The sequence below is a fragment of the Abramis brama genome (genome assembly GCF_963993115.1).
Source record: "Abramis brama genome assembly, chromosome: 18".
Taxonomy (NCBI): domain Eukaryota; kingdom Metazoa; phylum Chordata; class Actinopteri; order Cypriniformes; family Leuciscidae; genus Abramis; species Abramis brama.
The window spans coordinates 23,075,737-23,147,825 of record NC_139980.1 but is presented as its reverse complement, the minus strand read 5'-3'; the positions used below and the strand labels follow the sequence as shown (position 1 = coordinate 23,147,825).

Here is a 72,089-nt window from a genome sequence, read left to right as displayed (position 1 = left end):
ACTACTGCTTTGGTGTTTGTTTGTTTTTGGGAGAATGGGCATGAGCATATATATATATATATATATATATATATATATATATATATCGGAGGCTAATATTAGTCTAAAGTTATATTAGTAAGGTCTATAAGTTAATCTGGTAGAATGACGGTTTACCTTTGCTTGTCTAAGAAAACATCAGAACGTTTTTTCTAGCTCGATCATGATATGTGCAACATGTTTATTGCCTATTATCAGACGCGTTGACTTAGTGACATAAAATAAAAGTGTAAGTTACACAAATAAAACCGACAGAGGAACGGCCAAACAACTACAGAAATCAAACGTGTTTGCTAATGACAATGCTAACATCAAAGTTATAGTATCTAGCGTACTAGTAAGCCCGTAACAGACAGCGATCATAATAAAAACCTTTACAGACAATAGCAAACATCCTGAGGTCGCAATTACTTGAAATTTAAATATTAAACACAGTTTATTCCAAAGATACTTACAAGTGCAACAGCAGGATCAGCATCCGTTTTGCAGGCTTCTGTTTCTCTCAGTTCTCCCCATTCTGAAAAAGCCGGTCCGATATTTACTCGAGTCTGACTTCTTGCTCGGTCAGTCTCCCGTTTCCTCTTTCATTGGTCCTCCGACAAAGATTTCCTAGCTTTCTGCATCTTTTTTACAGCCTCAGCCATAACTCAATCTATCGTTGCCCTTTGCTTATAGCTAGCCGGTGCTTGAATGGGGGCGTGTACGTGTGCAGTGCCGTCAAGCAATTCGTTACATCGCGAGATCTGATATCACGCGATACTTCCTGACGCCGACCCGCCGGCCCAAAGTTGCAAGTGAGTTTTTTCCGCTCTCGGGCACCAGGGGGGTGCGAAACCACCACCATTCAACTCGAAATAAGTAATATAACCATTCCACTGACTCCAAAGCTGTTCAGTTAAGGTTAAAAAGTTACCTAGAGCACCTTTAAATACATTGATGACTCGTTATAACGTAGTACAACCGTCTTCTATAATAAAGTGATTTTGTATGATTTATAACCAGGCACTAAAGCGATTACCCATAAAACGTGCTTTGAACCAATCGGATTGCTTGGGTCCTAAGCCCGGACTCATCTCTTCAGCCGGACCCGATTGTTCATCACACCGGCTGAAGAGATGAGTCCGGGCTGAGGACCCAAGCAATCCGATTGGTTCAAAGCACGTTTTATGGGTAATCGCTTTAGTGCCTGGTTATAAATCATACAAAATCACTTTATTAGGAAATAGTTGAGTTTTCTTTTGCTGAAGAAAAAAGTCTGTTCCGCGTCCATAGCAACGCTCTGTTTTTCATGGCAACGGTGTGATATACTTATTACATGGCTTGGTTGAATTCCAATGTAGAATGCGGCCGTTATTTCTTGATAACAGACGCTGCGAAGTATATCACACCGTTGCCATGAAAAACAGAGCGTTGCTATGGACGCGGAACTGACTATTTTCTTTAGCGGAAGCAATACAATCGTTTTTAAATCAATAAACTCCTTTTTAAATCAATAATTTGTGTCAAATTATTTATTTATTTTGTAGGTAGCCAGCCAATGTTTCCCGCATTTATTATAAGCGGGATAATGTATAGCGAGGCGGTTGTTAAAGTGAATAGCAACCCCTTCAGGCTGATTCAAGACCTGTCGGAGTTGTTATTCGCTATAACAACCGCCTCGCTATACATTATCCCTTATATATATATCAGCCTGAAGCATATATATATATATATATATATATATCTGCCTGAAGCCTATAACTATATATATATATATATATATATATATATATATATATATATATATATATATATATATAAGGGATAACTCTATCTATCAATCTGCGCTCGATTGCTCTTCCTTCATCCTCCAACTACCCCGATGTCTGTCACAGTAACTTGAAATTGAATTTGGTGATCTGAATCTGAATTGTGAGAACTGAATGTGAGGATATATAGAGAGTTGAATTTTCAGTGAGGATCAAATTGTATTGGACTTCAGTTCCAAACAAATAAATTCAATTTCAAATTATACAATTCAAATTCAGTTTTTCAATGCAATTATTCAAATTAAACAATACAATTTCAAATTATGTGATTCAAAATCAGTTTTTCAATGCAATTATTCAAGTTTAGCAATTCAAATTCAAATATAATTGATTCAAATTCAGTTTCTGGTGGCACATATTTCAGCCCATATATATCTCTATAATTATCTATCTATCTATTCTGATGGATAGATAGATAGATATATTATCTATCTATCTATCTATCCATTCTGATGTTGTTTTACAAAATAAGAGCCCCCCAAAACTCATATATTACCTGTTGTGTCCATACATTCAGAAAATCATAAAAATAAAAGTCCTAGCTTCCACAGACCAATTCCACCTCAGCTCTGGAGAGTACACCTTCTCAAGGTGTCAACTACAATGTTTCAGGACATTCTGATGTTGTTTTACAAAATAAGAGCCCCCCAAAACTCATATATATGCTGTTTTGTCCATACATTCAGAAAATCATAAAAATAAAAGTCCTAGCTTCCACAGACCAATTGCACCTCAGCTGGAGAGTACACCTTCTCAAGGTGTCAACTACAATGTTTCAGGACATTCTGATGTTGTTTTCCAAAATAAGAGCCCCCCAAAACTCATATATATGCTGTTGTGTCCATACATTCAGAAAATCATAAAAATAAAAGTCCTAGCTTCCACAGACCAATTCCACCTCAGCTGGAGAGTATACCTTCTCAAGGTGTCAACTACAATGTTTCAGGACATTCTGATGTTGTTTTACAAAATAAGAGCCCCCCAAAACTCATATATTACCTGTTGTGTCCATACATTCAGAAAATCATAAAAATAAAAGTCCTAGCTTCCACAGACCAATTCCACCTCAGCTGGAGAGTACACCTTCTCAAGGTGTCAACTACAATGTTTCAGGACATTCTGATTTTGTTTTCCAAGATAAGAGCCCCCCAAAACTCATATATTACCTGTTGTGTCCATACATTCAGAAAATCATAAGAATGAAAGTCCTAGCTTCCACAGACCAATTTCACCTCAGATGGAGAGGATACCTTCTCACGGTGTCCCCTACACAGTTTCAGGACATTCTGGTGTTGTTTTCCAAAATAAGAGCCCCCCAAAACTCAAATATTACCTGTTGTGTCCATACATTCAGAAAATCATAAAAATGAAAGTCCTAGCTTCCACAGACCAATTTCACCTCAGATGGAGAGGACACCTTCTCACGGTGTCCCCTACACAGTTTCAGGACATTCTGATGTTGTTTTCCAAAATAAGAGCCCCCCAAAACTCATATATTACCTGTTTTGTCCATACATTCAGACAATCATAAAAATAAAAGTCCTAGCTTCCACAGACCAATTCCACCTCAGCTGGAGAGTACACCTTCTCAAGGTGTCAACTACAATGTTTCAGGACATTCTGATGTTGTTTTACAAAATAAGAGCCCCCCAAAACTCATATATTACCTCTTTTGTCCATACATTCAGAAAATCATAAAAATGAAAGTCCTAGCTTCCACAGACCAATTTCACCTCCGATGGAGAGGACACCTTCTCACGGTGTCCCCTACACAGTTTCAGGACATTCTGATGTTGTTTTCCAAAATAAGAGACCCCCAAAACTCATATATTACCTGTTTTGTCCATACATTCAGACAATCATAAAAATAAAAGTCCTAGCTTCCACAGACCAATTCCACCTCAGCTGGAGAGTACACCTTCTCAAGGTGTCAACTACAATGTTTCAGGACATTCTGATGTTGTTTTACAAAATAAGAGCCCCCCAAAACTCATATATTACCTATTTTGTCCATACATTCAGAAAATCATAAAAATAAAAGTCCTAGCTTCCACAGACCAATTTCACCTCAGATGGAGAGGACACCTTCTCACGGTGTCCCCTACACAGTTTCAGGACATTCTGATGTTGTTTTACAAAATAAGAGCCCCCCAAAACTCATATATTACCTCTTTTGTCCATACATTCAGAAAATCATAAAAATAAAAGTCCTAGCTTCCACAGACCAATTCCACCTCAGCTCTGGAGAGTACACCTTCTCAAGGTGTCAACTACAATGTTTCAGGACATTCTGATGTTGTTTTCCAAAATAAGAGCCCCCCCCCCCCAAAAACTCATATTTTACCTGTTGTGTCCATACATTCAGAAAATCATAAAAATAAAAGTCCTAGCTTCCACAGACCAATTCCACCTCCGCTGGAGAGTACACCTTCTCAAGGTGTCAACTACAATGTTTCAGGACATTCTGATGTTGTTTTACAAAATAAGAGCCCCCCAAAACTCAGATATATGCTGTTTTGTCCATACATTCAGAAAATCATAAAAATAAAAGTCCTAGCTTCCACAGACCAATTCCACCTCAGCTGGAGAGAATGTCCTGAAACATTGTAGTTGACACCGTGAGAAGGTGTACTCTCCAGCTGAGGTGGAATTGGTCTGTGGAAGCTGGGACTTTTATTTTTACGATTTTCTGAATGTATGGACAAAACAGCATATATATGAGTTTTGGGGGGCTCTTATTTTGTAAAACAACATTAGAATGTCCTGAAACATTGTAGTTGACACCTTGAGAAGGTGTCCTCTCCATCTGAGGTGAAATTGGTCTGTGGAAGCTAGGACTTTTATTTTTATGATTTTCTGAATGTATGGACAAAACAGCGTATATATGAGTTTTGGGGGCTCTTATTTTGTAAAATTTTGTGAAATTGTGCTGTGGATAAAAAAATATATATATTCATATAAACTCATATATATGCTGTTTTGTCAATACATTCAGAAAATCATAAAAATAAAAGTCCTAGCTTCCACAGACCAATTCCACCTCAGCTGGAGAGAATGTCCTGAAACATTGTAGTTGACACCGTGAGATGGTGTACTCTCCAGCTGAGGTGGAATTGGTCTGTGGAAGCTAGGACTTTTATTTTTATGATTTTCTGAATGTATGGACAAAACAGCATATATATGAGTTTTGGGGGGCTCTTATTTTGTAAAACAACATTAGAATGTCCTGAAACATTGTAGTTGACACCTTGAGAAGGTGTACTATCCAGCTGAGGTGGAATTGGTCTGTGGAAGCTAGGACTTTTATTTTTATGATTTTCTGAATGTATGGACACAACAGCTAATATTTGAGTTTTGAAGGGCTCTTATTTTGGAAAACAAAATCAGAATGTCCTGAAACATTGTAGTTGACACCTTGAGAAGGTGTCCTCTCCATCTGAGGTGAAATTGGTCTGTGGAAGCTAGGACTTTTATTTTTATGATTTTCTGAATGTATGGACAAAACAGCGTATATATGAGTTTTGGGGGGCTCTTATTTTGTAAAATTTTGTGAAATTGTGCTGTGGATAAAAAAAATATATATATATTTTTTTGAATTTATAGACACACCAGCATATTTATGATTTTATGAGGACTCGATAGATAGATTTATATGTGAATAAAAGTCTAAATTCAATCTGTTCATCATTTAAAGCGATTGTGTCTTTTCAGAAGGTTTGGACTAAATCGCTCAATTCAAATGGATTAGTTTTATTATCTTTTTATGAACTTTTTGAAGCATCAAAGTGGTAGTTGCGTAGCTGTCAATGGAGAGACAGAAATCTCTCAGATTTCATCAAAATATCTTCATTTGTGTTCTGAAGATGAACGAAGGTTTGGAATGACATGAGGGTGAGTAAATTTCATTTTTGGATGAACTATCCCTTTCTTTAACATGCCATTAAAACTAAATAAAGCACTGAATGTGTGACTGCTAACATGTTATCGCTCATGCAAATTATTTAGGCTACATGAATAACAGTGTCACTTTACAAATTAACAAAAAAAAAGTGATGTTATGCACAACGGACATTCTTTTTATTTTGGATCTTAAATAACTTTTATTTTGTGATGAAATATTACCTTTCTAGGTTTGCTGGAGATCGGTACACATTTGTCAGTCAAATAAATAAGAGGGAGGTGTTTCTCAGATTATTAGAAAAAAGATTATTACTAGAAAAAAAATCATCTTTCAAAGTAAAATGTTGCTTCATCTTTTAATGTACAAATGAAAAGTTTTGATGATAAACTCATGATGAAACCATTTCTAAGACGCTGGGTAGGCTCAAATAGGACAAACGGTTTTGGGCGGGGGAAACGGTGTATGGATTATAACTCTAAAAGTATTCTTGGTTTTATATACAACAATGTCAGTTTCTATTGTTCGCTTCAGACTTTTAAGACGCGCCCAGATTCAGACGCTCTGCTACGATTGGCTGGTTCAGATTTAAGTCGCGCCTTCTCGCTGATAGTCGATTCTGATTGGTCGACGACGGCTCCGGGTGACGTCATCGCGCGGAATGCCCATTCATCGGTGCAGTTGGGCGTTGGACTCCGCATCTTATTAGCGACCAGGGAAATTTCTCCATTTTCTGTGCAGTCTAGACAGTGTTACGGGCACAAATCTAGGATTTAAATAAATACTTGCACTTGCCAGGGTTTTTCCTACCGGTTTCCTCTCTGAGACTGGGTTCGCTCGGTTCGTTGACTCGCAGCGCGCTCGTCGGCCAGGTGTTTACTCCGGGGAAGAGGCTTCGCTTGTTGCTCTTTGTTCTGTGCTGGGTCTGTTGAGCTCTTTGTTGGAGTGAAAGCATGGGAGCGCAAGTCTCAAAGACAGCTGGAAATGGAGAAACAGCTGCAGAAAAAACCGGAGTGGCTGCAGCTTCACCATCCAAAGCCAACGGGCAGGTAACGGTCATTTCACAAGAGAACTGGTTTAATCATGTTGTGTTCATTATAGGAGTTCTGGGAGACCCGCGCCCAACAGCTACACGAATTATGCCATGTCTATAACCCGGGCGCTTTGTCAATCCTTAATATCCAATATATAAGAAGTTCTCATGTATTAAATATATTTATAATCGTAAAATGTTGCTTAAATGTTTTCCGAAATCAGATTCGGCGTTATTTGTTCAGGAGAAGCCTTTGTTTTGAATTGAATTGAATTGGGGGGTCGAGGTTCAAAAGAGGTTGTGTTGGGTTTATGCGGACAAACTATAGGGGATTGTGTGGGGAATAATTGAATTTGCTGTTTCAGTGTGTGTGTGTTTCTACCGTCTTGAGAACGAGGGGGGAATGTGGGGGTTGATTGTTAGAGTAACAATGACTCGCCACGCCTTTATTCAGAGAGGCTCGATAGACGCTTCAGGATCAAAATGGTTGGAATCCGTCCATCGGGGAAATCGCATCAGAGCAACGAAAACTGCTGTAATCAATAAATATATTATACTGTGCCGTGATAGCCATTCATACAATCGGTGTTTTGTACAGGGTTGTGTGCTTTTTTTGGCGCGCCGTTAGTGCTTTCGCAGCGTTGATGTTGGAAGGGCGCCTCTGGCGGTTGTGTTGTGTATTACACTAAGTGTAACGCGCCTCAACTCCTATGGCAAGCCGTTTGGACTTTTAATAATTCCCAGGATATGAATTCTTCATATCAACAATTAAATTTTCACTAGTTAAAATGCAAATTCTTGATATCAGGAATTCTACTAGAAACAATGGCAATTTTTGATATCAGGAATTGCATTTCCACTAGTAAAAATGTTCTTGATATCAACAATGACGTCATCACTAGCAGAAGTACGAATTCTTGATATCAACAATTAAATTTCAACTAGTAAAACCTATAATTCCTGATATCTGTAATTGTATTTTCACTAATTAAATGTCACTATAGGCTGCCATTGTAATTCAGTTATTGATATCAAGAATTGATTTCTTACTAGTTGAAATTCACAAATCAGAAATATAATTCTTAAGGTCCTTGCACACCGAGTCCGAAATTTTCGCACGTTAAAAAATAAATACGACCTCATGTTGTGTCAGTCACGTTTACACACTGCCTCCAAAACTTTTGTCCGACATAAAAAGAAATCGGATCGGGTTCGATTTTCTGTGTTTTTTGCATCCGTTGCAAGCATTTTGAGAGGTGTTTTGACAATTCAGAGCCACCGAATGACGAATACGAAAAATTGCATACGAAAATTTCGGACTCAGTGTGCAAGGACCTTTACTATTACAAATCCTAATGTTTGATATCATGATTGTGATTGTTACTAGTAAGAAAGTAATTTTAGATACCTGAAATTACTCTCCTTATTATTCATATCAGAAATACATTTTCAGATATCAGATATAACAAATGTAACATGTCGTAATACATTTACAGATTTCAAGAATTAAAAGAATTTTTCACCCAAAAATTAAAATTAGCCCATGATTTACTCACCCTCAAGCCAATCTAGGTGTATATGACATTCTTCTTTAAGCCGAATACAATTGGAGTTATATAAAAAATGTCCTGGCTCTTCCAAGCTCTATAATGGCAGTGAGTGGAGGATGAGAGTTTGAAGCTGGTTGTGTAATGATGCTCTGTGTTTTGCTTCAGGAAAACGGTCACGTTAAGGTGAACGGAGACGCGTCTCCAGCAGCGGCTGAGGAGAAAGAGGTTCAGGCTAATGGCAGTGCTGATGGAGAGAAGCCTGAGGATCCTGTGGAGAAGGAGCCCGCGGAGGGAGAAGAGAAAAACACTGAAGTGAGCGCTCCCGTTGAAGAGGAGCCCGCCAAACCTGAGGATGCTGCAACTCCCTCCGCAAGCAATGAGACGCCGAAGAAGAAGAAGAAGCGCTTCTCTTTTAAGAAGTCCTTCAAGCTAAGTGGCTTCTCTTTTAGGAAAACCAAGAAGGAGACTGGAGATGGAGCTGAGGATGCGGTGGAGGAAGACAAAACTGAGGGAGCTGAAGCTGTTGAAGGAGGAGCGTTAGAAGAGAACGCCAAACCAGCAGAGGAGCCAGCTGGAGAAACCAAACCAGTAGAGGAGAAACCAGCAGAGCAGCCCAACGCTGCCAGTCCTGCCACTGAAGAGCCCAAAGAGGAGGAGAAACCAGCAGAGTCAGTGCCAGATCCCACTGCCTCTCCGACTGAAGCGCCTGCTCTCACAGGACAAGAAGCAGGATCCAGTCCCGAGGATCGCCCCGAACCGGCCACAGAGTAAGAGAGAGAGAGATGGAGAAAAAGAACAGATAATCAAGGAATATTTCCGTTGTACAATGGAGTAGTGCCAGGGTATTGGACTTTGGAGAACTTTGTCTGCAACAAGGAATATTTTAATGATTTTTTTTTAGTCTTTAGGGTTTTTTTTATATCTGCCCCTCCACAAATCTCGCTCGACCAATGTGGTTATTCCTAGAGCTGTGAAATAGATGGCTGAATTGAATACAGAAAAAAAGTGATATTTATCTATTTTTGGCCTCAGTATTAACTCTTTGTTTTTTTGGGGGGATTTTTATACAAATAAAACTGTAAACTTGTTTAAAATGTCTGGAGATGACTGTGGATTAAAGGCAGCTTGTTTAGGGGTCAAAAAGGGATGCAGGGATTAGGAATGTTTATATATATATATATATATATATATATATATATATGGCACCTTGATCACTCAACATTAAACCACAGATGTAAAGAAAAGCCCCAAAACAGAATGACCATCAAATCACCCACTACAGTTTACAACACTAAAGTGATTTAATTTTTTTTTTTTATATTCTAAATTCCAGCCAATATATTCAACAATGCCAAGTTTATAACCATGTATTTTGGGAACTTTAAACACTTTTAGCTATCTGTGATTTCAGTAGGAAAACGATTTGCATATGCTTTATGGTGTATTGCTGGTTCTATGAGCTTATTAAAGTGTAAGTATGTATAGAAGGGGTGTTTTAACTGTGATTATTGTACAAATGATATCTTGATCTCAAGAAGCACATTCAGCTCTTTTATCATCCTTAGACCATTTGAGCAAATTTTGAAGTCAAACCAAGCTGTGACACGTGTTCTGGTTCCTGTTTATACTGTGCTCTGTTTTGATTACAACAGATGATGCCTTTTGACAACATTAAGGAACTTGTCAGATGCAATGTTTGTGTAGCATCTTGTCTCTTTCTTTTGTAAATATTGGAGAAGCTTTTACGTTTGACTTAGAGATTGAATGTAACTTTGCCTACAAAATTTCAATGAAACTTGCTGAAGGTGTTCTAAATTTTTTGTGAGTACACTAAAAGCAAAATAAATGTGAATAAAATTTGAATCGTTTCATCTCTTTTATTTACAAGCCATTAATAATTAGTTGCCATTAATCTTAAAAAAATGCATTTTGTTTTAAAAATGTAAAACAAATATTTCAGACAATAATATGTTGCATTGTCACATGACCTTACCAAGTGGAGCAAGTGAAGGATTTAAAATTGTAAATTATTTTTGTGTACAAAAACCATCCTTCCCTTGCGTTCTGTAAGAAATCCTTTCCTCACAGGTCAAAATGATTGAAGACCTAAAATTATACTTTTTTTTTTTTCAGAAAGCTTATTTCATTTTGATATTATTTCTATTTTTTAATGCACTTCCTTTTTTTTCTTATATATACCTTTAAATTACTAGATTTGATCAATAAATAAAAAATAAATAGTAATTTAAGCACATTCCTCACATTCTTTAAACTTAAATTCAAAATGACAATTTCATGCATAACCGTTTTAATTCAGCTCAAAATATCTTTTGACCTCTTGTGGAAAAAAAATAATATAACATGATATTTCATGACCCTTGCCACTAGATGGCCTTATAGCTCAATATGGAGCAAATTAGCTGTTTCCACTGGGTCCTAAAGTCAGTTTTTCTTCAGTATGCATTCAGATACACATGTAGACATACACGCACACAACAAGCTAGTATAATAATATAATTATAATAATTCGTTACATTTATATAGCACTTTTCTGGGTACTCAAAGCGCTTTACATAGAAGGGGGGAATCTCCTCAACCACCACCAATATGCAGCACCACCTGGATGATGCAAGGGGGTAATCCAGCATCCGGAAAGGGGCATCCATTGGCTAACAAGCCATCACCTGCTGTTAGCATTCCATTGACTCCCATTCATTTTGGCATCAATTTGACAGCGAACAACTTTACATCTGAGGCATTTAAAGACACTATTTGTCCATTGTTTATTTCTAAAGAAATACGACAATGTATAAAAGGCTCCATTACCTTGTATCTTACGTAATGGCCCAGTAGAAGCCGTTTTTGTAAAAATCGGCTAACGATTGCGTCATGACCACATGACTCTCTGTTGCACAGCAGAGAAATTACCGTATAGACAGGAGGAGAAGCTTGCAGGCAATCGGGAGGACGTGGAGGCCTGAAGTCTGATAAATTCAAGAATACTTACCAAAAGTTGCTCCTGCTCCTAGCTCATGAACAGCTCCTACTCACGCTCTCCGTCTCTGCAAGATTCGGAAGGGAATGATTCAGATTTCTCTTGGCACAGCTACTAGAAGACTAACAACTGTCAGACAGGTTGCTCACGTCACATTTATGTCATCAAGCTCAGTTTGTGGCTGCGCAATACGCTCAGCCATCAGGAAGAGAGATTTACTTCACTGGTCTCCGTCGAAGTCTGTGGGGTCACTGTGTCCATTTCTTTTACTGTCTATGGGGTGATGTGGCTGCTGGCGTATCTCGTTAGCCTGTTAACCTGCCATCTGTGCGCGCTCGCGCCTTTTACAAGTCTATCAAACAACTGTGGTGAGTAGGATCAGTCAACAAACACGGTGAGTAATGTCTTCTCCTGTTATTGTCACTTCCACTTCATGTCACATGTATAGTATAGCCTTCTCTGTCAGCGCCGAGGGCTTCACATGTATTAAATGCAGGGAGATAGTCAGGCTGACGGAGAAGATTTCAGAACTAGAGACACGCATCCAAACTTTAATCGAGGATAGTAAGAATGCAAGGCCTTTAGATACTGCTTTGGATGCGACTAGCTTAGTGAACTCTGTACATTGTTTGGTTCCGGTGTTCCGGAGAGTTCAGTTCCCCTGTTTCAGCGCGTGTGCGCAACATCAAGGCGACATCAACAGCGCAAGCTCCGTTCAGCGGATATATTGTGCATCGCAAAGTTTTTACCTACTCTTTAGCACAGTAATGTACATTTACCTACTCTCCATCACAGTAATGTACATTTTACGTTGTTTGTTAGATAATTTGCAATTACATACAGGTTTTAAAGTATAGAATGTATTGTTTTCAGATGTTTTATTGCTCAATCATATGTACATCGTACCTGCTAATTCTAGTTCTAAGTTCTTTTTATTATTATTATTAGGGCCCTATCCCTGAAAGGGCGAAGGCCCTATTGTTTTCGTAAGGATTATTTTTTTTCTTCATTTTTTTTTTTTTTTTTTTTGCCTTTTTGCAACTTTTGGGGCCCTTAACATGCTCAAAAACTCAGGGCCGGACTGAAGCTGGTAACCAGGCGTGGCAGGGGGGCTCGACAGCGCCCCCTGGAATGGGGTCCAAAATCTTGGTCCATATATCAAACACGCTTGCATGTAATAATATAAAACTCAGTACACATATAGATCTCATCGGGCCGAACAACTTTCGTGCTCTAAGTTTCAATCAGTCACTTTCAAAATGCTTTGAAGTCACTCTCTTATTTTTACCCGATTTGCTTCAAATTGTATGTGTATAATGTAAACACACGGCAGATGTAGACCTGTGGAAGGATTATTGATATCTTAGATACTGTTGCCGTGGCAACGCATCAAACTTTAATATTCTTTTCGGATGCTTTTGAGACTGTTAGCATGCTTCAAATTGGATGAAACTCGACAGACACATAACACTTATTAGCCAGTAGACATGTGAAAAGTTTCAGAAACGGGCGTGGCAGGGGGGCTCAACAGCGCCCCCTTGAACGGGGTCTGAAAACTTGGTCCATATATCAAACACGCTTGCATGAATTAATATGAAACTCGGTACACATATAGATCTCATCGGGCCGAACAACTTTCCCTGGTCAAGTTTTACGCCAGCCCAACAGGAAGTCGGCTATTATGGGTTGTTTGAAAAACGCATGCTGTGGAATTTGATATCCTCTTCCTAGAGAATTCATCCAATCGCCTCCAAACTCGGTCCGCATGAAGTCAAAACATTGACTGCCACCAACTGGTAGCAGGAAGTGTGTCACTTTCAAAATGCTTTTGACAAAAGTGAGGGGGTTAATTTTATGTACAGTCACAAAAATCAGTACACTTATGGCGCTTTTCCATTACCAGTACCAGCTCAACTCGACTCGACTCGACTCGGCTCGGCTCGCTTTTCGCTCCGTTTTCCATTGCAGATAGTACCTCCACAATAGTACCTGGTCGTCATAGCGACGCACAGGAAACTGCCGTGACTTAATCCTCTACGCGAGACGCGCGAGACACACCCGCTACCCACACACACAGGACAATGGAGGAAATCGAGTGTATGCTGTTTTTGGATGTTTTTGTTTTTGCCGAGCCGAGCTGGTACTGTGTAGTGGAAAAGCGCCAATATTGGTCTCATCGAGCCGGACAATTTTCTAATTTTCAGTAATTAGCTCCGAGCAACAGGAAGTCAGATATTTTGGTTTGAATGTGGATTTCTTTGCAAAATCAGCCTCTGAATTTTTACCCACTCCTCTTAAGTGGTTTATTTTATTCCCACCAAACTTTTTCAACATGATGAAAATACATTAAAGATGCTAAATTGTAAACAGATAATAAATATCTCAAACGGTTTTGCTATGGCGAGGGATTAAAGTAATGTCAAAAAAGGAAACACTAAAAACCTCCTATCTTCTAAAAATGTAATTATACACCATTTATTTCTATATAAAATTATACAAATATCAGAACTAAACCCATTTTATTCTTTTTTTTTATTTTTTATTTAATAATTGTTTAAATTTAAAAACATCCAGAATGTTTTTTTAGTCCAAAAAATAAATAAATGATGTCATTCATAGTGCTATACTGCCCTCTTGTGTTCAAAGTCAGGTTGGCCTATTGTATCTATATATATCTATATTTTTATTTATTTATTTATTTTTTGTTACATATATATATATATATATATAATGTATATATATATCTTTTTTTTGTTACATATATATATATATTTATATATATATATAAACAACTTTATGTCATGGTTATGTCTATGCCTGTTTAGTGTCATCGTGTTTTGGTTTCATTATCCCTGCTCCAGTTTTGCCTGTGTTCCTTGGTTTTTAATTGAATTGCATACCTGTTACTGTTCTACCTGTGTATTTAAGCCCTTAGTTTCCTTTGTTCCTTTGTGCAGTTTCTCTGTTGATTTGTCACCTGCGTATTTCTCCTATTCTTATTAAAAAGACTTTTGGAATTTATTCTGATTTGTGTGTGTTTTATTATACCAAAACACTAGAATTACATAGGTTTCTGTGTTAGTTGCCCATTCCCTCTTTAAATCATAATAATATTACAGTTTTTCTTGATTGCTTAAACACATTTCTTGAAACTATGCCTCGTATTCTCAAAACTATAAACACAAATCCATAACGTCTCACCCAATTCCCCAAACATCCTATTTTCAGGTCAAAATGAAGCTCTACACTCAAAACCATTCACTCTTGCTGAAAAAACAAACTTTGCCCTCAGACAGGACACACAAGCCCTCACAAACACACACACTACAACATAGTCTAAGACACTGGTGCAATAAATTCAAAACAACATTTCCAAAACTGGTAAGTTATGTTGCTTGTGGTTCCCCCCATCACAAACCTTTTCACATGATGAACACAAAAGACACAACCAGTGGATACATTGGTACATTTTTATTCATACACAGAAAACACACACACACAAAAATATTTTTTTTCCTGTTTTACTCTTCTTCTTTTTCTCTCCTCAATTTTTTTTTTTTATATTTACTTACAGTAAGATGTGTGTGACCAACATATGACAGTAAAAGAGCACACACAAACCATATTCTAATATGGAATTCGAATTGTATTGGAATGGTAAAGAGTGTTGGGACGTGACAGGAGGGTCTCCACTCAAGGATACAATATGATGGATACGTCTAAGAATGTTCCACATATGGTTGAAATACCATCATTTGCCTAGAAAGATAACATTCTGGGAGTCAAGACTAGGAGAAAGGATGCCCTCCCTTCACTGTCACTCTCTGCAGCCACTCTGTGTGACTGTACGACTGCTGGCCTTTTCTTGCAAGAAAATAAACCTCATCAAAGACTATTGGAAATGTTTGTCTCTTATTCAGTGATAGAATTTTGTTTGCCACCACACCTCCCTGAAGGTTCTCGAGGCGACGGTAAAGCGACTCAAATTTGGCCTTACTCGTAGCCGAGCCTCCCTCATAGTCATACCATTGATAAAGACATGGGCAACTAGAGTGGCTTGAATTTCATCTGAGACTGCTTGTCTTCTTGTCCTTGCCCTTCCTCCTCCTCATTCTTATCCCTCTTCCTTCATGTCTTTCTGGATCCATTGTTCCAAAACGCAATAAACTGATTTGGGCCCTTTTATATATATATTGAAGGTTCTGATTGATGTGTGTTAAATTTTTACTCTTAGAGTTTCCACTTGGGTAATTGTGTGCTAACTGAGCTGAAGCTGTGCTGACTTGAGTCAACAATTTTGAATGCTAGTGCTTTCTAAATGACAACATGGTCTAAGCAATGAGAAATGAAGGGATTTGTGTGTAGAGTTTTGCAGTGACAGTTCAACAAATCTGACTCATGTGTCAAAACAGGGAATAGTGTTTATAGTTTAGTGAAATGGGTGTGCTTTTTGATAAATGGCGTTATGGTTTTGAAATTTTAGTTCAAAAGCCTGGTTATAGTGTTTAAGCAATCGAGAAAAACTGTAAAAACACAATGTGCTTAAACATAAAGAACAAGAACATTTGTTGATATGTAATGCACTGTTTAAATACTCATAGGAAACTGAACCTTTTTGCATTTTGTTAATGTAATCCCCTTAGCAGCATTTACCTGATTCCTGCATAAGGTTCACTGCCAAGTTTTTTCTTAACAGGTTTACTGCCTTTTCTGTGTTTGCGAAGGCTATTGGCTGGCCTGTCAGGATTTTTTCTGCAAACTAAATAGTGTTTCAAATAAACATAACTAAACACACTTATTACAATCTAACAATTTTATGCTTACCTTACATAAAAAAACATCACAAGATGTGCCGTCACGTTACACAGGGTGATGAACTGTCACACGTCCACCTTGACACTTTGCAGCCTTTATTCCTCATAAAGGCTCTACAAAGAAAATTAATAAATATTCATGTAACAGTCCCATTGTACCCATAACAAAGATTAGAAAACTAAATATTCTTTGAATTTGTTACCTAGTGGTTTCCAGGCACTTATGTAGTTTGCGTGATGATTCTCCCATGGGATCCAAAAACATTTTTTCTTTTTTGGGATGGATAAATGGCCTAAAAATAAACAGATCATAACCTGTATATTAGTTGCTACATATTGAAAATAACTTTCAAAACTGTTGCTTTTATTTTACAAATGATTGACAAAGTAGTCTCTGTTTGCTACCGTTGGATTATCTGTTTTGCTTTATTGACTAAACTGCTTTGTTGTTTAGTACCTTTTTTACCTTCATCATCATTGGGCATTAAACGTTACAAATATTTGCAAGACTTACATTTGATACATTTGATAATCAGATTTGATTGCAACTTTCTATGGACTTCATTTTGAGGTGTATTCATGGATACTCACAGCAATAGTCCAGTGATTATGCTCATTTATCACCCCCAGAAGTATTTTTAACTTTATACTGGCGTGGATCACACTAATAACAATAATAATAAAAACAGATTACTAAATCAAATTAATAAAAGCAATACAGAATAGAACCAATAAAGAAAATTCTTAATCATTAGAAAAGATTGTTAAATTAGATAAGGACATTGTTTTGTAAAATATTTATTATGTAGTCTCAGTCCTAGATAAAGTTACCCTACTTAAGGTGTGATATGACCCTTCCCATATTTTGGTCATTGCGTAGGAGTCGATCATGTATGCCTGGTCCTCGTTATCCTGGTTATACTTCCTCACCAGCATAAAAATATGTGCATTAATAACCTTCAGAGAAAAAAACATATTGGCGTTATATTGGTAACATAGTCATGTTTTGAATTTATAGGCTATATATGTGTGTGTATATATATATATATATATATATATAATTTTTATATATATATATATATATAATTTAATAAATTTTTCATGTTGAAGAAAAAGTATCTAAACCCTTAAAACACCAATAGCACATGAGTAACCTTTAGACTGAAAATGCTGTATACTGTACCTCGCTTTCCACTTCTCTGCCAGGTGCAAGGTGTGATATGTCCATGGCAAAAATTTTGTATGACCAAATTGCATTGATGCCTGCGAAAATTATGTAAGGGATAAATTACATTAATGACAATAAATTACCTTGGTTCAGAACTGAAAAAATACAATATAATTGTCACGGATTCAACCATGCCATCAGCACCAGATACACCTGCTAATGCTCTCTTCAGTACATGATCAACTATTTCATCTGAAGCAGGGAAATTTGTCTGTGGCTGAATACGCTCTCCATTTGCGGACGCTCGCTGCAGCCAGTCGGTGGAACAAAATTGCTCATCACGGCATATCGTCAAGGACTCAAGCCCTCTCTGAGCAACTGCCTGCAAATGATGATGCCATGATCTTTCCAGGTGTCACAATGTATCACAGCCTGCCAAAGTAAACTTACTAACCTGCAATCTCCTCATGCCTCATGAGAGCCAATTGACTCTTACCATCTGTCTCAATCTGAACGCCAATGATGCATCAGTAACCATCTGTGTTTGTAATGTGGAGCTGAGGGTCATCTCAACTCGAATTGTAACATTCATCCTCTTCGAGTATTATTCAGCTACCACCAATAATTTCCTCTCTCACAAAAACTACATCAGTGACTAGCCCTTGATGTTCCACAACAGCTCAGGCCCTCATTGACACAGGGTGCGCTGGCAACTTCACCATCTCCACCTTAAGTAAATCCCCTGCCATAAAGTTTTAAATATCCACACGATCCTGCGCCGCTAGGACTAGGAGTGATCACTCACTGCACACCCACTCTCACTCTAAAAGTTGGCGTACTTCATCAAGAGGAGATTTCCTTTCTGGTACTGGAGGGCTCCACCACTGACAACATCCTGGGATTCCTGTGGATGCTAATCCACTCACCTCAGATCAACTGGTCAACGGGAGAAATCTATCTTGGAGTCCACATTGTTTCAAGAACTGCTTCCCTACTTCCTCAACGAACTACGACTACCATACGGCTACTTTGGACCAGGACCGGTGGCGCTGTGCTTTGGACAAGGACCGGTGGCGCTGTGCTTTGGACCAGGACCAGAGGCGCTGTGTTTTGGACCAGGACCGGAGGCGCTGTGCTTTGGACCAGGACCAGAGCTGCTGTGCCTGGGACCGGAGGCGCTGTGCCTGGGACCATGACCGGAGGCGCTGTGCTTTGGACCAGGACCGGAGCTGCTGTGCCTGGGACCGGAGGCGCTGGGGTCACTGTGTCAAACCTTCTGAACCTGTGAGGAACTCAAGCTAATTCCTCCACAAATGGGACCAAGTGATCTAGATTCATTTTCTTGAATTTCACTCCATCATCGCTAATTAAATCTGCACTTTTGCCTTGTAAGGAAGTAATCGTGAAGGGCCCCAGAAAATCTCTGTCTAACTTCCCTCCTTTCCTCTGCTGACTTCTGATGTTCCTTCTGAGCACCTTTTCCCCAAGAACAAAGGTGTGAATTACAGCCCTTGAAGCTTTTTTTTTTTGTTGCTTTTTTCTTGTCCCTGGAGGCTTGCATATTTTTCTTCACTGCCTCATATTCTTGGTCCTGCATCTGCATGGCGGGCTTGATTAGCTCTTCCTGGAGCACATCTTCCACTGTTTCAGTTACCTAGACAATAATACGAAATTATATATTTGTAAAAGTAGATATTTAAAAATGATTGAAACAAGATATAGATATGCAGTGAATTAACTCACACTAAAAGATTCAGGAACTTCTGAGAAGTAGCGTGCCTCTCTTACAAACATCAGGTAAAATGGTGAATACTGTGTAGTCAGTTGTTTTTTGGACCTGATGTTAAACAGCACACGATCTAGGTATTTGTCCCATGTTTGTAGTTTGTCCTGATACAGTTTTCCAAGGGCGCTGAAAATAAAAAAACAATTCTACTTTAACGGTATATGGCTACTGCTATATTTTTGTTTGTGAAGTTCTGTGTAACTGAAGCAAAACACTAGCCTGGTAATACCAGACTCTGCTACTTCGCTTTGCTTCGTAGAGGAGCGAAATGAAATAGAGCGGAAGTACGAAGTCTGACGTAGTCAGGCTAGCAAAACACTGCTTTATTAAAGTACTATGAACCACACTCATGCCTATGTATGAACACTCATTGTCCATGTTATCAGGTCCACAACATATAGGTGTAGCCAGGCCTATATTGTGCACCTTCAGTCATCCATCCCTTTCTCTGTATAATTTGTTTGCCTTTTCTTTATGTTCAGGCCCCATATGCCACCACTGTAGGTATTATTATGAAGGTTTCATGCAGATACTGTAAATTGAAATTCCAGGAATTTCAAGGAGTTTTCAAGCACTATTTTTGGTTTTCAAGGACTACAATTCAATTACAATATTACACTTATCAAACAGTATCTTTCATTCTTTTCAAATTCTAAAAAAGTAAATAAATAAAAATATAACAAAAAAAGAAAGCCCCTATATTTCATACATCAAGTTTTTATGGATCATAAATGCAATTCAGTGATACCTGAGAGATGGACAAATAAATACTTTTACAATTACTAATCTTACCTCTGTATTGTGCCATTAATTCGTTCCACTAACCTTGTGGATCTCAACGGTGGCGTTCAGAGAACAATGGGGAGCGTTGGAAGCAAGATTTTTGAAAGGTGTTCATGGGGGGCGTTCAAGAGTTTACACCAAAGATCCAGGAAGACAAGATTAAACATGTAAGTACTTGCAAAATAATTGCCCACAACATTCTAAAATCTGCCAGTTTAATGCGACATGTAAGCTATGTATCGTTTCTTTTGCAAATAACTAATTATTTTTGCAGTCATAGACCAGCGCGCTGACAAGAATCAGCATTCACGTGCTCAAAAATGTGTTTCGTTCTGACAACAATCCAGCGCTGAATAGAATCACGCAGCAGAGGAATGGGAAGTTGACAAGCCATTAAAAAAGTATTGACTTAAGAACCACTTATATATTTTCATAGCCTAGAAATCTAGACGCACCCTAGCGGCAGCAAAATGTATTTTGCAGCCAGGGTAGTCTAGCAACTCTCCATTGACTTTCGAGCTGCAAAAACCTAAATTGGGTCAGGCCAATCACGTTGTGTATAGAGTAGGCGGGGCGGGCTTAACATAATGACGACAGAGTTGCGACGGTTCCTGCTGTGTGGGCAGTCGCTCCGACGGTCCTTCTCGAGGGAGAGTCGCTGGTTAGCAGGTTGGCTATCTGAACTAGCCTCCTAGTACGGACGGAGTCGGAAGTGAAGCTACACTGGAACTTAGCGAGCTCAGGCGAATGATTCAAACGTTTAAACAAGAACTGACGGATGATCCTGGGAGAAAGGAGCGTCTGGAAGTGGGAGTTTGGAAAGAGGTCAACTAAAAATGGAGAAGATGAAGAAGGCAGCGGGTAGGCACAACTATGTTGAGAATGGGTCAGAGTGGGGGGACACTGATATGGGTGATAGTGAGGGAGGTATGGATATAAGTCAAGAAGGTGAAAAAAAGAGGGACAAAAGAGGAAATACTTTTGCTGGGATCAGTACAAAGAGGGCGAGGAGTAATGAGGATTATGGGAAAGTAATAAAAGATAAAGGTACGGAAGGACTAGAGTTTAAAATCATATTGAGATTTGGTGAGGAGAGGGGAATTTCGTCAATAAGTCCGGTGAAATTAACAACTGTATTGAGAAACCAGATCGGGGATATTGTAGTTGTTACGTCAGAAACGAGGACACAATATGCAAGTAAAAGCTCTTTATTAATAGTCAATAATGATGATGATGATGATGATGATGATGAATAATCCGGGTGATGCAGGCGGTGGCGCAGGGACTTTGATGGTCAGACACAGAGTGATGGATGAAGTGCAGCGTGCTCTGATGAGTGATGACGTGATCCAGACATGAAACGTAATCCAACAAGACGCGAAACCAGAACACAGAAACTCAAGACGGGACACGAGGCACAGGAACAGGATCAGACAACACAAAGACTTCATGCAACGATCTGACAAAGGAGATGAGAAAGTGGTGAGCATTTATAGGAGATGAGATGAGTGGCAGCTGGTGATGATGAGTGATTGCAGCTGGATACTGATCAACTGTAACGATCCGGACACACCCACTCACACACATGTAAACAACAAAGCACGAGACTAGAGAGAGACATTGGATCTATGAACCTTGACAGTAGTAGCCAAGGTGTTGAGAGATGGTAATCTAATGATCGGATGTAAAAATGAAGAACAGAGAGAGCGGGCTGGAAGGATTAAAGAAATTGGGAGGTTTAAAGTAATAAGTACAAGTCAAATTGAAAAAGGAAACATGTGGAGTAAGGGAGTGATATGGGGGGTACCAGTCGGGGTTACAATGGAGGAAATCAAAGCAAATCTTAAAGGAGGATATCTAAAAGGTGCTCGAAGGATGCAGATAACTCGGGAGGGAGTGAGGAAGGACAGTGAGCTTGTGATGCTGGAGTTTGAGGAGGAAGTGCTCCCAAAGTATAATAATACAAATAATCGTAAAAGCAGCAGTTCATCACCTAGATATCAGGGAGCTGACATGGGAGGAGGTGAGGAATGAGCTAAGCAGTCAAGCAAGCCAGGAGCAAGTAGGGACTGGATAGTAGTAATAATGGTCCTCTTGCTACAATGGAATGCTAGGAGCTTGATGGCCAATGGACAGGAATTTAAAAAGTACATTGATGATCTTCCCAATAAACCAGACATTATTTGTGTACAGGAAACTTGGTTGAGACCAAATTTAGAATTCAGGTTAGATGGATATGCCTCTGTAAGGTGTGATGGGGGGATGGAGTAGGGGGAGGATGTGCTACATTTATTGGAAATGATATTTCATTCAGAGAAGTGAGTGTAGGGATACTAGGCTTAATAAAACTTTGCACTTAATAAATAAGCACCCTTCAGGAGTGTGTGAACACTGCCAAATAGAGGAGTCAGTCGAGCATGTAATTCTTCACTGTCAAAAATTCTCTCGAGAGAGGGAAGTATTAAGGGAGGAAAGTAGAAAGTTTGAACAGGAAGAATTAAGTCTAAAAAATGTTTTTGATATTGAAGTAGGGAAGTTTTTCTGTTATTTGAGAGAAACTGGATTGATAAATAGAATTTAGGGGCAGGAAATATTATTAGTATTATTACTATTATTATTTTTATTTATTTTGTTTCTTCAAGGGAAGGAAAACTCTGGCCCACACTCCAACATAGTAGGTGGCGGTAATGCACCATAATGCTGGTTGCCACCCGCCATTAAACGTAACAAAGAAGAAGAAGAAGACGGTTCCTGCTACTTGAAAACAAAGAATGACTGCTGCTGCTGGAGAACAGTCTTTCGAATCGGCTTTGGCCGCGACTCTGGAGGACTTGGAGTTAAGTTTTTCTTTGAGAAAAGAGCAAAGAACGGCACTTAAGTCATTCTTTAAAAAAGGAAGATGTGTTCGTAGTTTTGCCGGCTAGATATGGCAAAAGTTGAATCTATTAACTAACGTTAGCTCCGCTGTTGGGAAAACGCTCTGGTTGGTTGAAGCGCTGTCCTATTGCGTGCAGAGGGAATTTGAAAGACAGCCGTTTATCCTGCCCCTCGGATTGATCCGTGTCTATGGTGAGTTGCCAGACCTAACATCTTGATGTAGGCTAATATTTTCAGTTGTTCGCTTACAACAATGCTCTGCTGATGGCCTATGTCCGTTATAGGGCCTCAAACAGTCACGAGATGGCAGAGGAATTTTTGTTTTCTAAATGTCTGGAAACCGACACCAAGGGCCAGACCGTTTTTAACACGCTTTCTGCTTATCTACAGGAGAAATCAATTCCCACACTGTAAAAAAATTGCTGTAGTTATGCAGCTGTTTGCCAGTAACTTACTGTAGATTTAAATTGATGTTATTTACTGGCAACATCATAATGTAAAAAGCGCTATATAAATAAATGTGACTTGACTTGACTATGGATCTAGACTATTGACATAGACTACGGATTTGTTTTGTTTTTTTAATTTCAACCACAAAACTCCTCGAATCCATACATTTTTTTTGTGTGTGTATTCGTGGTTCAAGAGCGACAAAAGTCCTGGGGTCTTGGACCCCTCTGATGAAATAAAAATAATAATAATAATAATATTTTCCAGGTTAAAATTATGAGTCATAAGACAGATGTTGAGAAATGTTAGGGCCCAAGCACTGAAAGTGTTTTACTTATCACCACATGACCAAGGAAAAATGGTCTCTTGATTATTTTTACTTTAAGGTTTTTTTTTCTTTTTTTTTTCTTCTTTTTTTTACATTGCTAGGTTTTTCTTCTTCCAACCCGCCCCAACAGTTGACTTTGGTGTTTGTGTTAGAAAGCCTGTTCTGAACCAATTAATGCTTATTTACAGTCACTTTCTTTAACCTTTCAAAGATAAAATCATTCTTTCAAAAGGAGGCTCAGTGTACTCTCAGTCAAACCCTGTGACCCAATGGTGCTATTCAATGCCGTGTTGATGTCATAAAGCAGTACCTGAATATACAGAGGCCCCACCCAACCTTCTCCAATATCAAGGTCACACACATACAGACACAAAGAAAGAGAGAGCAAAATATGCTGTTGGGGAACACATTGACACCATAAAGAGACCAATACGCACAATATGCCTCAACAAAAGTTGAAGTTAAAAAATAATAACTGTTTTTTAATATATTCAAATATTTAAATAAATTCAAAGGGCCCCAAAATGAATGCGTAAGAGGATCCAGCCTCAAACTAATATGTGATGTCATTTGTTCAAATTCTGATGTGAACGAACAGATAATTCTAGCAACATCCAAACATGGTATTCTGTTCTTTACATGAATGTGGTTAATTAAAGACATTATCTTTGACACATAAGTTGTAATTTGCCACTATCGTAAAGGTCCCAAAAGAGTCACGTTATCAGATAAAACAGTAGCAGTGTCTTTTCCCTTTAAGGTTGAGATTTGTAAGGACTTCACTGTAAAGGCCAATTCACACCACAATACAAACTCCAACAAAGACCAACAAACAAGTTGGCCGTTGGATTTAGATTATTATGAAAAATAACCGTCATGTTTAAACTGCCCCAACAGACACAGACAAACGCTGATTGAACATGTTCAGTCCGGTGGAAACAAACCCCACCAACGCCAACAGACACTGGCAGGGGTGACACACTGATCCAACAAAACACAGCAAATGTGTTTGTTGGTGTTTGTCTGTGCGGTGTGAATTGGCATGAATAGAACAGGAACAATACAAGACTTATAGTGTCTGGTCAAAAGAGTGGCTTTACATTTCTGCGCCTTCAATCCCACATAGCAACATTGTGACGTCCCAGATCCGGCCCACATCTGGCACATGTGGAAAGATAATCTGGCCCACATGCAGCGTGGAATGACAGCCCTTTTGTGGCCCACTCCTGCCAGATCTGGACCACAAGCAGGCCATAGCATCATCTTTCCACATGTGCCAGATGTGGTCCGGATCTGGGACTTCACAATGTTGCTATGTGGGATACAACTGAAAACAATCACTTGTACTTAATTGTAACTGAAATAGTGGTGGAACAGATCAAGTGAATTTGACCATTTTTGTTGTATTCCTCACCTCCAGGGATACTAAAAAAAAAACTACAATAGCCTATTCACAGATGAAACTGACCTGCCACCTGGGCACTTCAAATGCATTCTCGATTCCCATCCCCTGTAAAATGCCTGTGTTAAATTAACACCGCTCAGTGTTTATATGTGAACCACCAGTAGGGTGTTAAAAGTAACACCGGAGCAGTGTTAGAGTTAAAATGATTAATTGAGTGATGACTGAACATTAGTGATGAACATTTGCTGTTAACTAGCAGAATCACTGAAAGATTCACTATTAGTGTTTGATGTAGTTGGGCTCTAGATCCTTGACTAATTAATATAATTATTATTCTGGTTGGTGTGATTTTGTGTTTTTAAGGCATGTTTGTTATGGCAAAGAAAGCCCAACAAAAATGTAGTCAGGTGTTGATTGTATTTTGATGGGTGCAATCACCATGTAGTGGCCTGAATCAATGATCTCACTCACAGTATTTGATTATATGGGTGATGTGTTGTTTTTACATTATTAAAGCAGCCCTGTGACTTAACAGCATGAGACTTTGCACAAAAAAGTTTGAACTATTTTATCATTCAGACACACACACATCAATAATCAACATGAATCTCAAGCTACTGAAAAGTCACATCAAAAGAGCAAAAATAAAAAGGTAAAATTAACAGAAATTACTAAGACAATATAATTTGTGATGTGAAACTAACTAACTAGGTATGTGATATTAGGAATTATTTTTTGCCCCAGGGTTACACCCCTTATTGTCTGAGGTTTATTGTAACCCTTTACTCAGTACAGTTTATGGCGACTGTACTGGGGCGTTGGCGATATGTGCTGTAGGAACTATTTTACACCAGTGTTTCCCTTTTTACGGTACAGCTTTTTGCAACTGTACTGGGGCGTTAGGACCCACTCAGGCCTCAGGTTGATCAGACCTGCTGGCCTCTCTAACACCACTTCCAGCAATACCCAGTCTCCAGGAGGTCTCCCATCCAGGTGAAGACTGGGCTCAACCCTCCTGAACTTCAGTGGGAGTGCAGAAGAAAGCTTCAGGTTGATCGCTGCTGCTGGTGTTTCAGGTCTCCTCACCACACCTCTCTCCAAACACTGATGGTTGTAACAATGGTGACAATAAAAACAAAAAAGCTTGGGAATCAAGGATGAGTTTTGCATTATATATGAAGCCACCCATCATGCATTGCAGCATGAAGCTTTTTTTGTTTTGATTGTCACCGTCGCTGTGATTCATATGCAAAATCTTGATGTCTGAGTGTGACTGCATATAATAAACTTGATCAAAATGTTTTGTGCTCATGATTTTTATTCACTTCCAGGATTACTGATCATTTAACTACATGCATGATTTACTGATCAGATGATCTTGGTCACTTTTTAGTGATGAAATCATGTAGTGGCCTGATTAATTGATACCATCTGTAGTCTGATATCTGATTAAGTTGTTACCCAGCTAGCAGGGAACGTTCTCAGAACTTTTGCTAACATTCCCTACAAGTTTGGTTAATGTTCTAAAGAAAACATTTGAATGTAATGTTTACCGAACATTTTAAGGATGTTTTCTCATTTTAAAAAATGTTCCTATAACGTTATATGAAAACTAAGATATAACATTTTAACTGCAACATTCAAAAGATGTTTTGGGAATGTTTCTGAAGTAACAAGTTGTACTATGATCTCAAAATATCATTGTCCCTATGTTTCATTATAACAAAAGAAAAACGTTCTCTCTGTCACGTTAGGAAAATGTTTTGAGGATATCATTGAGAGATGAGATGTTTAATGTTCTTTATAAAACGTTCTTCTAATGTTACGAGTTAACAAAATTATAACATTTTATTTGCAACATTTTGAGAATATTTTGGGAATGTTGTTAAAGTTAAAGTTTGTACAATGATCTCAAAATAACATTGTCCCAATGTTTCGTGAAAACAAAAGAAGAACATTCTACTTGCAACATTTTGAGCATATTTTGGGAATGTTGCTAAAGTTAAAGTTTGTACAATGATCTCAATATAACATTGTCCCAATGTTTCGTGAAAACAAAAGAAGAACATTCTACTTGCAACATTTTGAGCATATTTTGGGAATGTTGCTAAAGTTAAAGTTTGTACAATGATCTCAAAATAACATTGTCCCAATGTTTCGTGAAAACAAAAGAAGAACATATACTTGCAACATTTTGAGCATATTTTGGGAATGTTGCTAAAGTTAGAGTTTGTACAATGATCTCAAAATAACATTGTCCCAATGTTTCATAAAAACAAAAGAAGAACATTCTACTTGCAACATTTTGAGCATATTTTGGGAATGTTGCTAAAGTTAAAGTTTGTACAATGATCTCAAAATAACATTGTCCCAATGTTTCATAAAAACAAAAGAAGAACATTCTTCTTGCAACATTTTGAGCATATTTTGGGAATGTTGCTAAAGTTAAAGTTTGTACAATGATCTCAAAATAACATTGTCCCAATGTTTCGTGAAAACAAAAGAAGAACATATACTTGCAACATTTTGAGCATATTTTGGGAATGTTGCTAAAGTTAAAGTTTGTACAATGATCTCAAAATAACATTGTCCCAATGTTTCGTGAAAACAAAAGAAGAACATATACTTGCAACATTTTGAGCATATTTTGGGAATGTTGCTAAAGTTAAAGTTTGTACAATGATCTCAATATAACATTGTCCCAATGTTTCATAAAAACAAAAGAAGAACATTCTTCTTGCAACATTTTGAGCATATTTTGGGAATGTTGCTAAAGTTAAAGTTTGTACAATGATCTCAATATAACATTGTCCCAATGTTTCGTGAAAACAAAAGAAGAACATTCTACTTGCAACATTTTGAGCATATTTTGGGAATGTTGCTAAAGTTAAAGTTTGTACAATGATCTCAAAATAACATTGTCCCAATGTTTCGTGAAAACAAAAGAAGAACATTCTACTTGCAACATTTTGAGCATATTTTGGGAATGTTGCTAAAGTTAAAGTTTGTACAATGATCTCAATATAACATTGTCCCAATGTTTCATAAAAACAAAAGAAGAACATTCTTCTTGCAACATTTTGAGCATATTTTGGGAATGTTGCTAAAGTTAAAGTTTGTACAATGATCTCAATATAACATTGTCCCAATGTTTCGTGAAAACAAAAGAAGAACATTCTACTTGCAACATTTTGAGCATATTTTGGGAATGTTGCTAAAGTTAAAGTTTGTACAATGATCTCAAAATAACATTGTCCCAATGTTTCGTGAAAACAAAAGAAGAACATTCTCTCTGTCACATTAGGAAAATGTTTTGAGGATATCATTGAGAGATGAGATGTTGAATGTTCTTTATAAAACGTTCTTGTAATGTTATGTGTTAACACAATTAGAACATTTTACTTGCAACATTTTGAGGATGTTTTGAGGATGTTGTTGAGATAACAGATTATATAATGTTCTCAGTAAAACATTGGCACAATGTTCCATAATAACACAGGAGGAACATTATCAAAACAATGTTCGTAAAATGTTTTGAGGATATCACTGAGACCTGAGATGATGAGTGTTTTTAAAAAAACGTTCTTGTAATGTGACATGTTAACAAAACTAGAACATTTTAAATGTAACATTTAGCAATCAAACTACACAATTATTGTTAAATTGAGCTTGCTGGTCAGACAGCAGGCCAACAGGGTTCATGATGGAACATATGGTGCGTTTAAGTCCTCCTGGGAAGTTTGTATTCATGAGGTTTTACAATTTTTTTAACGTTTTAAATTAATGAAGCCACTGTAAACTTTATCATCACATATTATACTGTTATATATTAATGCTATCATATTTTGTGCAGGCATTAGCTTATTTCATTGTCACTGCTGAATACCTAAGTATAGTGGTATCCCACAATGTTTCCCACTGACACGCCCCTAACTCTTCAAGATCGGGGTTAAAGAAAATCCTGAGCTTCCTACTCATATTCTCATCATTGTGTTGGCGTTCAACTTGTAAATACGATCTTTATGACATGACTTGAATGCACCAATAGCTCTAGCTTAATTAGGGACAATCCATACAAACACTCTTTTCTAAAATACATTACAGACTGTCACAGTGAGAAGTTATTCGTCCTGTATCAACGCTAAAGGCCTAACCACTGCAGTCAACACCTTGGAGTCTATCCATGCTGTTAAATAAAAGTCTGTAGACAAGGGTTAGGGTTAGAGTTAGGGTTAACCTTAACCCTTAATTTCTAACCCAGACCCGGTTTCACAGAGTTTAGATTAAGCCAGGATTAGGCCTTAGTGCATTTAATTAGCTTTAAAAAATGTGCCTTAGAAATAAGAAAAAAGAAACATTACTGGTGTGCATCTTGAGACAAAACAATGGCACTGACATATTTTAAGATTTGTCAGTGCAAGTTGCTTTCAGGTAAAACAGCTCAAACGTGCATTTTAGTCTGGGACTACAGGCTTAAACCTTGCCTGTGAAACCCGGGGTATATGTTGCAACTTGTATAGAATTATGCCAATGTTAGCAAAGTGTTGCGTTGGACAGAGGATTAACCCTAAACTAACAGGTTGTGTAACAGTGCCACACAGGGTGAAAAGCAAGTTGACATTATTAGGCATAAGAGTGTTTCTAAAGGAAAGGTCAATATTTTGTTAAAGTGCAAAAGGATCATTATGGGTCACATGAATGTAACTCTAATGTCACCATGACACCAATCCATTATTTTTTCATGTAGGTAGGTATACAGAATTGTATATGAATAGCCTACATATGCAATGTTTGCTCTGTTTAATATATAATATGTTTGCTCTTTTAAACTGCTGTTGGCAGAGCAGTGGTAAATATAATTTTGTTATATATGGTATATATTATTTATGTTATTTATTATTATTATTTATATGTTATTGTAAGTTTTTTTTTTTTTTTATCATGCACTGCAATGAAGACACCATTTAACCAATTGATTAAATATAACAGCCAGCTTACAAATACAACTAAATAAATAGCACGTGCACATTTTTTTCATATTCTTTCTTTTAAAACATGTCATCTTTTCCTGTAATTGCAATGTTACCACATTATTGGCTGTCTCTTCGAGTTGTTTTGAGCATGATTGGTTATTCAGACTGTCATCCAGGAATCTGGCCAATGGCAGCTATGCGCGCCTTTTACTGGTCAAGTTTGAATATTCGTCTATTAGAGTGTGTGTGTGTGTGTGTGTGTGTGTGTGTGTGTGTGTGTGTGTGTGTGTGTGTGTGTGTGTGTGTGTGTGTGGGATCTTCAGTACTAGCCTCCTTCGGTTCTGTGGCTTTTACATTGTTTAAAACATGGATTATTTTGCATCGTACTGTTACATTTTTATTTTGAGCGAGTTGCGGGATGTAAATGGACAACGAATTTTAACAACGTACGTGTAACGGACATATTGCAATCTGCGGAAGGTAAATAACTTTATTTTATATAAAAATACATTCTGCTACATCAAAATATAGTGTGTTAAATTGAGAAGCCAATTTTAAATGCGATTAGAGCAATATCGACATTATGTCAATGTTTCAGGCTAAGCATGTGTAAATATTGTCAGCTAACTTAGTTTTTGATAAAAAAAAATAAAAAAAGGAGCTATTGTAAAGCTGAACTGAGAACATTGTGTCTTTATACAGAGAGGAACTCGAACCACACTATGAAAACTAGGCTTTTGAATATTGTTGATCGCGGGATATCGGCCTACCGTCAAAATGATGAGTCATCATCATAATATGTTTTTGAGCTGGTGAGTAAAATTTTGCAAGCTTTTGCAAATGTCTCTTTTAGTAAGTAAATACAAATAGCTAATAATATTGCTGTATGTGTGTGTTTCCCATTATCTAGGAATTTTGGGAATAAATATTATCCAGCCACAAGATCTTCAGTTGCGGTGAGTATTGTCATAGTAAAATACACGTGAAATAGAGGCAGAACATGTAAACTCTGCTCAAAGGCACACTGTTCCAAACCCTCCAGACAATATTTTACCTGTCTTCTTGATATGAGTTTACGGGCCTAGCTGACCCAAACATAAATGTCCTTCCAAAATGAAATTATTTTCAAACCTGTATGACTTACTTCTGTGAAACACAAGAATGTTGGGAATAAAACAACATTGGAACCCATTTTATGGAAAAAAACAAAACAGTGAAGTCATTTCTCAAGATATCTTAATTAAGGTTATACAAAATAAATTCATACAGTTTTGGAACAACATGGAGTACCGGTAAATAACGAGAGAACTTTTTAGGACATGTTCCCAGGGTCCTTTGCTAAATTAACCATGGTTTTTATTATAGTAAAGTGTAGAAACAATGTTTTTATGGTGGATTGATTACAATAATTTATTACCATTTAGTTAGTGTAGCAAAACCATGGTTAATGTTAGTAAGGGTTCTCCAGATTTATATAGCCTAACACTTAAGGAAAACATAAAAAATGGTCCTATGTCACCCAGATCAATAGTCTGTTAACACACATTAACACACTTTTTAAATTTTCTTAAGATCAAGCATTGGAACAATGTTCACGGAGCAGAACAGGCACCAACAGAGAAACAAGTCCATCACTAGTAAGTATCCACTGCATTTTATAAAACCGTAGTCAATTTTAAAGGCACAGTGCACTCCAAAATAAAAATGATCTCTTTTTTTCTCCCTCGTGCCTGATTTATATCTGTCCCAGATTTATATCTGACTTTCTTTCCACAGAGATTTTTAGAAAAATTATCATTAAAGAGAATCATATAAAGAGAAATGTGGGAGGAGCTTGAATTTATTACCTAGCCCTGTTTGTTTGAACCGCGAGAGCCGTCAAAGCTTATGCTACTCCTACGTCATACATCGACAAGAGGCTTTTATAGTCTACACGTCGGACGCAAGCAACTTGCAGTTTTGCCCCCACCAACAACGCATAGTATTGCATACAATGGTGCGTCGCGTATCAAAAACTGGGACGACACATTTTGCTACGCATAGATGCATAATGGCGGCCGAAGTGTAGCGATGCGTAGCCTTGCAGGCGCGTATGCGTAGCGATGCGTTGACTCTATAACTCTTTGGGCGTAATTTGACTTGCATATGGCTGTCTGCTGGAAGCTAGTTATTTAAGTCGATAAAGTTATAAATATGGTAGGGCTGGGGGAATTAACACGTTAATCTTTGCGATTAATTTGAGATGCATAACGAGTTAAAAAAAAAATAACGCAATTAACGCAGCACTTTTTTTGCCTCGTTTTAATGACTTCCTGTTGCGGAAAAGGCTGCAAAATATGCCGTCCCGCCCCTCCGTGTTCGGCGATCAGGTTTTATTCTCACGCAGCTTTCATGAGCGGGTCTTTTCCGCACCGCGCTCTCCATTCCGTGTGTGTGTCGGCGCACTGACACACACACACAACATTGAGCAAACATTGAGCTCTTTGCTCAATGTTCTGCTCCGTGTTTGCGCTGCGTGTTCTGCTCTGTCGTTAACGGCCCAAACGCTCCAATCATGTACCGATCATGCACTGGAAAGCAAAGTCAAATAACGTGAATTTTCTCAGTAGTAGACTTCTGTGAAATAGCCCTACTGAGCTGGTATAGTCATGCTGGCAACAATGGTAAAATTACCTGCTCTGATCACATGCTCTTGTAATAATAGCTTTGTAGGACTATGTTTTATTTTGATAATTAGTAAAAAAAAAAAATATAATAATAAATTGTTAAATTGATTATGTTGATTGATTATTGAAAAATAATAATATATTGATATATTGATGTTTAATATTATTTTAATACAGGGCTATTTTCTGTTCCTTTTTTCCTGTGTTGTTTAATTAGGTTATTCTAAGTTTAAATATTGATGATTACAAGCTTGGGGGAAATGCAATTAATTGCATTTAATTACAGCAAATTGTGTAAATAATCAGTTACTTTTTTTTAATCGATTCCCAGCCCTAAAATATGGATATGTTTCTTACACGAACGCATCACTTCGCTTCACCTTTCGCCTTTATTAACCTGCCAGAGCCGTGTGGAGTACTTTTATCATGGATGGATGCATTTTTATGGACTTGTCAAAAAAATCCCACAGGGAGCTACAGAATAAGAAATCTTTGAAGTCCACTTTTTTACTGTCTGTTTCCATCAGTAAAATTACCGGTTTTTTTTGTTTGTTTTTCTCTCAGAATTGTGAGGCAGGAACACACAATTGCAAGAAAATATCAGAATTGTGAGCTGTCTTTTTTACTCCCCTCAGAATTCACCCTTCGAGGGAGTTTGATTGACAGGTATTTATTTTTTACATTTCTATTTTACAAAAAATATTTTTTTTCTACAGAAATTACACAAATTAAACGTTGAGACTTTGTTTCATATCAAAAGTAACCTGCTCTGTCTTGTCTCGGCGTTTAGACGTTTCAACGTTTTTTCTTTGATCCGCAATGTATTTTTCATTGCGTGACAACATGATGTGTGGCGTGAGAGCGCCATGGCTTGTTGGACATAGCAACAGTAACTAAAGGGGGCGGGTCTTTGCAAATTGCATTAACCATGGCTGCCTGTTAATTATCACTGGACTACTTCGCTCTCGCATCTCCCAAAAGTTTTTTTTTGTTTTGTTTTCTTGATTCCATTTTAATGGTTTAATTAAATTGCTATAACCAATTATTTAAAATGTAATGATTTAAGCAAAACTTTCTTCAAAGGTTAAACCAAACTTTTATTTGACGGATTGCCGTGTAGACCTTTGAGTCTCTCTGTGTTTTATGATGATAGTTTTTCTCAAATGAAGCTAAAATGCTGCTGAAGAGCGGCTGTATTGATGAAGTGCATTAATGTCCTCATATAGAAAAGACAGCAAAAACAAAATAAGCCAGAATTGCTTTTTTTTCTCAGGTTTTACTAATTTATCCTGTGATTCTGACTTTCAAACAGCCAATTGCGAGTTTATATATCGCACTTCTGAGAAAAAAAAGTTTGAATTGTGAGTCGCAATTACCTTTTTTAAAAATTGTATTCCATGGCGGAAACAAGCTTTCATATGCACAGACAGTAGCTCACATTTAACATGCAGATTGTGCGCACACAGAAACCTACTGGAGCACAGAAAGTTAGTGTCAACACTGTCCTGTGATTTCTCAATAAGAAACTGCGTAGAAACAGAAGTTATAGCATATTTCTTTCTGCTTTTGAAGTAACTAAAACTTACAGCTTAGCTAATAGCAAAGAGACGATACACAGGTATGATTAAATCACACTAGAAATTGTTCCATCGCCAATGCATTCAAATGCAGTTCTACTTTATCTGTATCTGATTTAAAACAAGCAGAAATCTGTAAGAAATGTAACAATCCATAGACAATATAACTGATGAAAATGAGCTGTTCGTGAGCAGAGCAGTGCAAAAGCATCGTGGGCAGTGCTGTGACATGCTGCAGCTGTGCTCAAGGTGACCTGAGTTCAAGGTTAACACTTCTCAAGCCAAGTTTGTAGTTTGTTAAAATAATTTAGCCTCTAGTTGTGTTATTAACATGTATATAATGGATTAAGTATATGTTTTAAATTACAGAAACAAAATAGATACTCATAAGGTATCATATTTATACTTTTAAATAAACTAATCTAATTAATTTCTGATTAATAATTAGGCTGGCTAATTTTGAAAGTTTTCAAAGTCAATATTGCTTGTGATCTTAATATGTAATATGTATTTGTATTATTTTTGTTTACACTGTTGCATGATCTTCTTTTATAGGCTATGAGGAAAAACTCTACCATGCACACAGAGAATGGAGCTCAATTCTGGGATAGCAGCTGAAAAACAAGAAGAGAAGAACAGTAGAACACCTATTAATGCAGATGACTTTATTCTTTTTCTGCAAGAACCAAGACAACCAAAGACTGATGATGAGCGCTCTGAGCAAACAGCAGTCAAGACTTTGACTTTACTGAGTTCTTCATGTAATGTTGGGCATCTACTGTACGCAGAACTTCTAATAATTTATGTGGATGCCATTCATAATCCTGTTAGATTTTTGTTTTATTTTAGAGATTAATAAAATTTTATGTTTTAACAATGTTATAGCTAAGCATTTTTTGTTTAAGAGAACATTTTGGGAACAAAAATAAAAACACCCCCTGAAAACTTTCTAAGAACGTTAGAGAATAATGTTGTAAGAATGTTACACCTAAACATTTGAATAATGTTTTTAAATAATGTTATCCGAACATTTAAAAGAACATTCTGGGAACAAAAATAAAACTATCCGCTTACAACATTATAAGAACGTTAGAGAATAATGTTATAAGAATGTTATTACTAAACATTTTAATAATGTTTTTAAAAAAATTTTCTCTAAACATTTAAAAAAACATTCTGGGAACAAAAATAAAACTACCCGCTGAAAACATTATAAGAACGTTAGAGAATAATGTTATAAAAATGTTACTACTAAACATTTTAATAATGTTTTTAAAGAATGTTCTCCAAACTTTTAAAAGAACATTCTGGGAACAAAAATAAAACTACCCGCTGAAAACTTTCTAAGAACGTTAGAGAATAATGTTAAAAGAATGTTACTACTAAACATTTTAATAATGTTTTTAAAGAATGTTCTCCAAACTTTTAAAAGAACATTCTAAGAACAAAAATAAAACTAGCCGCTGAAAACTTTCTAATAACGTTAGAGAATAATGTTAAAAGAATGTTACTACTAAACATTTTAATAATGTTTTTAAAGAATGTTCTCCAAACTTTTAAAAGAACATTCTGGGAACAAAAATAAAACTAGCCGCTGAAAACATTTATAGAACAATACATGCTAATGTTCTTAGAACATTTTTAGAACAAAAAATTTCTAGCTGGGTAAATATTGGTTGTAAATCTTGCATATCAATACTGTGCTGTGATACTCCGAAAGATTTAATGAAGTTATTATAAAGAAAATGTTTTGACATGATCATATAGACTCACACAGACATCAAAAATCGCAACAATGGTGACAATGAAAATAATTCAGATCAACTCTGAACTCGTCACAAAACAAGCTACTAAAGTCACAAAAAAGCTTTTGATTGTCACCATTTTTGCGATTCATTCGCTGATTTTTGATGTCTGTGTGAGTCTATATGATCCTGTCAAAAAAATTGACTCAAAACAAAATACTGATGCCACAATATTGCAAGGGTCATGTGAAAAATTGTTACATTAAACATGCTCTATAAAATTAAATGATCTCTCTATAATATGTAAACTCAACTAATAAGCTCAGAAATTTGACTCTTAATTATATCAATTAATCAGACTACTATATGATGACTATAACATCATCAATAAATGACCAACATCACCTGATGAGATTCCCTCCTCCATTTATTTCCGTAACAAATGTGTATCAAAAACACAGTTAAAACAGCCAGACAAAAACTAATGTTAAAAATGTAAGGGCCCATGAGCCCAACTAAAGCAAACACTGATCTCCATTATGGTGACATCAAATTTCTCCATCATTTCTGTTAAAGTTTTTTGCACTTTATTTAAATTGGCATATTTTACTTAAATGTTATGGTTTTTGTTTAGCAACTAGCTGCCAGTCATTTGACCATTTGTAGATTTACATTACCCCATTATGGTTGAATCACGGAAGCTACAGTACACCAGTTATACTTTGCCAAGAGATTTATTATTTATACATGTGTCAGACATACGAGAGAAACAGGCATATAAGAATAAGGCTACATGAGAGGTGGTCTTCATTTCTCTGTTCCCCATTCCTCTATCTTCTCACTCCATCATGCTAGCTGTAAATGGTTTCTCTGGGTTTATCCTCCCTCACCCCATCATCTCTATGTTTCTCCTTCCTCTCACCCCATCATGCCTTTATGTTTCTCTGAGGTGGTACAGTAAGATTGAGCTTATATACATCACTGAGCGACTTACAACTTCCTTGTAAGGTAGAAAAACATGTTGCTTGAGCTTTAAAAATTGAAGGTTATGTCATGCTTACATGGCGCAATCCACTTTCCATATTAAAGGTGGGGTATGTGATTTGCGAAACAGCCGGCAGATTTTGAAAATACACAACTCAAATGGTCCTACCTTCTTTCCTTTGACTCCACCCATTCGAAGAACATGGACATGATGGGGGAGGGGGGTATGGTACGACCGTTTGATTGACGCACTTACTGTCCAATGATTCTAGGTGGTCTTGGAAATGATTGGCTGGAGTTTTTCAAGTCCTGCCCGTTCCACAGATGATTAAATTGCTTAATTTTCATTTCAGTGCTTCTAACTCAGTGGCTGTAAGTGGGTTAGGAATAGGATTTCAAGTGATTTTGAAAAAATGGCCAAAAAAGAGAATCACATACCCCACCTTTAAGAAACTACCCTTGGTGTTTACATTTGCATCAGTGGAAACATCTCTGCTCAGTGAACGCTGCATTGCACACATACCTCTAAGCAAAATATATAACTTTCCAGTTATATTATTATTATATTATTAAAATGTTTTGTTACTGTTTAATTACAGATTATATTTATAATTTTACATACATTTGTATGTAATTTAAGAAAACAGAAAAAATACTGTATGAAAAATACAGTACATTTTTGTCACAATACCTAAAATAACAGCTGCATTTTTAATTCACAGATATTATTTGTAATTTTACAGAGTTTTGAGTAATTTAAAATGAAAGAAACGAACGTCAAAAAATCACAGTTATTTTATGTAAAATTAGGATTTTTTTTTTTACAGTGGATGCTTTGCATTCATGCTAACTTCAAACCCACATGCTAAAACAGTTGAGTTATGACTGTTAGGGGTGGGGATAGTTGTAACAGTTCATTAAAAATGTTACTACTAACCCCTTATAAAGATTCCAGTTATCAATCACTTCCTCTGTTAAGACAAAATCTTTTTCTTTTTCTTTTTGTGCATTGAGAGATTTATGTGGTAAATATGTTTTCATTGTTTATGCACAGGTTTTCTTATCGGATAAAAACATTATCCACCTCAAGTGAGCACATTTGTTTTTTGTTTTTTTTTTGTACACATCATTGTTTGTAGTTATTCCAGGTGTTAATAAGGCTCTGATAATAAGGCCTCTGTCTGCAACTGATGAATCTTTCTGTTAATTTACATGACAAATGTTTACAGAGGGTGCTAAAATGGTAAAAAAAATAATAAAATAAAAAAAAAAGGAGGGGGAAAACAGGACTGGCAACTCAAATATATAGTAATAATAAAATGTGTAACATAGGAAGTAATAATAGGGCACTATGCAGTGGAATAGATCAGAACAACTCATTTCATTTATTCAGGTTTACACTGATGGCTAAATTGGGAGCCCTAAAACTGGATGGCAGAGGCAAATCTGTCCATATCAAAATAACACTCACTGAAGCGGTAAAATATTGATTCATTCTAGAAGCTTGTAATAAATAACAAGTGCCAAAAATAGGCTACTCCATGCCAGACAAGAATATTCTTTAATAGAAGGAACATATAAGTAAAAGTCACAGGTAACATCAGCAAAGAGGCACAGATTATTTTCACACTTTCACAATGTTTAAAACTAATGCTACATTACACATCTTGAAGAAGTATAATACAGGATTATGATGAATGTCACAAAGCAAAAACTGTAGAACAAGTAGGCTTATGTCCTATTGAATTTAGGAAAGAAATACAAACCTCAGGATATCAGGCATTTACAATATTTAGCATCTTAAATAATAATCCAGACACAAAGAAATAAATATAGGCTATTTTAGAAACAGATATGATGCAATTCAGACTTGATTCTCTCCACACTCCAGTACAGTAGTAGGTACAGTAGGTGGCAGTATCCAGCTCGTTTGCAACGGCCACCAGTAAAACCCAGCGAAGAAGCAGCAGCATCAGTCCAGTCCAGTCCAGTACAGTACAGGCTTTTATTTTGATTTTTGAGGGACTTTTCTTGTGGATCGTGAAGCGCACACGTGTTGCCGTGAGTCCACGCGGAAACGTGCGGCAGATCATCATGGAGGAACACGATCAGGAGAGCAACAGCATGGACACGAATAACGACCAGGAGTGTGAGGATGAAGACTGCGATCCCACCGAGGATGATAATAATGAAGAAGAGTTCTCACTGGAGGATGTGTTGCGTTTGGGAGGGACAAAGGTGAGCTTTTAGCTTGTCTTCAACACACGTGTCATTACTCTATGAAAGATTAAAACATGTTCACACTGAAGGGACAAACTGCGAATGTATTATATATAACGTTATTCCTGAAATTCGAAGTTGAAGTTTCTTCAAATGAAGGCCTGTGACGTTGCAGCCCCTTTTTATATATTTAAAGGGAAAAAAATTATCTGACAGATATAAAAAATATATACACGAAACTATACACACGGACTTAATCTTCAAACACACATTTCAGGGCATGTCTTTCACCCATATATTTAACGTTATGAAACATGTCAATAAACTAAACTCAGGTCTTTTATATCATCAATCAATATCAGTGTGTCTTCACATGAACATGTTTCATGTTTTATGTATTTCTTATGTATTTGTTTTTGTCTGAGAACAGAGAAATTTGCATACTAATGGGAAAACTAACTGTTTAATGAACTATTCTAATTCTCAATAAATTGTTTTGATTAGCAACCCAAAATTACTTGGACAATTGGTCAGAATATTGTACAAATGCCAAATTAATAGGTAATCTGACATGGATGTCATTAATAATTCAGGACTGAATCAGTCTTGGGTAAAATATGGCAAGTATGCTATGCTATTTTGTTCTGAATGATTCTCACTTTATTTTGTAAACTCCATCTTTCTTTTTCTTTATAAGATGAAAAATAATTCTTTAGACATAGACATATTTATTACGATTTAAATCTTTACGAAACTGAGGCCAGAAATAATTTGAACAAGAGATTGAACAACCTAGTTATCATGAGAATAGAAAGCGTAAAGAGCCTTTAATCAGCTGAACATGGTTTCAGTGATAACAAAATGAGAAAATAGTCAAAACCCAGCAAATTGACCAGTTGTTTGTTAATAACAACCTTACAAGTAGAAATAAATGTAACAGTAAAATCATAAAAAATAATTATAAAACAATCTGCTGTAAATATTCATAATTCAACCTAAAGAATTTTAACTTCTTAGAGCAGCAGCTAGAAGCATATAAATGTATAGAACCCTCATTCATACTAAGATGTGCATTTGCATTTTCTAGATGTACATCTGTACACGTGTATTTATTTGTCTGGTTAGACATTTGAGTGGATCAAAACCTTTCATCAAAGTTCTACATGAATTTTGAACAATACCCGTTCTTGTCTTAGGACAACTTTTTTGATCTACTTCAAATGTTGACTACTGTATCTTTTTTTCACTCGACCCCTAATTTTCCACAAGTAATCTAAGAATATGGTGTAATGTGTATTGTTTGTCTGATAAATCATGTTGTTGTGTCATCACAGGCCGATTATGTCATGCTGGCCAACGTCAGCGACTCGAACGAGCTCCTCAATGGTGGAAAGAAAAACGCAATTGATGATCTGGAGAAGGGAGAGCTGGAAGATTTCATTACAAAGCTGGGCATTCGTGCCTATGCAGGGCAACAAATCATTCCAGATGGACAGGATGAGAAATCCTCGGAGCCAAGCAAAAAAGAAGGGAAAAAGGCAAAAAGTGCCAAATTGAAAGAGGATTCAAAGCCTGTTGTGAAAAATGCCATTAAACCCTCGACAGAAGAGCTCAAACAACCCCCTGTAAAATCTACACAACTTGAAAAAAAGCAAAAAAAGCAAAAACAAAAGAGCACAAACGTGTTTGAGTTTTACCCACGGCAGACTCTTCTTCTCAAACCCGGGGGTAAGTGGTTTGACATGGAGTACACCTCTGAGAGCACGTCTGTACCTCAGAATGAGTCTCTGGTTGCTCAGTACAAGGTTTTGGCTCAGAAACTCTACGAGAATGAAACTGTCCTCTACAAAACCAAGAAGAACTTCCAGAAAGGTGCCAACTCCACCTGGATGAAGAGCGTGGTGTCCACGGGGACTCTGACCGATAGGATGGCGGCGATGACCGTGTTAATTCAGGATGCTCCGATTCACGGTCTCCAGCACATCGAGAGCCTTGTGTCCCAGGTGAAAAAGAAAGGGAGTCGCAGACAAGGCCTTATGGCTTTGGATACTCTCAAAGAGCTGCTTCTCAGCGACCTTCTACCGAATAACCGCAAACTTTGGACTTTCTCCCAGCATCCTTTTGATCAGTTGGAGGAAAAAGCCAGTGGGAACAGGGACGCCCGGGACCGCAGGCTCATCCTCTGGTACTTTGAGCACCAGCTGAAGTTTCAGATATCAGAGTTTGTCGTCGCACTGGACGCAATGGCTCACGATACGGTCCAGACCACCAAAATGCGATCGCTTGCCACTGCCTACGAGCTGCTGTGCAACCAGCCGGAGCAGGAGAAAGCGCTTCTGGTGCAGGTCGTCAACAAACTGGGTGATCCTGAATACAAAATCGCCTGCAAAGCCTCGCACCTGCTGGAAACCGTGATTCACAAACACCCCAACATGAAGATGGTTGTGTGCTGTGAGGTCGAGCGCCTCATGTTCAGGTCCAACATCAGTGCGAAGGCTCAGTACTACGCCGCATGCTTCCTGAACCAGGTCATCCTGAGTCACGAGGAAGCGGACCTCGCTGCCAGACTCATCACCATCTACTTCACATTCTTCAATGTGTGTGTTAAGAAGAAGGACATAGAGTCTAAAATGCTCAGCGCTCTGCTAACCGGAGTGAACCGAGCGTATCCTTACGCGAAGAGTGGGGATGAGAATGTGTGCAAGCAGCTGGACACGCTTTTTAAAGTGGTCCACATCGTCAGATTTAACACGGCTGTCCAAGCCCTCATGCTGCTCTTTCAGGTCATGAACTCCCAGCAGACCATTTCAGATCGCTATTATGTAGCACTCTACAGGTAAACCAATGCTTGTTATTCTTCTGATGAACGACTAAAAAGTTAACGGAATGAGTCTAGGTGCACTGAATTTAAACCTTGGCTGAATCCGAAATTACCCCCTATACCCTTAAATAGGGCATTATTTGAGGGGATGGCCATTTGTAGTGGTGTCCCAATCCATAGTGGACGTTATTGAGTGCACTTATTCAATCCCACATTGCACTGCAATAACGAGTGTACAACCTACAGTGCAATGCATAAGTGAATACACCCATGCTAAAGTTGACTAAAAAGAGGAATAAAAAATCATATTTTGGAAATTGAACTTAATGCCTTAATTTAAAAAATTAGGAAAAATCCAACCTTTAAGGACACCAATTTTCTTTGTGAATGAATAATGTATCGTAAATAAATAAATGTTCTTCCTTAAAATACATGGTGCATAAGTGAGTACACCCCTATGTTAAATTCCCATAGAGGCAGGCAGATTTTTATTTTTAAGTATTTTTTTATTTATTTTTTTAGGATACTATGCATCCTGATAAAGTTCCCTTGGCCTTTGGAATTAAAATAGCCCCACATCATCACATAGCCTTCACCATACCTAGAGATTGGCATGATTTTATTTCAGTTAGCCTAAAAGCTAGTTTGATTTGCATTGAGAGATGATCTTATGGAAAGTACCCCATGCCAATCTCTAGGTATGGTGAAGGCTATGTGATGATGTGGGGCTATTTTAATTCCAAAGGCCAAGGGAACTTTATCAGGATGCATAGTATCCTAAAAAAAAATTAAAAAAAATACTTAAAAATAAAAATCTGCCTGCCTCTATGGGAATTTAACATAGGGGTGTACTCACTTATGCACCATGTATTTTAAGGAAGAACATTTATTTATTTACGATACATTATTCATTCACAAAGAAAATTGGTGTCCTTAAAGGTTGGATTTTTCCTAATTTTTTAAATTAAGGCATTAAGTTCAATTTCCAAAATATGATTTTTTATTCCTCTTTTTAGTCAACTTTAGCATGGGTGTATTCACTTATGCATTGCACTGTATGTACTCTCAACCGCTATCTGAATTCACTCACTTCTTTTCATTCACTCCTTCAAGTGAACAGTATTAGTGCACTAACGTAGGGAATTGTGTATGAGGGTTTAGGGGCCGATTTTGCCCGCCAGGTATCCATGGTAGTCACGTGACTGTAAAGTGTGAATTGAAGTGGCAGTACTTAGTTCTGACATCACTACATTGTGTTGCAAAGAAATACAGAACAAAACTTAAATATACAAATATGGCTTACAATATTTCAATTCAAAATGATACAAGATGATACTGCTTTGCAGAAGCAATGGAAAAGGAATATTTGGCCGATTAACAAATGTCTTCTAATTTATATCTAATTTAATCTTCTAATCCCTAACCCCATGTGGCTTTTTCATCTTTGACAAATGGGGTTAAAAGGATGGTGAATTGTAACTGACAAGCTCCAAAAACATGCCATAAAATGAGTCTATATACATTGTTTGTTAGTCCCAGTCTGAATTAATCTGATAGTTTTTTTGCAAGATCAATTGCTTGTTTACATAAGTGATATATCATATTTAAAAAAGAGAAGGAACTGCACGTATTGTCTATGCAGACTATCTAACTAAAAGTGTACAAGATTTGAGAAACACTTTTCCAATCATTTAGTCTGCATAAACTGTTAGCATTTTTGAGTGAAAAACAACACCGTAGCATTTTTTTTCACTCTCAGATGAAACATTATAGTATGGAAAATATGTATTTTACTAGGATTGGCTCGGCACAAATCTTTTTATTGCCTTTCTTTAAACACACTATTATTGTATAAGCAAAATCCAATATCCGCTGAACCTCCAATTTGTTGATATATTAATTTATGTATTAGTGCACAGTGTTTCTGTACAAATTTAGATATTGAATAAACATGTCTTCTTGAGTATTTTAAACTTGCAGTTACCCTCTTTTGCTGTTGAATGTGAGCTGCAGCCTGTTTAAGTGAAAGAATATGAGATTCATTCTTTTTTGATATTGTAGGAGTTTGCTATGGACACATGGTATTATTTTTGTGCAGGTATTCAAAAGTTATAAAGCCTTAAATTTGATTTTAGAAACACTGCAGAAACCCTGTTATATTTGCTGTATATGTACATGTCATTGGTAAATTGGCACAGAGAGCATTATGGTTCATGTCTCCATTTGTTTGCTCTCCACAGGAAATTGCTCGACCCAGGATTATTATCATGCTCAAGAAAGAGTATGTTTCTCAACCTCTTGTATAAGTCTGTAAAAGCTGATATAGTGATCAGACGGGTGAAGGCTTTTGTGAAAAGGTTACTTCAGGTCAGCTGTGAGCAGACCCCTGCCTTTATATGTGGTGCGCTATTCCTTGTGTCAGAGGTGATGAAGGACAAGCCAGGCCTCAAGTTACTGCTACAGGACGAGGGGGTAAGTCTACACACACACCCTCACAATCTACAGTGTAGTGTTTGCTCAGAGAGTTTCTTATTATTTGAGGAGATCCCACCCTCTCATGTATTACCCACTGTACCACTGGAGAAAGTATGACTGTCAACATGAATACATGTGTGCCTTGAAGAACAATAACATTATAGCCTTGGTGTCATTGAATTGCTCTTCGAATTGTTCTATTTAATCACATTTTGAGGTATAGCATAGGGTGACCATACGTCCTGTTTAACCAGGACATGTCTGGCAAGGATTTGGCTTTTGCTTTCTACAGTCACCATTCATTATGTTTACATTATTACATTATTTGACACTGACACGTACGTGCCAGCTTTGCAGGTCATGCATTCTGCTTCACACGGATCCCGATCGAGACGAAAACACAGTAATTTTCTTAGCAATGCTAAAACGCACATCAACCGATCACTTGTTTAGCGTTCATGTAAACACTACATTCAGATTCACCAATCGGAATTAATTCAGTCCTACTGAATCAAAAGGTGTGCATGTAAACAAAATGAATGGCGACGAGAAAGCAAAAGCCGTATCCCGGATATTTTGGGCGATCTCGAAATCCCGGCCGGACATGTCCTGGAATATGGTCACCCTAGTATAGCATAAACATGAACCCATCACAGAGTTGTCTGTAAAAAAAGGTCTTTCTGCAGGATGACGAGGAAGAGGTGTATCAGGATCTCAAAGAGGAAAGCGATGATGAGGAGGGACCTGTGGATCCTGACAGGGACGTACAAAAACAAAGCACAAAACAATGCCAGATGAAGCCCACTGCATCATGGGTACATCATCAAAATTTGGAAGGTGAGCCTCATTCATAGGCCTGTAACTCTTGATGGACACACTGAAGCTCGAGTCGCCATTGGCTAGTACATTTGTTTTATTTTACTCGCCAGACTTTTTACATGTTATACAAGAACAATGCAAATGAAAATTCTATGTAAATGTAATATGAAATACTATTATTAAAGACAAGCAAACAGTGTGTAATAAATTAAGAACAACTAATTAAACCACAAGCAATAGCACAAATAAACACAATAGAACAAAGATTAATTAAATAAACAGTGCTTTTCAGGTAGTTCGATACAGATTAGGTACAGAAAGTGACAATTCTGCCAACTCTTGGCCATCAGGCAGTCCTTTTTGTCGAGCCCTGCATTTAGATCTTTTATTTTTTAACTTAATCACAGGCGAGTGAAATGGTACACTTTACTAGCCATTGGCTAATCAAAGACATTTTAGTCACCTAGCGTGAAATTTGTTTAGCATTTTAGAGGGTTGGCCTATCACAATGAATACTTTATCGACTTGTACAGTATATGGACATGACACAATATTGACCATTGTGTTTACATGCGTGTTTGTTTACATAAGGTTGAATGTCACAACATTTTAGCCCCTGCTCATCAGAGACAGCGACCGGGCATCTCCTCTAGATATCTTCTCACGCACACACACACACATCTGGTTCACTATCATTGTGGGGACTCTCCATAGACGTAATGGTTTTTATACTGCACAAACTCTATATTAAATCCCTTCCCTAAACCTATCCATCACAAAAAACTTTCTTCATTTTTACATTTTCAAAAAAACTCATTCTGTATGATTTATGATCTTGTTTCCTCATGGGGACCTCAATTTGCGTGTTCCCTGTCGGAATGTTTGTCTTTGTTTTGGTCTGTGTGACTCCGCCCACTTGCCCACTGTCAATTTACCCAATAGTATTTCGACACCCTGGGTTGCCAGTTGGCGTAAATCACACCTTATTGCAGCCATGGAAGCCAGAAAATTACAACTGGGTAAGAGATCGCAGATTCTACCTGACCTAAAAAGCCTTGGGATCGATCTAAAAAGCTCTATGAGAGGTATATTAAAGGGTTAGTTCACCCAGAAATGAAAATTCTGTCAGTAATTACTCACCCTCATGTTGTTCCAACCCCGTAAGACTTTCGTTCAAATTAAGATATTAACACGAATTAAGATATTTTTGATTAAATCTGAGAGCTGGATCACTCCCTCATTGGCTTCTATGGGATCAAAACTTGACGGCCCAGAAAAGTTAGACAAAACAAAACAAAAATAACGACTTTATTCAAAGTCGCTTGATAAACTTATGGTAGAGCCACTGTAGTCACTTGGACCATTTTAAACATTGTCTTTACTAACTTTTCTGGGCTGTCAAGTTACGATCCCATCAGCTTATGGAGGAGTGAGCCAGCTCTCAGATTTAATCAAAAATATCTTCATTTGTGTTTCGAAGATGAACGAAAGTCTTACGGGGTTGGAACAACATGAGGGTGAGTAATTACTGACAGAATTTTCATTTTTGGGTGAACTAACCCTTAAAAACAACAATAAATCAACTCGTCAACTTATTGTAAGGCTTCCATTGTCAATTGCGCTCGCTCCTGTTGCGTGTCCTCAATCTGGCAACCTGTGTGAGCATCGAGTCTGAAGAGGCGGGTACGGGGAAAAACCCATTTCAACGGCTAGCTGTCAATATTACATACTGCACCTTTAAGCCATGTTAAGAGTTTTTGACATTAGAATGTCACTATTGAGAATTATTTTTTTTAATTTTGTCAATTTGTCTCCACATGCCACTGTTCTCTTATGAGCCTTTTTCTTTATTTTAAACCCCTCATGTCTTCAGGTGGTGTAAAAAAGGAGATGTATGACCCCATGAACAGAAACCCTTTGTACTGTGGGGCCGATCACACGGCCCTCTGGGAACTGCAGAAGGTACCAAGACTAACACTGTTTTTCTATTCTTCTCATTATTACTGTGATTTGTGCTCTGACGTCATGCTCTATCTTTCAGCTCTCCTTTCATTTCCATCCCTCCGTGGCTCTTTTTGCTAAGACTCTATTGCAGGTAACAACTTTCAACTTGTAACAACTTGTTTAAAGTCACCCTTAAAATGCTCCCTATTCACTCTCTTGACAAAAAATGTTTGTCTTTTGTAACCTTTCATCCAAATGTAGAAACTTACTCCACCTCGAAACAACGCATCCAGTGTAGACAGCATCACTGGTTATAATGGGTTCTGTTGTCGCATCGCTCATGTCTAATGTAGACACGCCGATAGATGCCAACAAACAACTTTTCATTTTAAGAGTGTACAGAGACAAGAGAGCCTGTTCCAGATTCTTTCTCTGCGATTCACTGTTGCTTGGCAAAATAGTGTGTGAGTGCCACCTAGTCAGTTCAATGACAGCGGTGGCTCCGGGCACATGACCAATTGTTTGGCCAGTTTTTTTTTTTGCAGTGTGACAGAAAAGATCTAAAGATCCCTCCTTGTAAAAAAAATTATAATAATTGACTGCATTCAAATGTTTGTGTCAGACGCAATTAACAGCAAATTAATTAATTAAAATTAAAATGTTTATCATAGGGAATATTTGTCTTGTTATAAACAGGCCTTAGAACTCATTCATATTTCCATTCCAATGTGCTACATTTCTATTGTTTTTCAATGTAAATGCTAGAAAACATGCTAGAAGGACGTTTTCTGCGCTCAAGTCGAAATAAGTTCAACTTTTAAAAACACGTTTCTAGACCTTGCGCATTAGTCAAATCAAGTCCCCTTTATTTATATAGCTTTTAAACAATACAGATTGTTTCAAAGCAGCTTTACAGTGATAAACAGGGAAATAATGATTCAATAATGCAATCTGATTTCAATTCTGATAAGCAAGGCTTGAACTATGGAACTTTTTTAATAGATTTCCCTCTGGAATATTCCACTTTGGAAACTGTAGACTTACACACGCACACACACATTAAAGTATCTCCCGCTATGAGAAGACTTTATTTGACGGGGAATGGCCTTAAAATTAAAGGTGAATGACGCTGACAGAGGTCACTCATACTTCATTAAATAAATAATAAACTGTTACTTTTGCTTAAATACATAATACATGAAACTGTTTTGACAGTATATTGATTATGTAGCTAAGGGTGTTGAGCAGAGTTACGCAGTGATACAGCCCGGTGAATCGGTCATAACCATGCATCATAAATAAAACAGCTATTGACCAATCAGCATTAAGGACTGGAACGATCCATTTTATAAATGCTTATATAACACAGTACAATTTATACAGTACAAGTTTTGTCATTTTATTTCTCATTCAAACCAGTTGTAGTTACTGGTTCAGTTATTTTATAGCTATTAAACCATGTTAAATGCATAAAACTCAAAGTAAAATATTGATTATCTATATCGACCACAACAAACAATGAAATATTGACATCAACTCAGAATTTCCATATCAGTGCATCCCTGTATAATCGGTGCATCCCCACTGCAATAATTTCAATTTGAGGAAAAAAAAAAAATCTCAGTTTTCAGTTTATGCATTTCATTATTGTAAAAGGGAAAGAATGTTTTTCCTGGCGAGTTTGTGTTATGGATGCCATTACACACTGATTAAGTGCTGTCCTTCAAGTAACGTGTATTTAAGATATTCTGACATATGTTCAGTGGTTTCTTTAAAGGAATTTAATTTTTTTTGCGGATATCCATGTGATATTCTCAGCACTATGCAGTAGAAATGTTTTAATAATAGATTTTCCAGGTAATTTTTACATTTTATTAAGGTAATTCTAAGAGATGTTATGCAAAACTCCAACCTGTGTGGATATAAAATGTATTCTTTCAGGGTATCAGAAGCAGTATTCTATTTAATTACTGTAGGAATGTAGAAAAATATATAGTTGACAAGTAACTGTGTGTCTGTTTGTCTAACTGAAAACGTCTGAGCTTCAATGTTTTTAAATAACAGGATTTTTCTTCAGAGCTTGTCCTTGACCTACATTTTCATTTATTTATTTGGTCACTCTTTATAAGTCATGGTGTCTTTAACTACTATGTACTTAAAAAAACAAGTACAATGTACTTATTGTGTTGATGTTGTAATGTAAAACACTATTGAGGTGGTATACAGGTTTAGGACAGGTTTGGTGGTGTTAAAATGTAAGGAAAAGGTCAATCATTATTTGTAATTACAGAAATTAATTGGAGCTTTAAGTACATACAGGTAGTTGTTATAATAATAATAATAATAATAATAATAATAATATAGGTTCAATTTTAAACATGTATGTACACAAGAAGTGCATTGTATCAAATTTTTTATTTAAATGTTAGTGCATAGAAGTTAAAGACATCTAATATAAAGTGGGACCTTCATTTGACCCCCAGGGAGAGTTCATTCTGTACACGGGGGATCCGCTTCAGGACTTCACGCTTATCCGATTCTTAGATCGCTTTGTGTATAGGAATCCAAAGCAAATGAAGGGAAAACGTAAGCAAACTCAACAAAATTACAATTTAAGCTCTTGAACTGGTGACTTTATTAATTTTGCTAAATCTATTCTTTATATTCTAGAAAACACAGATGCTACGCTGATGCAGCCCAAGTACAGGAGGACACTCAGCAATGTAAAGTCATTACCTGGTGAGTCCTGCATTGTTGTGGGTGACAGGTCAAGTAAATGAGCTTCTCTGTAGAGTTTTTTTTTTTTTTTTTTTTAGTTAAATAATGGAACTATGGACATTTATTAAACAAAGGCAATTTAATCATAAAATTACTATTGTTTTGCATTTATAAATGCCTTTACTTACAATATTACATGTTTTTTTTCTTGTAAATGCACATTTGACAGTAAAGCACTGAGCTTGAGTTCAGATGCAGATAAAATTAACTTTTAACAACCTAATTTTTGTAGGGGGGAAAAAAGAATATTCTGCTCTTATTAAATGTACCATTGTTCTCCTTCAGTATCATACTGAACTGACAGGCAGCTTCAGTGATTATAAAAGGAGCGCTCTTTACTTTGTGTAATTCTTCACAATTTGAAGTTTTTGTTTTTCATGACACTACTTTTCCTACTTCATACTTCAGAACAAAAAGTGTCAAACTTTGACAAATTTATTTCTTGATGATTTGGTATTTTATAATTTCATAACATCTAAATATAAATGTAAAGCCAAATGTGTGAAAATAAACTATTAGGGAGTGGAAATGGCCAAAAAAAAGTCGATACATGCTCCTATGCCGCCATCTACTGGTTATAATGGTAATTTTGTATTTTTTTTATTTTTAAATAAAAGCGTTTGTTTGCCACGTGTTAGTGCTCCTACCTCTTAAAACTTTTGATTTTAATCTTTGATAGATGAACAAATACTGTTTTTGGTTCTGACAGTAAAAATAACATTTAAACTGGATAATATTTATAGCTTTGAAGTGCTGGAAGAAGTGTTAAGCACTAAGTCTTTGAAAAGTGCTTGAATTTCACTCTTAAAAGGTTGTACGAACCCTGAAATGAAAAATGTATAATTATTTTACTATTTCTGCCACAATACCATAGTTACAGCCAGGTTTGCTACATTAAACCCATGGTGAATGTTGGTGATTTGTGGATTGAAATGCCTATTGTTAGTTCAGGGCACATTGCTTCTCCTGGTCTTCCAAGTCAGCGCTGTTTGATCTGATATAGTTTATAACAGAGAATTCTGCGCTGAATTTGAACGTTCCTCACTATATCTCACAGCGATGTTATTAATACTGTGGTGAATTCAAATGCTTTCTCACTGAATGTCCTAGTGTTGCGTAGTAACTGACACGTGATCGAGACCGGCCCACGATTACCTGTTCTGAGGTCACGCTTTTTTCTTCTTCTCTTTAAAGAGAAGCGCAGTTTAGTTCTGCTTTTGTTTCGTTTGCCATTTGATGTTTCTCATATGCAACAGAAATGGCAACTCTTAGCAGTTGGGCAATGTGGTGGTGACACCAGTGTGACCTCTAACAAAATTTTGTTGCACCTGCTATAAAAAAGATCACAAATTGCGACCATTTGGCCCCAGTCTAGAGCCCTGCATGAACCATTTCTAATGAAGGTTGAAGTAATGAAGCCAATAAATGTTTGAAGAACTTCTCCTAACGTTTCTATAATGCATTCAACTTTTGGACCTTATTTGTAGACAAATTTGCTTTGTAATTTTAGATCTAAAACTTGTGTACATTTTGTGTATTATTTCTTATGTATGTGAAAGTTAAGTTGTATGGTAGGTCATGAACAACAACACATTTTTTTATTGTTTTTTTGTACAGTTAACTGTGACGAATATCTGGCCAAAGAGGAGAGTCAGATACCTGTGGATGAGGTGTTCTTCTACAGGTTAGTAGAAGCTTCAAGCAAATACAAAAGACTGTTACTTAAGAGTTGATGAAAACAATGTAACTTTGCTGTTATGTGTCATTCAGGTACTTTAAGAAGCGCGATGCAGAGAAACGGTGGAAAAGGCCAAACCGAAAGGAAGACAATGAGAGTGTGGAGGACGTTGACGATGATGAATTTGATCGGGTTCTTGGTAGGCCCTGAAATCAAAACAATTCAGCATTATACTTTTGATCTTCCTATTGTGAGTAACCTGCCTGAAATTTTGTCTCCTCAGATGCTTTTGAAGGAGACAGCTTTTTCACTGAGTTCAAGGATGATGATTTGGACTTTGCAAGGTATGTTCAGTGCTGTTTACACTTCTTATCCAAAGAAGAAAACATAATCAAATGGATAATCAGAAATGATCCATTTTTGACAATTGACCACGAGTTGAGTTGAGTTTTCCGGTATTTTGCTGCTGATGTGTAGGGTTGTGCGGTTAATCGAAATCATAATAAGATCACAATGCGAGCATGCATGATTTCTAAATGGCAGAAAACACGGTTTCTCCGCCACTCCCCTCACTGTGCAATCAAAGTCAATCAAAATGCAGCATGCCTAAATCTAGAGCAAGAACAGAACAGTGTGAGCTTAACATTACGACATGGAGAAAAGCATAGAAACAGGGAAGTTGAATTTGAATTTTTTGATACAGGAGAGATGATGAATCACAGAGCCAGTCAATTTGCAAGACCTGTCACACTATTGTTGTGGCAAAACAGAGTAATGGCCGGTTCACACAGAATGCAGGTCTCCAAAGTTTTTTTTTGACATTTAACTTTTAACTTAAGTGTGCAGTCAAAGAAACAACATCAACAACAAAAAAAAAATTATTCTAAATGTTTTTCTGAGGGGAGACTTTTATTTTGAAAGACGTGCTTGTGTTGAGACTTCTGTCAGGGTCTGAGAAAAACGCGTTGTCCTGATTCAGTATCTGCGGTCTATTCTATCGTTTTTATTTTGAGAAAAATAAATTTGCTTTGTTTATATATATATATATATATATATATATATATATATATATATATATATATATATATATATATATATATATATATATAAAGTGGGTCGCGGCTTGATGACCATGGGAAAGTGTGGGTCCCATGGTCAAACCAGTTGAGAACCATTGCACAATTATTTTTGTATTCCAAAGCTGTGGTGATGTTTTGTTGTGTTAGTGAATATATTCTTTTGCACAAATCGTTGTAAATTATCTTAAAATCTTTATCCAGTAATGTTAATAGCAGTTAACGTGGCCAAACGATCTTTGTTGCAGCAATGTGACGCCTAAGTCCAAGAAAGGTGAAGATCCAGAAAACTCTGATGTCTCTGACTCTGACGATGATCTTGATGATGAGGAGGTCTCTCTGGGCAGTATGGAGGATTTTGAAGATGAGTTGGAGGATGAAGGTGGAGAGTTCATGGACACAGAAGATGCTGCTGCTGATGATGATGATGAAGCAGGTGTGTCAAAACAGCAATTTTCATTATCAAGCTTATAAGTATGATTTTGTAATTTCAAAGATAATGCAAAATGAGAAGAAATGGAAACGATTTCCATTAGAAATCTAAGAAAGAAAAAAGGTAATTGTATCAGCTGGATGACTGGCCCTGATTAAAGAATCGCTTTTTTTGGTGAATATCACACAACCTGGTGAAATCCTTCTTCATTGTATCCATTGGGAATGGTAACTGGTCTATACAGCTATGGTGTTTTCAGTATTTCAGTAATTTGAAGCAGATGCAACTCTACACAAACTCTCATTACTGTATATAATGTAATAGTGTTTTTGTGAGATTTACCCTTATGTTTTTTCCTAATCAACTGAATCGACTTTTTTTCTCTCTTGTGTGTGTGATTCCATCGTCCCAAAGGCGCTCAACCTGTAAAGAAAAAGAAAAGAACAAAGGACCAAGCAGTGTTTGCATCAGCTGAAGAGGTAGATGGTTTATGGGTTAAATACAAGATCCATAGAAGTATTTTTGATATGCTTAATTCTTGTTTGTTTGTTTTTAAACTAAATTAAATCAATATTTGATGTGACCACCCCTTGCCTTTTAAACCTGCTTTATTTCTTAGGTACTTACACAGTTAAACTAGCCTGACTACGTCAGACTTCCTACTTCCGCTCAATTTCATTTCGCTTCTGTATTCAGTCTGAGAAAGTGTAATAGCTTTCCGTTTTCCTCCGGCCTGAAAACAGCCGGCCAATCAACGAACAGAGGGCGGGCTGAGAGCCGTGACGTAGATGCTGATTGTACCTTGGATGCGTAGATTTACTTCACATAATCTGCAAAAGTCGTTCACAGCCATGTTCACTCGGGTATTTCGCTCAATGGTTTTGTTTTCGCATCATACATGTGTTTACAGTGGAAGTTAGATGCGGCTGAGCATGCGCATAACACACGCCATAATCAAACGTTATGTGATTGGCTTACGGGTAACCAATGATTTTAAACTTCCGACAAGCGCAGAGTTTGGTATTACCAGGCTACAGTTAAACAGCAGGAATGTTCCAATCTTTTTTATATGACACAGACAGCTTGCTAATATATGGAAGGGCTTAACCGTAACCTTTAATAAACCAGTTTACAGTTGAAATAATTATTAGTGAATTAGATGTGCACCTAGGTCAGAAGAAAGGAGATTTTAAGCACCTTTCTAATGCAGCTGAATGAACCGGAAATGTCTTTCTAAACAGTTTGGGTGTTTGCTGGAAGAAAACGCAGGCTTGAAGTTTGAAAACACTGGTATGAATGCAATGGCCAATACGGACAAAGCCGGTGAGTGCTGATAATAGATATTTTTGTTTTCCAGTGAAACAAATTTTGATATACAATTAAAATGCTTAATATCATTCCTGCATAAACTGTTTCTGTGAGTGCACAAAAGCAGCAAGTCTGTAGTTTCTTCTTTCAATAGATGTCAATTAAATTTTTCCTGATTTCCCTGTGTCTCTTCCATCAGATGTTAAGCAGCTGAAGTGGGAAGTTCAACGGAATGACTGGATCCTTGGGAGAGATGTCCAAACTCTCAGGAGGAAAAAGGCCACATTCAACAAGAGAAAGTTTGGAGTAACCAAAAAGCGTCAGAGTGTCAATAGGAAGAAAATAAAAACTTAAGTCTTCAATTTCTTCTCCAGCTTGATGGACCAGACCTCCTAAACTGCTTCACGGATACATGAACCATGCCCACTGACTGAACCTGTAATATACGGGACAGGGACGAATGCTATTCCATGTTTCTATTATATTATAGCTGTAGTGTTGTTAAGTGGTTTAGTCAATATTGGCTGTTTCACACGTGTTGTATTAAATCCAGGGTTCCTATATTCTTTGGAAAATGCTTGATTCTGTTATGCTTTAAACATTTTATATTTTAACATCTCCCTTGAAAATGCTTGGTGTTTTTTCTTTTCTTTTTACAATAAATACAACTAACCTGGAAACAACAAAACTAATTAGATCAGGGTTTCTGCAGGTCTTAAAAAGGTATTAAATCAGAGCACAAGTAATGGCATTATAGCATGCACTGCAAAAAAAATATGTTCCTTAAAATGTCTTGTTTTCAAGTACAAATATCCTTAGAAAGCAAGACATAACATCGTTATTTTGCTTTTTTAAGAATTAAAGATGAAATTAATTGTTTACATGTAAAAAAAAAGAGCAAATGTCAGTTTAATTTAAGCTTTGAACTAGTTTGATTTGTCTGAGCCCATTGGCAGATATTTGTTCTCACTAATCATAAACTCTTCATTTTGGTCAGTTTTACAGAAAAAGGAGACTTATCTTAAATCATATTGCTTCTCACGTAAATGCATCTGGATTTAAGAATCTTTCGAAATTAGAAATTTGGAAAACAAGTCATACTGAACACCAAGAATATTCCTTTTTTTTCATATATATATATATTTTTTTTTAGTATAATGAGAAGGTACAGTAAACGTCCATATTCTAGTGGTTGGGAAGCTTTTTTGTAAAACCATTTAAAAAGTAATAGCTGTACATATTAACTTTAAATTGTATACAAAAACAACTTGTGTTCTCCCTAGATATTTACATTTAGAGAACACATTGACAATTTGTGTTCCCTTCACTTTATTCCTCACATTTGGAGAGAGTCAAGTCACTTTTATTTATATAGCAACTTTTATATAATACAGATTGTTTCAAAGCAATTTTGCAGTAATAAACTCTAAAAAAAATAAAAGTAAAGCTGTAAAGCTGCTCTACAGAAGACAACTATCATTAATCAGCTCGAGTCAGTTCAATGTTTCGTAATTGAAACAATCTTCATTATTGTTTTATAGCCCAATTAGGCTATTAAAGGCACAATATGTAACTTTTTTGCTTTAAAATTAGCAAAAATCACTATATCTACGTTATATTTTTTTTTTTAGTTGTGTACTTACATTATCCCGACTGTTTCCAACAACTTTCAAACCAGGAGAAATTTTAATTTAATTTTTAGACATGGCACGTTTCTTTATTTCCGTTTTGTCGCAGTCAATGGCGTCATATCCGCGTTGTCCCTGGTTTCCGCTCGTACTGCCATGGTAACCAGAGCTATGAGCAGAGCCCTCTGATTAACCAAAGCGACAGACGCAGACAACTGTGGAGTTCGCAATGTCTATTTGCACGCTGTTGTTGTTTCGTTCAAACATTACGGACCATGGCAAGCAGACTTTGGATAAAAAAGGAGAACTAAAACGAGAATCAATATCAGCGCGGTGTTTTCGAGATGCCTAGAGCTCCCATAGACAGTAACATTATATAAACAAGAGCTCCACGTCCGAGACTTCGACCGCTCCTACATGTACTTATTAAACAGGTGAGCACATTTACATAAAACTAATCAATGTTATATAGTTAAACAATGATAAAATGTTAGAATATGATCTGTATGTTATTCTGATGTTGATCTAGCTTACTGCTAGTCTCATACAGACAAACTAACATACTTTTCAACACATTCAAATGCAGTTTAGTGTGCTAATGTAATGTTAGACCAGGTGAAACAGCGCTGCGTTACCTCACAAGTTTAATTTGTCTAATAAACTGACCTGTGAGTAGTAATTCTGCGTGTAGTTTGGTAGAATGAAATGTCCGTATTCCTTTTATATCCGCGGGAGCTCGCGTCGCGTGTGGAGCTGATAGCTGTCTCTTAGCAATCCCGAACTGCTTCATATCACAGTCATGATAAAAGCATGGATGTATTCAGTCATCCATAAACATTATTAGATCGGCCGGCTTGTCGTTGACGACAACATCCATAATTCTTAGCATGTGTTGCGTCATCAAACTACGCCTTTGTTATTGTAAAGAGGTTAGCGACCCCTAGTGGCGAAAAATTCCATACTGTACGTTTAAAGGATGCTGTATATCAGGGCTATTAAATTATGTGTCTGGGAAGCCATGACCTGCAGAGATTAGATCCTGATTAAACATTAGGATTGGAACTAAACTGTGGGTCATGGCCCTGCAGAAACTGAATAGTCCGGCTGTGAATGGAACATATTAGACCCTTTTGTGGACCACACCTGTCACCCTAAAAACAGAGATCTACATTCTAGGACAACAGGAGGGATTGCCAACTGAGCCATTAATAAGTCATAAATCTTAAATTAAAAATGGCACCAGATCAGATGAGTAGATTATCTATACTGTGGCATTAGACAGGAAGAGAGAGATTCACTGAAGTTATTCACAAAAGCAAGACTTAAAACAGATGACAAAAGACTTGTAGATGCTTCCTTACTCCTTACATGTTCCAAAGGTCCAAAAGACCTTTTATCCTGCAGCAAACGCACAAACCAGTTCAGATGTTGAGCGACTCCAGTCCTGGAGGGCCACAGTCATACAGTTTACTTTCTCCCTAATCAAACACACCGAAAAAATATTTCTATGTCTTCAGGATTGCTTGAAAATTACAGACAGGATTGTTTATTTAGGGACAGAACAAAACTCTGCAGGACTGTGGCCTTCCAGGAACAAAGTTATCTAAACCTGTGGACAATAACTTACATAATTTAAATCATGAAAAAAAAAAAGATTTTAAATATTTATTACATATAAAAATATGACTTACAAGCATACTGAAAGTGTTTGTTTGTGATTGTTGACTAATTTCAAGAAAAGTGACCTAAATGAACTTTGGCTAGAACTTACCATAACCCCCATTATGAAATCCATCACCAAATCATGAAAAATTGGGAATAGCATGACCATACGGACACTATACTAATTACTGTAAAACAAGGATGATTTTTTTGAAAAAAATCAAATATTCCCTCTTGCCATCCAAAGAATCTTTGACCTTCAAGACTGTCGTTCAACTTTCGTTGAACGTTTGAGCTTTCGTTCAACTTTGCCAAGATCGACTTGACTGCAAAGAGTTTATCTACAGCTCATTAAATGGATAGTTCACCCAAAAATGAAAATTCTGTCATCATTTACTCACCATCATGTTGTTCCAAACCTGTATGAATTTCTCTGTTCTTTCTTTGTTCTTCTCACAAATTTAATTACTATGAGCTAAACTGACTTGTTTCCCTTATAACAACAACTAGAAAAAATACAGTTACTTCAGAACTAATACGAAAATAAAAAGATTCATGACATGATTCTTAAACATTTGGACCAGTGATATTACATAGCTCATAGTGAACGTTTTCCGAGGGATGAGGTTGAGGACCGATCACGTAAGAATGTGCATTTGATTTAGAAATTTCTATTAAGTAAAAAAAAAAAAAAAAAAAGTAAGTAAAAGAAAAAGAATAAAAAGTTAACAACTAATTTAACTAGGGCTATGATTCATTTTGACAGAATCATTGATATTGATCTTTCATCAGGCTCTTAATTATTGAATTAACTTCCATCAAATAAAATGTATTAGAACTGAGCATATTTACAGAGGGAAAAAAAATGTCAGTGTCACCCTTAATTCTCCATTATAGTTGCCCTTATGAAAGTTTACCATAGTTTATGCACGTATCCAGAACTCAAACGTGGTATTAGTAAGATCATGGTATATGATACCATATGCTTTGTTTATCACTTGATAGAGTGGTGCAAGTTTCATCAAACCTTTGGAGTATCATAACCTCCAGATGTCGCCCACATGTTATTGAAGCTGTCTTCGTTTAGAGAAGCAATTTTATAGAATTGACTTATTTCTTGTAAGGCATAAATTACTGTAATTTCTTTCGTACTATGGAATAAAATGGTGGCTTATCTGAAATGAGACAGCCTCGATAATGTATGCGACTGGCAAGTCCGAGGATGCAGCCTTTGATTTCGAACTTTGATTTTGCTCATGTTTTTATTCACTCCTTTAGGTGGACTTTTAGTGGGCTAAAGTAGAGAACAGTAAATGTGGGTTTAGGGGGTGATTTCAGACACAAAGGGAGAAATGTGCTTGATACTATAAAAACGAGTGCAGTCCAATGTACATCTGTAGCCCAAGCTCTACATCTAGTTGTGTAGTTATTCAGAACACGTGGATGTTGCTGTCCATTTATAGTCTTTTCATTGCGTAGTCAGCTCAGTAAAGCCCGCCACGGGCACCGGCGTCGAGTTCTTCTGACTCCCTTGACTTTGAGCCAGCCGACCTCGGCCGAGCACAGAGAAGAACTGAAACCTGTGCCCCATCTTCTCAGGGTTGATCAGCATGTCGTAGCTGTTGATGAGCTGCGCTCTGGTGGACGGGTCATGACAGCTCCTCAGGAGGACCTGAAACACAACATGAAAATACAAAGGTCATGAGATTAAGCAATTCTCCCTGAAAAAGTTTCATTGTTTTGGGTCAGTTATCAAAATACTACACACTTACACTTCTATTAGTGTAAGTCGATAGTTGTATTCAGATAGTTGTAAATACTATATCCTAGACTTGTAGTCAAGACCGCCTAAACCGAGACCAAGACACTACCAAGACCAGAGGGTATCGAGACCAAGACCAAGACAGACCAAGTCGAGACCAAGACCGAGACCAAGTCGAGACCGGAGGGGAAAAAAACAGACTAGTGTTGAAGCTAAGCAATAACTTGTATGAATTCAAGAACAGCAGCATACTAGGGTTCAGCCGCAGTTTACATTCAATACATATTAGACGGTATTACTTCAACTACACAGGCAGAACAATACAGAGACAGACCATGTCGTGTGTGACTGTGAGCTCACTGTAAATGTTTTTGCAGACTGGGTGAGATCAACTATGTGTAGCAATTGCATGACGGCTGTTACTGCACTATTAGAGGATTGAGACTCCCTTAACTTTTGTGTACTGTTGAGGACTGACATGACTGGTACTGACTGGTTCATCTGACAAAACATCAAACTCCTCCAAGACCATCTTGCTCCTCCAACAACTGTCTAAAGAATGAGAAATATGTAACCAATTGAAATTATACTTAATGTGTAGATGAAATCGTAACATCAAATTAAAGATACACAATTATAAACTTGGATTAGGCCTAATGTTTAGTCAACAGAGATATGCAGATGATATTTAAAAGACCATTTATTTAAGTTAGTCTAACACCATCTTAAATACAATACTGTAATCAAACAACACACACACACACACAGATATCAAAGACACAAATTCATCTAAGCAAATGCCTGCCTATCTCTGCCGATTTCGGAGTCTCCAAATGAATCCATTCTGCAACTTTTAAATACATAGCCTAATTAAATTTTTAAAAACGAAATTATAGGCTTAAGTGCAGGGTCCGAAAGTTGGTCGTTTTGTCACTATGGTTACACACACACACACCGTTGGCGGTGCGCTCAAAGTCATCTGTCAGTTGTGCAGTTACCCAAAATCTCCTGAATGAAGTTAAAACCCATCATGTCACTGATATGTGTTTTTTAAATCAAGTGATCAAAGTGCTCGTTGCCGCTGCGATCAGTGGCGCGGATAAAGTGTTTTCTCGTGTGGCTCGCGCACACGCCGCACTGTCTTCACTCGACCACTATGTCGGTCTGAGACAGCGAGACCTAGACAAGACCAAGACCAAAGACCATCAAGGCCGTGACAAGACCGAGACCACGTAACAGTGGTCTCGAGACCAAGACCGGTCTCGAGACATACATCACTACTATATCCTAACCCTAACCCATGCCCTAATAGAAAACTGTTTTTTTTGTAACATTGTCTTTACTGTCATTTTTGATCAATCTATTGCATCCTTTCTAAATAAAAGTATTCATTTCTTTTAAAAAAAATCTTGATGATCCCAAACTTCTGAATGGTACCCGACAGTAATTTAAAATGGTTCTACTGGCCTTTAACTCATGCACTCTCAGGGTCCTATTTTAATGATCTAAGCGCATGGTCTAAAGCGCACGGCGCAAGTGCACTTATGGCGTGACCGAATCCACTTTTGATAGTTTAACGACGGGAAAAATGGTCGGTGCGTCCGGCGCATGCACTAAAAGGGTTGTCCCTATTCTCTTAATGAGTAATGGGTGTGTTTAGAGCATAACGTGCAATAAACCAATCAGAGTCTCATCTCCCATTCCCTTTAAAAGGCAGTTGTGCTCGCGCCATGGCAGATTCGCTTTTTACATGAAGGAAAACTGCTTCTCTAGTGAGGAATCTGATCTGCTTGTGCGCGAGGTTAAAACGCGCAGACGATCTACGAGACAAAGTGCACGCGTGTTGTGGACCCGCCTATAGGCACCTATTACTAACGCTCTCTTTAAATAACAAAAAAAAATTGTGCCATTGACTTTAGACCAAGTTTCAGTTGGTCAATGGCCAAAAAATAATAATTGTGTGTCACATTGCTCAGGATGCTTTTGAAAGAAGCACACAGACATTACTTCAGTCATTCTCACCTGCAGGCGTGAGTCAATGCCCATGTTCTTCAGGAAGGATCTTTGTGTGACGGGTCCCAAGCAGGTCACCTGATTCCCTGTCATTCTCCTCAGGTAACTGAAGTCCACGTCTGCTGTCAAGTCTGCCATGCCAGGTGCTTCCAAGACATTGTGGAGGTGATGGCCTTTAAAGCCCTGCCACAAACATAAACTTTAACAACAAATTCATGCAGAAAAAACATGTAAATAATAAATTATCTTGTAGACAGTTGTAGGCACTTGCTAAATGTAACCAATGACGTACATCCAGATTTGGCGAGGGAGGGACATAAAAATTAACCCTAATGTCATTACAAATCCATACTTACTCATACCAAGATCAATAAGTACTTGAGGAAATTTGAGAGAAAAATGTGAGCAAATAATAAGTATGCAGCATAGTGGTGAAAAAGTGCATGGAGCACCTTGGTTTCCGGATGAACACCGAACATCCTAAACTTTTATACAGTTGCAATTTACCTCCCCTGTTTTAAGAGCCATGATCTGTATGTTAATGAAGTACAGACACCCCATTGATTTGAGATGGTTCTCACTGTCCCATTCTACAGTTCATTTGCTCAGGATTTGATCACACCAAATAGTGCAGAAACAATTAAAGGGTTTACTTAGATCTTCTTCTCGAAGATAAATCAAGCTTATTAGGTTAATTCAAGTATTCTACTGTTTTCCTTTTCCTTTAGTGCAAGGATGGGCAACTTCGGTCCTGGAGGGCCACTGTCCTACAGAGTTTAGCTTCAACCCTAATCAAACACACCTGAACAAGCTAATCAAGGCCCTCAGGATTACTAGAAAATTACAGGCAGGTGATTTTTTTCAGGGTTGGAGCTAAACTCTGTAGGACAGTGGCCCTCCAGGACCGAAGTTGCCCATCCCTGCTTTAGTGTAATGTATCTGTTTGTGCATGTATAAGATTTGCAAAGTTACACAGCTCATAGTCTCCCACAAAGTGATTTATTCTAACAGAGAACACTGATCCAGACCTGCCTAAAACACCTCGATCGAAGTCCAGAAATTACTGTCACAGTGTGAAATATTAGCATAATACCCACCCAAAGGCATACACAACGAGAGAAGACAAGGTGAACTGTAGTGCTGTCATCATGTCGTGTGTTTGGATGTGAAAGCCCCTTTGTTTGCCATCTGAATTGTTGAAATTAGGAATCAGTGGTTAATATTTAGTTATAATGATGTTCTTGAGCAGTACAACCCAAAAGTTTGCTTGTGTAGTGCCGGATATACACAAGTCATGCTTGCAATGTCAGTTCCAATCGATTTGCTTGATCGTCCACATTTTCAGAATGTGACTCGGGCTCTAACTAAGATGGTAAATTAGATGACATTATTAATTGTTTGTGTTTATAATTGCTTTAAAGAATCTGAAACTCACGATTATGGTAAGCGGCGCTACATTTTCAACACGCGCTTGGTGTTTGGCCAATCACAACACACTGGGACAGCTGGCCAATTGAGCACTCTGGGCTTTTCGGGAGGAGAGGGGCTTTGTAGAAATCAGCGCGTTTCAGACAGACTGGGAATAGAGTGGTGCAGATGTAACGTCACTTTGTAGGCCAACCAGCATTTCGCATCACAATGGTTCCCTCAACAAAAGCCCAATAGGATTTTCCCATAGGCAGATGAACACAACTTTTATTAATTTTGAAGCCTAAATGCAGTCGCCAGAAGTAAAAAGCTAAAGGTAGGCTATTAATTAACTACACCATGGTCACATGACTTCTACGTCACCATCACTAAGCTTCCAACAACTCTTTCAGTTTTTATCTAAAAACATTTTCCAGAAAGTCTGAGTTAGAATAGTTTGTAAGAACACAATTATAAGCATAACGATGCTGTAAAAGCAGACTAAGTTTACCTTTTAGTCCCATTTAGCCACTTATTAGCAACCGCCTTTTTCAAGACACGTAACAGTTTCAAAAAATCACAAGTGGGGTGAGACTGATGTATTTGTGTACAGTGCTAAAATGCAACTGAAAAATCATGTTTTTTGAACATTAAAGCATGTTAACCTATTCAATTACACCCACTGAACAAAATAAGGAACTATTAAAATAGCAACAATATGACTGCTTAAAAAAGTCCATGTTAGTCCAAATGAATACATTTCACAGCCCTGCAAATGATCATGTTCACAAGCTTCCACAAGATAAGAACACTACAACTATCCAGCACTGACCACATCAGAGAAAGCCTGAGAGAGATGACTATCACATGGCACTTACTCTGAAAGTATCAGTTTTTGTTCCATCATGCCCATAGTCTACAATCAATGCTGCGCCTCCGTCATCAGCAATCCGATTGGCCAGTTTCTGGACAATGACTGCACCTTCTGGACACACTTCCACATGCTGCCTGTTTTCATCTTTCTGAAAATAACAACTGACAGGGTTCACTGACAAACAAAATGTATAAAAGGATGAAACATAGAAATCTTTTCAAAACTCTTGACAACTTGAACTAACCATTCCATTTCATAAAAAGTTAAATTGATCTGATATTATTTAGAGACACAGGCATTAATGTTGGATTACCATTAAAATGGTGTAATTATGCAAAAAGGATGTTTCCCTTTTATGTCAACATTATTTACAGTATATATTGCCAGACTTTGGACAAGCACATAGAGGGATAATATAGCCCTCTCGCCCAGGCTGGAAGCATTTAGTAAAAGCATTTAAATGCTTAATCTTTTTAGTCTGGCGTTTGAGGCAGAGCAAAGTTAATTGTTGTTAAAGTGTTGTGGGAATGTACATATTTGCTCTTTTTTATTATATATTTTATACTTCTTTTTAACCTTACTGTTTTGGAAAGCATTTCAATTAACTGATGTTGCTTTTACACGGCCACATGACAAATGTTCTCAGTGAAGGAGGGAGAACTCACCTGTATAAGCATGCTGGAGGCCAGTGTGGGTCTGTGAGAAACCACAAATCTCAGTTTTTCTGGACTTTCAGGGTCAATATCAACCATCACCTCCCGCCAGCCATTCTCTGTTCTCTAAAAGAAAAAATCCTTTTATGTAATGCTAATGTTTACATTTTAAAATTAACTTAAGCTAAGCTAAGCTATTAAATTAGCTAAGATTGTACCTGAAACTTGTGAATGGGTAAAGCATCAAAAAACTCATGGGCAAGGAAGACACTAAAACCTGGCAAAAGGAAAACAGACTTTGATTACAACATGAAAGCATCATTACCTTATCAAGGAGAGAGTTTGAGTCAGTTTGATGTGTCCGTACCCCTAGGGACATCCTCTATCCTGTGGTACCAGTTTATAGGCAGGCCAGTAAATGTGGTGCCACTGCGGTAAACAAGCTGATCATCATTACATGTCCACGTCTGATCTCCAGTTAGACATTTGGCCTGAAGTTGACTTAACTTTGGGCTGACCTCCACAAGATGAACAGAGATATCAGTCTCTCCCAGGACAGCTTTTAACTGACTGAAAACCTGGCAAATAAGAACACAACACTTGCTTATAACACTTGTAACACAAGAATGAACCTCATTGGTTCTTGATGAAGTTCAAATGTGCTGCGTAACACGAGAATGAACCACATTGGTTCCTGCAGAAGCTCAAACATGCTGCGTAACACGAGAATGAACTTCATTGGTTCGCATATTTTATTCTTTTTTTCCAATTCATATTGAATGCTTAATGAGGAACACTTACTGCCAGACGTTACTGGAGCTTTCAGTGGGACTGTGCTCTACGGTCAGATGAGCTGCTACTAGTGCACTAAACTGGATGGTTGACAAAAGGTTTACAGAACTCAATGGATCAATTTCAAGTCTGAAAGACGAACTTTTAACACGTGTAGTGACAGCTAAGAAATCACAAAAGATGCACTGAAAAAAAGAAAAAACTAAATCAAACCTGTGGGCTAAACTGAAGAGGAGAGTCCACAGGTTTCTTATGGAGTTTTGATTTAGTTTATGATTTAGATTATTTTTTGAATCTTAAGAACCTGGAGAGATTCTGTAAGGAGGAATGTTTTCAGATCCCTTGCTATGTGTTCTTCAACATCATTAAGCATTATAGGAGAAGCAATCATTGTGGCACACAATTTTACTTGGATTTAAAAGTTAAGATTTTTGTGAAGGTTTTGAATGAAAGACCAAGAAGCAATTTTACACATTCTGTTTTGCTCATATTTACCAAAAGTGCCAGTATTAATGAATTTTATGGTGCCTTTCCCTACCAGACAATATCCATTAGAGTATTTACCCTCAGGATGTCACTGGCCAATGAACCTCTACCTGGTCCGAGCTCCACTAACTGGAACACACTGGATTTCCCCGCAGCCATCCACTCACTGACACACCAGACACCCAACAGCTGTGGAAGAAAGACCATATATATATATATATATATCTATATCACACACTTTTTTAAAATAAATGTTTGGTTTTATATTCAATTAATATTAAAAACAATGCTTACCTCACCAAAAATCTGACTGAGCTCTGGTGATGTAATAAAATCACCACCTGCTCCAAGCATGTCATTTTTCACATAATATCCCTGAAAACACAGAAAACAGAATTTAGATTTTTGGCGAAAGAGCAATTACTATCTAATTAGCTCTTGTAATGTCTAAAAGTGGGTGGGTAGATTAAAATTAATGCATAAATGCTTATTGTTTTAGACTGACATTTATATAGTGTAACTAAAGGCACCAGGGGGGCGGTGCCACCGGCTTGGGCCCGCAATCGCTGCTCGCAGCTATATTTAAAAAATTAGGTTTACTTAATTATTCAATAATATATGTTATTGCGAATATTATTGTTACTTGTTCACCATTGTGTCAGTGTTTTATTCAGTGACTTCCTTGCACAAAGAACAACATAGTGACGAAACGCGTTTGTCCGTTTAGGGCCACTGTAGAAACATGTCGGCGCATTTCAATGTAAGGGGACCCGCGGTGTATGTAGATAGAAATGGCTCATTCTAACTGTGCGTTCACACCGCCGGCGGCGAGAGCGTCAAAGTGGCCGGAAGCCATTCATTTTCAATGAGAGCCGTTGGCGAGCTCCGGCGAGGGCGGCGCGGCGCATCTTGGACGGCGAGAGCAGCGAGAGGAGTTGAAATCAAGTCAACTTTATGGTAATAAGCTATGACGCGGTTCGGCGGCAACCAGCGGCAACCAATCGGAATGTAGAAGTCCTCCGCCTGAGAGGAAAAAAATCACGCATTCTAATCTACGTCAGAGCGTCCCCGAATCTTTCTCCGGCGTCGGTGGCAGGGCGGCGAGAGCGAATTTTGCCGCTCTCGCCGGCGGCGGTGTGAACGTACAGTAAGGTAATAAAAACATAACGGAAGGTCTTTATACACCACTGAAAACATAGTTATGTATATGATATTGCATTTCTGTCAACAGATCCTCCTAAATATTACACAATGCACCTTTAAATGAATACATTGTTTAAATGAATACATTGTTAGCTAAATCCATGATTTGTATATGTACATTTCTGAAATACATAACTTAGACAGTTAAGCTACATCTGATAACAGATCAATCTAAATTGTAATGTGGACTCGTGCATTTTCTGTAAAGCTTCTTTGAAACGATGTGTATTGTGAAAAGCGCTATACAAATATGCGAATGCGAACTGAATTGAATAATTAATTTAATTCGCATTTATTTGTATAACGCTTTTCACAATACATATTGGGATGAATGAATAAATTCACAATACATATTCAGGGAAGTCAATTAGACTATCAACTAGACTACATTTTATTTGATGGGGGAGGGTAAGGGACCTAGATAATAATCTTTTCCAACTAAATGTATAAATTTCATAAAATTACCCAAGATTGCACCCAAGATTTTTTCTAGAATCACTTTCGCTGCTTTACATTAACCACTAGCCAAGTTTATATTTTACATACATTTGTGTGTTTTTTTTCTCAATAATTAAGTAGTGTGTATTTAGTGGATAGTGTTTAACACATGAAAAATAGTGATCATCAGATCTACACACAAAGGTAGATATTCTACAATAATCAGGAAAAAAACAGCACAGATATCATATCATTATCGGACCAATACTCCGAATTGAATCGGTTACGAAAAAGGGTATCGTGCACCCTAATTTAATCGTTCAAATAAGGACTGCAAAGTTACATTTTTACCCAGCCCTAATTGTAATGAGACAACACAGTATAAAAAGTGATTGTGATATGATACATACCGACAATGGATTAGTGAGTGACTCCCTCATATACTCAGCTACTGAGATTGGACCTGTGGCAATGATCTTGGAAATAAGATGTTTAAGGATGGATGTGTTTGACTCTAGTCTCCAGATGGAAGAGTTTGAGCAGGATCGGTTTCCACACATGGTCCACAGCACTACAACAGACAGAACTGTATCATTACTATGCAGCTCTTTTGTTCTATGCATAACAAAAAAAATTAACAAGCACATCTTGTAAGAAAGGCTTAATGGATTGTACAAAAAAAAATCAACATCAGCATCTTAGAAATTATTTCTGAAGGATCATGTGACATTGAAGACTGGAGTAATGGCTTGTGGAAATGTAGTTTTGCCATCACATGAATACATTATATTTTAAATTATATTAAAAAATAAAACTTTAACTGTAATAATATTTCACAATATTACTGTTTCACTGTATTTTTGACCAAATAAATGCAGCCTTGGTGAGCAGAAGAGACTTCTTTCAAATATCTAAAATATTCCCAATACAGCATGCTTCGAGTACATTATTGCTTTTATAAAATGGTTACCACACAATACAAATATTAAAGCTGAAAAAATATATGGACTAATATGGGTGCGCAACGTTATTATTTCTTGTTGAGGTGAAAAGCTGTCTCATGATATCAGTATTTTACACCATTTAAAATCATAATAGCATAGTGCTATTGTGAAATCACAAACGCTGTGATTCAATTAAATAAATATACGCGCTGCGGGTTTTAGAGTGAAGCAAGATGCTGTAATTATTAACGTGTGCAGGTTACGTGTTTCTGTTCACAGTAAATGCTGCTCCACACAAGCCCAGCCTCTGCATGTGCTGCTTTTTTGGGTTTCCAATAACATGCATTTGGGAACGCATATAAAGTCTGACGTGCTTTGTGTTTCATAGCGAAGTGTTGCACAGTTATCATTTACATATTTATAGCAAGTTTCAGCAGCTCGGTTAACAAACTCCATATCTGCATATGCTGTGAGTCTGGGTTGCTTAACTTGCTTATAATGTTCATCTGGGAACGCAACATATTTCACTAGATTTATAAACCTACGCCAACACAGGAGAATACATCAATATATTACATCAATGCATATTGATCATGCTGTAAGGTGTAACAACAACAATCACCAGGCTGTTGGCGCCTTCTGCAGGCATTTGTTATAATACGTCATGTACACAAGTTGATCATGTTTAAATTGTTTATTACATTATGTATTTTAAGGTGTTGTCCAATAAAATCATGATTATTACTTGCTTTTGATACTTTATTTGAATCCATTATTATTACCTCATTGTTATATATATATTGCGCCACCTGACATTTTGGGGGTTTAAGATACCAAATCATAAATTCATATGTATTATATTTAAATGTACTAAAAATGAATTTAAACTAAATATGTTTTATAGAATAAAGTGACATGTCATACATTTATCAAAATTTTTAAAAAGGAAATAATGCACTTGGAAATGTATATATATCCCTGTTTCGGATTAGCAGTATTGTTTACACTATTACATGTAAAATGTAAGCAGTAGACTATGTGCATTTACCGTATGCATGCATAGTATTTAATAATTATTTGATTAGACCTCAAGTTTTATTTTGAGTGACACTCGAAGAGCTAAGCACGCGACGTATTGAGATCATATGACAACATTTCAGCACACATTTATGAAACGTTTATCACTATAGATATTTTGGTGTTCAACACGTTAATTTATAGTGTATCACTTTGAGCATAATAATCTCATCTCACCTTCTGGCATTAGCCGCTTCAGCCTCAGCACAGTCCTCATGCTTCTCTCATTAACACCTTATTTCATGCCCCGAAATCATAAACATTAATGAGTGAACATTGACGTGCTACATACACACACCGCTGTCACAAGTCCTTCTTTTCTGAGTCGTCTTCTTCTGTTTATTGGCAGATCGCACTTCAGATCAGTGTATTACTGCCATCTCCTGGTAGCTTACAATAATGCCCTTCAACCCTCCCTGACCTATTTTTTACAGTCTATGTCCCTGACCATAGCTGAAAGCTCAACAAACCAGGGGTGTTTCTCAAACGGAAGGCTGCATCCTGCTGAGGCTGTGTCCTTCCTAGTCCAGTCCTTCAGAGGCTTGTAGGCTAGAGTCCTCCTCATTATTAAACGCTATGAGACGGTATAGGAAGTGAGCATGACTACGTCATAAATGTTTCCACCCCGCGTTCACGGCACTTAAATACAATTTAAACTTATTTTGGAAAAATACTTTGTAGGCTATTACAAATCTTTATATTAACTGGCTTTCTATTAATACAGTACAGTGAATGACAACCATCTGCGGTTTCCCAGTGGCTTACAATACTAGCAGATTAGTGTTAGGTGATTACAGCAAAACAAAAGATAACATATATGATTTCTTGTCCAAAAACATTATTTTTGTCTTACATTTTATAATAAACTCAGACGAGCTCAGTACCGACTCATTTTCTGTCAGTTTATTTTCGTGAATTTGAATATGTGCAAAGGATTGTGGGTGATTTAAGAGAGCAAAGGATTCATCCCATGCATCCTTCAAAACAGGCCAAAAGAAAAGAAGGAAGAGAAACGAAGGCTGCCTTCCAAGGATCCTTCAAATTGAGATGGCCTTCTGCGAAGTTTGATGACGTGGCAGCCAAGATTTGCAGCCTCCATAGGATGCAGCTTTGCATTTGAGAAGCACCCCACCTTTCATGTTGAGCTCCCCTGGCTTTACTTCCGGCTCTGCACACTTCAGAGAAGGAAGAAGGAACACCAATTATATTAATTACTTATACTACGGGTCTGTTGCATGCTTGATTCTAGTTGACGAAAAGGTGTGCAATTGTTTTTCAGGAAATCTAAAAGTCGTTTCAGGCAGGTCTTGATTGCATTACAGTTCCATCCCACATAGCAACATTGTGTCGGCCCAGATCCGGCCCACATCTGGCACATGTGGAATGATTATCTGGCCCACATGCTGCGTGGAATGACAGGGCGCACATAGTGCCACATGTCAGCCAAGAGCAAAAGAATTAAACCAGAACTGGACCTTATCTGAGCCACAAAATCTGCGTATATTAACTATTGAGTCATGTCAACCTTAATAAGCCTGTTAACAAGCAGAATCATTGAAGGAACAAAGAGAACAGAAAAAGAGACTAGCAGAAACACAAGAAGTACAACTGACTTCCAGCCACAGTCTTAGATGAAATCAACTGAAAAATAAAAGAAGACATTAAATCTCTAAAGATCTCAGCAGAGGAGGATTAAACATCTCCAGAAACAGCTTCACGTATTACTAACCAGATCGACTTTATTTCTGTCAGACGTCTACAGAAGTTCTTATTGAGAATTAACAGAGGTTTAACTCTAATGTGTTACATCAACTCTAGTGTTTCCATTAATTGGGCCCTTAACTCTTATTATATATTTTGTCTTTTTTGGCTGATGTGACAGTGTGTTTGTCAAACACATTTGCAGTAGTAAAGAAAGCAAACCACTAGCCTGGGCCTTGTCCAATTTCCGTGTTAAAAAAAAAAAAAAAACAGCTTGTACAAAGCTCCTATATGTCACAATTCCTGTTGCAAACAGTCAAAGTGACAAGGAGCCACATTGTCGGCAGGAATCGAACCTGCACAGGGTCCATCCCAATGAATTTCAAGTCCATCACCTTAACTGCCAGTGAGTCACATGCTATTTTATTTTCTGGATGTGAGAAACAGAGGACACCGGGGCCAGCCATCAATGCGAATGTGAGCAGCAGAGGATGCACTCGGCTAAAATACTGTGATGGTAAAAAGGAGTTCAACGACGTCTTCGCCTGCACGAAAACCTGCTCACTTCAGGCTTGAAAAGAGATGTGGGTTGCCCAATTTCCGTGTTAGAGAAAAAAGCAGCTCGTACAAAGCTGTCGGGCGGAAACCTCCTATGTCCAAATTTTGTCAATTTCATATTTTTTCACAAATCAATGCTATTGGTCAGTCCCGACGTGGGTCTGTTATTTTTTTACAAAATTATTAACCAATCTAAAGTGTTGAAAATAGCTTGAGAGCAAATCTCTTAACTCCATTGGACACTTCAACTGTCTGAGAATCCTCGTAACTCCACCTCTTCTTCACTCCACGGCAGGACCCTCCGCAGCATTTTGTCTCCTCAAGATTGAAAGTCGCAACGATTAAGAAATCCTCATCGAGCAACACGTAAAGCAAGCCTTAACTATGATTTTATCTGTTTTAAACTGTAATATCAGTTATTGATGTATTTTAAATATCTACTTATTACTAGGCTTATTAT

General features: G+C 37.3%; 3 protein-coding genes and 1 long non-coding RNA gene across 4 annotated transcripts; 3 read left to right on the top strand and 1 right to left on the bottom strand.

The window, feature by feature from the left end:
- The first annotated feature begins 6,408 nt into the window (after nucleotides 1–6,408).
- marcksa (myristoylated alanine-rich protein kinase C substrate a) lies at nucleotides 6,409–10,191 on the top strand. Its single transcript, XM_084090818.1, has 2 exons — nucleotides 6,409–6,794; nucleotides 8,494–10,191. The coding sequence occupies exons 1-2, from the start codon at nucleotides 6,699–6,701 to the stop codon at nucleotides 9,097–9,099; spliced, it is 702 nt and encodes a 233-aa protein (XP_083946944.1). The 5' UTR covers nucleotides 6,409–6,698; the 3' UTR covers nucleotides 9,100–10,191.
- Nucleotides 10,192–30,202: 20,011 nt separating this feature from the next.
- Nucleotides 30,203–35,032, top strand: LOC311069067. The gene is made up of 6 exons (XR_014603468.1): nucleotides 30,203–30,387; nucleotides 30,610–30,719; nucleotides 30,818–30,863; nucleotides 31,480–31,544; nucleotides 33,138–33,239; nucleotides 34,706–35,032. It is a non-coding gene; the product is annotated as an uncharacterized lncRNA (long non-coding RNA).
- A 3,832-nt stretch (nucleotides 35,033–38,864) lies between these two features.
- cebpz (CCAAT enhancer binding protein zeta) lies at nucleotides 38,865–55,049 on the top strand. Its single transcript, XM_084090612.1, has 15 exons — nucleotides 38,865–39,117; nucleotides 40,434–41,935; nucleotides 44,161–44,392; nucleotides 45,082–45,232; nucleotides 47,088–47,176; nucleotides 47,256–47,309; nucleotides 49,642–49,744; nucleotides 49,829–49,897; nucleotides 51,554–51,620; nucleotides 51,707–51,813; nucleotides 51,898–51,958; nucleotides 52,939–53,126; nucleotides 53,538–53,602; nucleotides 54,365–54,446; nucleotides 54,631–55,049. Exons 1-15 carry the CDS (start codon nucleotides 38,974–38,976, stop codon nucleotides 54,783–54,785), a joined length of 3,069 nt encoding a protein of 1,022 aa, XP_083946738.1. The 5' UTR covers nucleotides 38,865–38,973; the 3' UTR covers nucleotides 54,786–55,049.
- Nucleotides 55,050–57,710: 2,661 nt separating this feature from the next.
- ndufaf7 (NADH:ubiquinone oxidoreductase complex assembly factor 7) lies at nucleotides 57,711–69,711 on the bottom strand. The gene is made up of 10 exons (XM_084090613.1): nucleotides 69,548–69,711; nucleotides 67,760–67,920; nucleotides 66,003–66,083; nucleotides 65,787–65,897; nucleotides 64,798–65,008; nucleotides 64,649–64,707; nucleotides 64,443–64,556; nucleotides 63,782–63,925; nucleotides 61,506–61,679; nucleotides 57,711–59,393 (listed from the first exon to the last, which is right to left on the bottom strand). The coding sequence occupies exons 1-10, from the start codon at nucleotides 69,585–69,587 to the stop codon at nucleotides 59,190–59,192; spliced, it is 1,299 nt and encodes a 432-aa protein (XP_083946739.1). The 5' UTR covers nucleotides 69,588–69,711; the 3' UTR covers nucleotides 57,711–59,189.
- Between the last annotated feature and the right edge of the window lie 2,378 nt (nucleotides 69,712–72,089).

Excerpts from the sequence above, each read along its gene's own strand:
- marcksa (XM_084090818.1), top strand. The coding sequence starts at position 6,699 with ATGGGAGCGCAAGTCTCAAAGACAGCTGGAAATGGAGAAACAGCTGCA. Across the intron at positions 6,795-8,493 it reads CATCCAAAGCCAACGGGCAG|GAAAACGGTCACGTTAAGGT; the intron begins GTAACGGTCATT and ends GTTTTGCTTCAG.
- ndufaf7 (XM_084090613.1), bottom strand. The coding sequence starts at position 69,587 with ATGAGGACTGTGCTGAGGCTGAAGCGGCTAATGCCAGAAG. Across the intron at positions 65,898-66,002 it reads TCAGTCAGATTTTTGGTGAG|CTGTTGGGTGTCTGGTGTGT; the intron begins GTAAGCATTGTT and ends TTTCTTCCACAG. Across the intron at positions 64,708-64,797 it reads GATAGAGGATGTCCCTAGGG|GTTTTAGTGTCTTCCTTGCC; the intron begins GTACGGACACAT and ends TCCTTTTGCCAG.
- cebpz (XM_084090612.1), top strand. The coding sequence starts at position 38,974 with ATGGAGGAACACGATCAGGAGAGCAACAGCATGGACACGAATAACGAC. Across the intron at positions 41,936-44,160 it reads TATTATGTAGCACTCTACAG|GAAATTGCTCGACCCAGGAT; the intron begins GTAAACCAATGC and ends TGCTCTCCACAG. Across the intron at positions 49,898-51,553 it reads CAATGTAAAGTCATTACCTG|TTAACTGTGACGAATATCTG; the intron begins GTGAGTCCTGCA and ends TTTTTTGTACAG.